This window comes from Oryctolagus cuniculus, chromosome 2, assembly GCF_964237555.1.
Source record: "Oryctolagus cuniculus chromosome 2, mOryCun1.1, whole genome shotgun sequence".
NCBI classification, from domain to species: Eukaryota; Metazoa; Chordata; class Mammalia; order Lagomorpha; family Leporidae; genus Oryctolagus; species Oryctolagus cuniculus.
In genome coordinates, this window is record NC_091433.1 from 111,414,222 (window position 1) to 111,484,156 (window position 69,935).

At 56.6% G+C, this 69,935-nt stretch overlaps 1 protein-coding gene across 1 annotated transcript; it reads left to right on the top strand.

The window, feature by feature from the left end:
• Positions 1-18,161: 18,161 nt before the first annotated feature.
• ADRA2B (adrenoceptor alpha 2B) lies at positions 18,162-21,727 on the top strand. The gene has a single exon (XM_008253857.4). It carries the CDS (start codon positions 18,672-18,674, stop codon positions 20,013-20,015), a length of 1,344 nt encoding a protein of 447 aa, XP_008252079.4. The 5' UTR covers positions 18,162-18,671; the 3' UTR covers positions 20,016-21,727.
• Positions 21,728-69,935: the final 48,208 nt, after the last annotated feature.

Consider the following 69,935-nt stretch of genomic DNA (forward strand, 5'->3'; position numbering starts at 1 on the left):
CATTAACAGGGAGCTGGATCAGAAGTGGAGCAGCACTCGTGGGCTGCCAGCGTCGCAGGTGTGGCAGTATAACCAGCTGTCCCGCAACCCCCCATTTTCCCAACTTCACTGAGGGATCATCGACAAGCAAAATCCGATGTGTTTAAGGTGTTCAAGGTGGTGAGTTGACATTTCTATCCACGGTGACACGATGAGCACAGACAAGTGACGAACGTCATACACGTCATCTGCCTTCCTCACGACCTCCCTGTGCTCCGGTCTCTGTCTTGGGAAATGCCGCATTCCATGCATGGCAGCTACGCCAAGCAGCCCCTACACCCGGAGGTGGCAGCCTGGGCATTGGTGATGGGGGCTGGGTTCAAGCCTCTCTGGCACTGACATGTTCCTCCACCCGGGTTTCAGTCCAGGTGGGGCTCCCAGGTGACTGGGCTGTGAAGCCGAGAGGTAGTCCGAGGCGGAAGAAGATGGGTAAGGAGCTTTGGTTTCCGAGTCTGTGAAATGGGCGTGAACCCTCACCGATCATGCCAAGCTGCTGTGGGGACTGCAGGGGGCAGTGTCCTTGTGAGGGTCTGAGCACCCAGAGGTGCCACCCTGCCCATGCAGGAGGCTTCTCGGGGGTGCATTCAGTTTGTGAATGCCACGGAAACCTTCACCTGTGCTGGGCACTTTTCTGTATGCCTAGTGAAATAAAAACTGTTTAAAAGAACATTGTGGGGGCCGGTTCTGTGGTGCAGCGGGTTAACACCCTGGCCTGCAGTGCCGGCATCCCATATGGGCGCTGGTTCTAGTCCTGGCTGCTCCACTTCCAATCCAGCTCTCTGCTATAGCCTGGGAAGGCAGGAGAAGATGGCCCAAGTCCTTGGGCCCCTGCACCCACATGGGAGACCTGGAAGAAGCTCCTGGCTCCTGGCTTCGGATTGGCACAGCTCCAGCTGTTGTAGCCATCTGGAGAGTGAACCAGCGGATGGAAGACCTCTTTCTCTGTCTCTACCTCTCTGTAACTCTGTCTTTCAAATAAATAAAATAAATCTTTAAAAAAAAAAAAGAATCTGTGGAACTGGTGTTTGACTCAGCGGTTAAGACGCTGCTTGGAACGCCCGTGTCCCCTATCAGAGGGTCTGCTCTGAGTCCCAGCTCCTCAGCTTCTGCCCCAGCTCCCTGCTGATGCGCACCCTGGGGGGCAGCAGGTGGTCACTCAGGTACTTGGCTCCCTGTCACCCACCTGGGAGACCTGGATGGGGTTCTGGGCTCCTGGCTTTGGTTTGGCCCAGCCCTGGCTGTTGTGGGCATTTGGGGAGTGGACCAGTGGATAGGACATCTTTGTTTCTCTGTTCCTTTGTCTTTCCAATAAAATAAAAATATATAGAAAAAATTTTAAAGATTTATTTATCTATTTGAAAGGCAGGCCCACTATCAGGGAGCTGGATCAGAAGTGCAGCGGCCAGGACTCTAACAGGTGCTCGTATGGGATGCTGGTGCTACAGACGGTGGCTTAACCTGCTGTGCCACAGCGCTGGCAATAAATAGCAATTTTTATAAAGATAGAAAATGTTGTGATTTTTCTCTTTCTATAGATACACTGGGGACAACTCAGGGTCTCAGGCAGCTTTTCCCATGTCTGAGTACAGGGCAGGCACAGCAAAAGGGGTCTCCCCAGCTAAAGGATGAGATCCCAAAGGTGCCTGAGCCTCAGCCAGCCAGGGGCACTTTCTGCATCTTCTTCTGCCCCCTGGTGGTGGGAGGGGAGCTCAGCAGAGCCACACTTGCCAGTGTATCCCCTCGCCACCCTTTAATCCGCTTCAGCCTAAGAGGTGCTGGACTAAGGACCAGGAGGCTCCGGCTGGGCTGGGCCAGGGCGGGGGCTGCAGGTGGAGGTGGTTGGGGAAGGGTTGTAGCTCCAGGTAGAGGCTGGAGGAGCTGAATTTCAAGGGGGGGGGGGAGTTGGTGACGCTGAGCCTGCAATCAGGATGCCTTGCCTCACTGGGACCCGTCCTCCTCTGTGCTTGCCAGTCACCAGAGGGGCTCCACCATGCGAGCACAGGTGGCCTCTGGCCCGGGGTCTGGGCCTGCTCTCCTTGCCAGGTATGCTGGCTGCCAGCCCTCCTGCTGCCAGTTCCAGCCTCCAGTGTGCTAAGGAGAGGCCCAGAGGGTGTGGCTGGAGCCTGCGGGGATCTTCATGGAGATTAAAGGCACAGGCTATCTGGGCAGTCAGCCTCTAGGGGCTGGGAGCAGAGGCCTGCCTGCCCTCCGTGTCCTGGGAGGCCCAGCCTCCTCGGGACTCACCTGTAGTTCATCACTTGATGCAGTTAGGGCCAAGTCCTGGGGCCGGCGCTGAGGCGCAGCAGGTAAAAGCCCTGGCCTGAAGCACTGGCATTCCATTTGGGTGCCGATTCTAGTCATGGCTACTTCTCTTCTGATCCAGCTCTCTGCTGTGGCCTGGGAAAGCAGTAGAAGGTGGCCCAAGTCCTTGGGCCCCTGCACCCACGTGGGAGATCTGGAAGAATCACCTGGCTCCTGGCTGCAGATCAATGCAGTTCTGGCCATTGCAGCCATCTGGGGACTGAACCAGTGGATGGAAGACCTCTCTCTCTATCTACCTCTCTCTGTAACTCTTTCAAATAAATAAAATAAATCTTAAAAAAAAAATAAGGGGCAAGTCCCTGTATCGGTCCAGACCAAAGGACTTTCTTGTTTGTTTTTGTTTTGGTTGGTTTTATTTATTTGAAAGCCAGAGTGAAGAGAGAGGAAGAGAGGGAGAGAGAGGGACGGAGAGAGGGACAGAGAGAGAGAGAGAGAGCGCACTTCCATTCTTTGGTTCACTCCCTGAATGGCTGTGACACCCCGGGGTTGGGCCAGGTCAGAGCCAGGAGCCTGGAACTCCATCCAGGTCTCCAGCATGGGTACAGGGACTCAAGCACTAGGGCCACCTTCTGCTGCTTTCCTAGGCGCGTTAGCAGGGAGCTGGATGGGAAGAGGAGCAGCCGGGACTCAAAAGCGGCGCTCCTGTGGGATGCTGATGTTGGAGGCGGCAGTTCAACTCACTGCGCACCCTAGGATTGCATCTCATGTATGACACAGCTGGCCTGCTCCTCCCTGCACTGCCAGCCCATTTGTAATGCTCCCCTCGTCCTCGCGCACCTAGGTCCCACCTCTCCTATCTCTCAGGTCTGGTGGCCTGGGGCACAGCTTCCTCATGGGCACAAAGCCTGGGTGGCCTGAGTCCCAGGGCACCCCTGAGCTGCCTTCTCCCCTAGAATCCCTTCCCACTGCTGCCAGATGCCTGCAATAAGTGGCCCAGGAGTGCTGATGGCCTGGGGGTGGCCACGTCCTGCTCTGTGGCCAGTATGGTGGGTGTGGTGAGTGCGGTGAGCGCAGGTGAGTGTGACTCTGCCCCTTGGTGGGAAGAGCTGATGGGGATGGGCGGGAGGTATCTGGTGACTCTCTGGTGGCTCTCAGGACCACAGGTGCAGAGCAGGGACCTGCTGGGGTCCATCTGGAGCACAGCTTGGGTTGTGAGTTTGGAGGCCTGCCCTGGGGGCTCGGTGCTGGGAGCTGGCCAGGGGTTCAGCCAGGGGGTCTCCCCAGGTGAGCCCAGCCACATGGGCATCCAGCAGGCGTTTGCCGAGTGTGAACTTTTCTCACACAGCAGGTTTGTCCCTTAATGGGGTCAGGAGGGCTGCACCTCCATCATCCCCGTGCTCCTGGGGGAGGGGTGTCCCCTCTTGCTTCTGTGTTGGCCCGGAATGAACGAGGCCACGATCTGAAACCCATTCTGGAGGCTGCCTTCCTGGGTCTGAAGTCCCCCTGGCCAGCCTGAGCTGAGCTGGCCGTGTGGAAGGTGGAGGGGGGATGGGTGGGAATTGGGGCCTAGGCCCCTTGTGTGAAGCCATCACCTCCTGGAAGGCCATGTGGTTTGGGGGTGAGTTCAGGGCCTTGGGCCCTGGGGGTTCAGGCACGTCCCCCAGCTCTGAGCCTCTTGTACCTTCTCTGCAAGGTGAAAGTAGCGCCAACGCCTCCTTCTTAGCTCGCTGGGGTCTCAGATGCTGTATATGGAAGCCTCGCATGAGGGCTGGCCACATGGGCCCATTCTCTTCCCGAGCGGCTCTGTGGCCCGTGTGAATGCTGGTTCCCGCCTCCTCCCTGCAGCCCAGGTTGGGAATGGCGTTCCATTAGTCCCATTCCACAGAAGGTCAAAGTCAAGGGACCTGGGACCAGAGCCCAGGATGGGGACGGTCTGGTGCTCATCCGTCCCAGGATGTGCAGGAGCGAAAGGGCCTGGGTCTGCGCTATCCGCGCTCTGGCTGCACCCACTTAGCTCACCCTGTGGCCTCCTCTGGCTTAGTATGCGGTGGAGGGCAGCAGGTGGCGTCCTTGGCACCCGCTGTCTCCAGAGGGCAATGGCATCATCCCGCACAAGCTCCTTCATGAGCTGGGCTTCTGGCACGAGCCTCCCTGGACGACGGGGACGGCGACATCGTGTCACCTGGAACGAGAGCCTCCCGGGTAAGCGGGGTACTGGGCAGGCGGGCTGGCCTGGGGGTTCTGTTAGAGGCCTGAGGAGGAAAAGGAAGCGGCTCCTTTGGAAGAAGTTATTCATCCTCTTTGTCACCTGCCTGTCCGCTGTGGGGAAGGGGGGGGGGAGGCAAGAACAGGAAAGACAAGTGCCCTAGGGAGGAGGGGTGTGTGACCAGGCGTCTGGTTGGGGGAGCTTCCTGCAAGCAGAGGGCTTCTGGCCCAGGGGTCTCTTCTGGGGCACTGGCAAGGGAAATGGAGGTGACGGTGCCCAAGGCCCAAAGAGCAGCATACGTGGGAGCCCTGGAGGAAGGGGTGCTTGGGGGCTCATAGCAGCACCTTGCAAAGGGGTGCAGATGGGGGCTGAAGGAGAGACGAGTGTGTATGTGGGGAGGTGACCTTGTTCCCTAAAAACAGAGGCTGTGATCCATTCCAGTGCTCATGGAATATCGGTGGAAATTTACCCTGCGTTAGCAAATGAAAAACTCCGGCAACTGGAAAAAGTGGAGTTGACAGCGATGTCTTGGTCATGGTGAAAAGTGAAAAGTAGGAAATAACACAAATCCAAACCTCGGACTTCCCCCGACTTGGAAATTAAAACTGAAAACAAGAAACTTTTCTTTTAGCCCTACAGTGAAAGAAACTGCAGGAATTCTACAGGAAAAAAGACTCATGAAATGCTATATTAAAACCAGTGATTTCCAGGAAAAGCAGTGCTCGGAGACAATGTGTAGACTTAGGTGCTCTTATCCATAAAAATTGAGAACAAATAAATTAAGTGCGTCAATCCACATTAAAAAATACATGAAAGCAGGAGGGAATTAATAAAGGCAAAAGCAGAAATTAATGAGTTAGAAAACAGCTCTAATGAACTCAAGAAAGCTGTTTTCATAACAAAGCAGGTTAAAACACCAGCCACCCTAATGGGGCAAAAAAATTGTTTCTCTAAAGAAGAGAAAAGCGAAAAGATATTTGCATTCAGTTAATGTGTGCAGAACAAACTCTGCCAGGATAACAAACTAATAACAGCAATCAGATGCTGGGGGGTGGGGCTCAGAGGTAGGGGATGGAGTGGAGGCTTTTACTGCCTCTTTTTATTTCTTTTTTTTTCTTTTCTTTTTCTTTTGACAGGCAGAGTGGACAGTGAGAGAGAGAGACAGAGAGAAAGGTCTTCCTTTGCCTTTGGTTCACCCTCCAATGGCCATCGCAGCCAGCACGCTGTGGCCGGCGCACTGCGCTGATCCAATGGCAGGAGCCAGGTGCTTCTCCTGGTCTCCCATGGGGTGCAGGACCCAAGCACTTGGGCCATCCTCCACTGCACTCCCGGGCCACAGCAGAGAGCTGGCCTGGAAGAGGGGCAACCGGGACAGAATCCGGCGCCCCGACCGGGACTAGAACCCTGTGTGCCGGCAACGCAAGGTGGAGGATTAGCCTAGTGAGCCGCGGCGCCGGCCTACTGCCTCTTTTTAAATCCTTGCCTTTTGCATCGGGGAATGCATTACCTAGTCAACATCATGTTTAATCACATGTGACCTTGTGTTGGGCAAATTCTTCTTAGACATGACACCAAGAGTACAGTGACAAGAGAACTAAGAGACTGGACTTCAAAGTTTCAAATGTTTGTGTTCAAAGCTCATCAGCAATCATGAAGACTTCCTCCTCTGCTGTCTTTAAGAGTGCTGTAACTTCAGGTGATATGTTTAGGTCTCTGATCCACTTATGGTTAACTTGTGTATGGTAGAAGGAAGGAGTCAACCTTATTCTTCTGCGTACAGTGGTCCAGTTGTCCTAGCACCATTTCCTTCTTTCTTTTTTTTAAAGATTTATTTGAAAGGCAGAGTTACAGAGAGCCAGAGAGAGAGAGAGAGAGAGAGAGAGAGAGAGAGGTCTTCCATCCACTGGTTCACTCCCCAGATGGCCACAGTGGCTGGAGCTGCACCGATCCGAAGCCAGGAACCAGGAGCTTCTTCCGGGTCTCCCACGTGGGTGCAGGGGCCCAAGGACTTGGGCCACCTTCTACTGCTTTCCCAGGCCACAACAGAGAGCTGTATTGGAAGTGGAGCAGCCGACACTTGAACCGGCGCCCATATGCGATGCTGGCACTGCAGAAGGCAGCTTTACCCGCTACGCCACAGCACTGGCCCTCAGCACCATTTCTTAAAGGCCCATTCTTTCCCTTATAATCAAAGAGTCAATATAGGCTCTGGTTTGTGTCCTGGCTGCTCCACTTCTGATCCAGCTCTCTGCTGTGGCCTGGGAAAGCAGTGGAAGATGGCCCAAGTGCTTGGGTCCCTACACCCGTGTGGGAGACCCAGAAGCAGCCCTGGCCATTGTGGGGAGCAACTCGGACTATACTGTTACTGGAATTAAGACTTATTCTATGCATCTGCTCTCCCACTGTGGGGAGCAACTCGGACTATATTGTTACTGGAATTAAGACTTATTCTATGCATCTGCTCTCCCACAATATGGCGCTGGGAGAGAAGAAAGAGGCTTCTACACAGCTGCCTCCAGTTCAACCAAGAAACTGTAGGACCTGCTCCTGATTGGAGGAGAGCAGCGTGCTCGGCGTGTGGGCAGCCGAGTTGGGATTGGTGGAAGAGGACTATAAAGGAGGAGAGAGACGGCATGCACCAGGAACATCTAAGGGGAACATCTAGCTGAAGGAACACCTGTGCAGCCCCCGAGAAGAGCCGGCCGGCAGTGTGCCGCTCCCCTGCGGAAGTGGGGAATGTGGCCAGGGGGAACTGCCCTTCCACGGAGGTGGAAGGGATAGTAGCCAACCCGGGAAGAACCAGCAGCAAACCCGGGGAGGGCCGAGCAGACGAAAGAACAGCGCAGGGTCCTGTGTCGTTCCTCCACGAAGAGGGGGAGCGACATAATGGTGCCGTGACTCGGATAGGAAACCTAGGACGGATAGGAAACCTAGGAGGGAAGAAACGGGAAGAAATGGGAAAATACCGGAGAGAGAGACTAGCAAAGAGCCTAGGTGCCGGAAGAAGCTATTGAAAGCCTAGGCATAGACTCGGATATGGACTGTGGGAAAGAAGTTAGGATTGAAAGTGAAAGTGAAAGCTTTCATAGACTCGGATGCGGACTATGGTGGGGAAGCTAGGAGATTGAAAGCGAAAGTGAAACCTGGAGGAGGCTTGGACTCGGATACGGACTGTGGGGAGTAGCCAGGAGAAATGAGAGGAATATTGTTGGAAGAAAACTTAAGGAAACATACCGGGTAGAGAGAAATGTTAGGGAGGATGAAGCCGCGAGTGCAGGCCGAGGCGGAGATATAAGCCACCTTGGAATTCTTCAAGTCACCCCGGGGAGCAAGAGGCGAAGATCTGGAACCAGAGGCAGAGACGTGGGCCGCCAGGATTCGCCAGGTTAGTCCGGGGAACTTGGACTGAATGCCGGTGGTGGCGGAAACATTCGCGGAAGCCGCCGTGTGCAGAGAGAGCACGGGGCGTGAATAGATAGGGAACGCAGGGCTGGCGCGAGGCCGTGGTGCGGGCGCGAAGTGCGTGGAGACCGCGGAGCGTGCGCGCAGAGCCGGGAACCCGCTGGTGGGGCGAGGCACAGGGAAGCCACGCAGAGCCATGAAGCTGCCGCGGGGCGAGGTGCCGAGAAGCAGCCTCGGGGCGAGCGCCGCCGGGAAGCCGCAGGGATAAGAGAAACAGAAGTTTTAGAAGTAAAATGAGAGAAATAGGAATGCTGGAAGATAAAGTAAAATGGGAGAAATAGGAATGCCCGGAGATAGAGAAATAGAGAAAGGCCTCCCCACAACACAGCAATGAGAGAGCTTGGATTCGGTCTGCCTGATTAGGGCGATAAGCACCAGCAGGCAGCTCGACCAGAGTATGAGCTGCAGGTCACCGAAGATAGGTACGAATCAACACCAATAAGCCTCCCCACAATATGGCAATGAGAAGGCTTGGATTCGGTTTGCCTGATAGGGCTTGTAAGCCCCTGCAGGCAGAGCAGAGCATGCGCTGCAGGGCACCGAACACAGGCACGCATCAGCGCCTAAAAACCTCCTCACAACATGGCGAAGAGAGGACCCGGATTCGGTTTGCCTGATTGATAGGACTTGTAAGAACCCGTGGCAACTCTAGCAAGCAGAGCAGAGTGTGTGCCGCGGGACACCGAAGACAGGCGCGTATCAACGCCAAAAAATAAAAAGAAAGGGGGATCTGTGGGGAGCAACTCGGACTATACTGTTACTGGAATTAAGACTTATTCTATGCATCTGCTCTCCCACTGTGGGGAGCAACTCGGACTATATTGTTACTGGAATTAAGACTTATTCTATGCATCTGCTCTCCCACAATATGGCGCTGGGAGAGAAGAAAGAGGCTTCTACACAGCTGCCTCCAGTTCAACCAAGAAACTGTAGGACCTGCTCCTGATTGGAGGAGAGCAGCGTGCTCGGCGTGTGGGCAGCCGAGTTGGGATTGGTGGAAGAGGACTATAAAGGAGGAGAGAGACGGCATGCACCAGGAACATCTAAGGGGAACATCTAGCTGAAGGAACACCTGTGCAGCCCCCGAGAAGAGCCGGCCGGCAGTGTGCCGCTCCCCTGCGGAAGTGGGGAATGTGGCCAGGGGGAACTGCCCTTCCACGGAGGTGGAAGGGATAGTAGCCAACCCGGGAAGAACCAGCAGCAAACCCGGGGAGGGCCGAGCAGACGAAAGAACAGCGCAGGGTCCTGTGTCGTTCCTCCACGAAGAGGGGGAGCGACATAATGGTGCCGTGACTCGGATAGGAAACCTAGGACGGATAGGAAACCTAGGAGGGAAGAAACGGGAAGAAATGGGAAAATACCGGAGAGAGAGACTAGCAAAGAGCCTAGGTGCCGGAAGAAGCTATTGAAAGCCTAGGCATAGACTCGGATATGGACTGTGGGAAAGAAGTTAGGATTGAAAGCGAAAGTGAAAGCTTTCATAGACTCGGATGCGGACTATGGTGGGGAAGCTAGGAGATTGAAAGCGAAAGTGAAACCTGGAGGAGGCTTGGACTCGGATACGGACTGTGGGGAGTAGCCAGGAGAAATGAGAGGAATATTGTTGGAAGAAAACTTAAGGAAACATACCGGGTAGAGAGAAATGTTAGGGAGGATGAAGCCGCGAGTGCAGGCCGAGGCGGAGATATAAGCCACCTTGGAATTCTTCAAGTCACCCCGGGGAGCAAGAGGCGAAGATCTGGAACCAGAGGCAGAGACGTGGGCCGCCAGGATTCGCCAGGTTAGTCCGGGGAACTTGGACTGAATGCCGGTGGTGGCGGAAACATTCGCGGAAGCCGCCGTGTGCAGAGAGAGCACGGGGCGTGAATAGATAGGGAACGCAGGGCTGGCGCGAGGCCGTGGTGCGGGCGCGAAGTGCGTGGAGACCGCGGAGCGTGCGCGCAGAGCCGGGAACCCGCCGGTGGGGCGAGGCACAGGGAAGCCACGCAGAGCCATGAAGCTGCCGCGGGGCGAGGTGCCGAGAAGCAGCCTCGGGGCGAGCGCCGCCGGGAAGCCGCAGGGATAAGAGAAACAGAAGTTTTAGAAGTAAAATGAGAGAAATAGGAATGCTGGAAGATAAAGTAAAATGGGAGAAATAGGAATGCCCGGAGATAGAGAAATAGAGAAAGGCCTCCCCACAACACAGCAATGAGAGAGCTTGGATTCGGTCTGCCTGATTAGGGCGATAAGCACCAGCAGGCAGCTCGACCAGAGTATGAGCTGCAGGTCACCGAAGATAGGCACGAATCAACACCAATAAGCCTCCCCACAATATGGCAATGAGAAGGCTTGGATTCGGTTTGCCTGATAGGGCTTGTAAGCCCCTGCAGGCAGAGCAGAGCATGCGCTGCAGGGCACCGAACACAGGCACGCATCAGCGCCTAAAAACCTCCTCACAACATGGCGAAGAGAGGACCCGGATTCGGTTTGCCTGATTGATAGGACTTGTAAGAACCCGTGGCAACTCTAGCAAGCAGAGCAGAGTGTGTGCCGCGGGACACCGAAGACAGGCGCGTATCAACGCCAAAAAATAAAAAGAAAGGGGGATCTGTGGGGAGCAACTCGGACTATACTGTTACTGGAATTAAGACTTATTCTATGCATCTGCTCTCCCACTGTGGGGAGCAACTCGGACTATATTGTTACTGGAATTAAGACTTATTCTATGCATCTGCTCTCCCACAATATGGCGCTGGGAGAGAAGAAAGAGGCTTCTACACAGCTGCCTCCAGTTCAACCAAGAAACTGTAGGACCTGCTCCTGATTGGAGGAGAGCAGCGTGCTCGGCGTGTGGGCAGCCGAGTTGGGATTGGTGGAAGAGGACTATAAAGGAGGAGAGAGACGGCATGCACCAGGAACATCTAAGGGGAACATCTAGCTGAAGGAACACCTGTGCAGCCCCAGAGAAGAGCCGGCCGGCGGTGTGCCGCTCCCCTGCGGAAGTGGGGAATGTGGCCAGGGGGAACTGCCCTTCCACGGAGGTGGAAGGGATAGTAGCCAACCCGGGAAGAACCAGCAGCAAACCCGGGGAGGGCCGAGCAGACGAAAGAACAGCGCAGGGTCCTGTGTCGTTCCTCCACGAAGAGGGGGAGCGACAGCCATTGTGGCCATTTGAGGAGAGAACCAACAGATGGACGATTCCTCTCTGTCTCTCCCTCTCTCTGTAACTCTGACTTTCAAAATAAAATATTTTTTTTAAAAATGGAAAAATCAAAAGATAAGTTCATTGTGGTGCAAATTTTTTTGAAACCAATTTAGTTTTTTCATAGTATACCCTTTCCATGATTTTTTTAAAGCCCCACCCTTCTCTGTCTCTCAGGGCATAAAATGTTACATACTACTTTTTAGATGAAAGAGGAGGAGATGTGGACAGCTTGGTAACTATTCTACGTCTACCTATTATGAGGAATGGAATTGGGAAATGGCTGGGAGGGACTGGACGAGGGAAGATATAATCATGACAGTGGACATGCCAGTGTGTTTGGGAACGGAAGGGTGACCCCCGGAGCAGGAGGGCATGTGGGTATGGGAGGGAGACTGCTCAGAGTAGTCAGGGGCCGTGGTGGCCCCTGGTGGGAGCTGGGGAGCCTCCTTGGACTTGGTGAGAAAGAAGACAGAGCAGGGGCTGGCGCTGTGGCTCAGCGGGTTAACGCCCTGGCCTGAAGCACTGGCATGCCACATGGACACCCATTCTACTCCTGGCTATTCCTCTTCCAATCCAGCTCTCTGCTATGGTGTGGAAAAGTAGTAGAAGATGGCCCAAGACCTTGGTCTCCTGCATCCACGTGGGAGACCCGGAAGAAGCTCCTGGCTCCTGGCTTCAGATCGGTGCAACTTCAGCCGTTGAGCCCATCTGGGGAGTGAACCAGTGGATGGAAGACTTCTCTCTGTAACTCTGTCTTTCAAATAAATAAAATAATTTTTTAAAAAAAGAAGATAGAACAGACTTGAGTATGGAGAGAGGCAAAGAAGGGGCCTGGGTGCCGTGCGGAGGTACAGAAGGGGACACCAATGACGGAAGTGTAGAGCGGCTGGCCAGGGAGCAGGAGACGAAGCCCGGAGCACTGGGCAGGACACAGGGAGGTGCTGGCAGCCACAGGCAGCCCCTGGGTTAGCTACCTGGTCCCCCAGGCCTGAGGATCTGTGGGCAGCAGTGCAGAGAGAGGGGGCGGACTCCTGGGGAGCAGCTGCGCTGTGGGCTGCGGTGCCTGAGCCAGTGAGGAGAGTGGTCTAGGAGGGAGGAGGCGCGGTCTCCGCAGGGGCTCGGTGGCTCTGAGGAGCCCTATTCTTAGGCAAGCGAGCAGGAAGTGCAGGAGGCTGGTGCTGGGGGTGGCGGCTGGAAACAGACCTGAGCAGCTGCCTAGGGGCCCTCCTGCTGCTCTCTTGGGGTTGGATGTGGCTGCAAGGGCAGGGACAGTTCTGGAAGGGGTTTCAGATGCAAAGTGAGAGGGAGGTGTCGCTGTGGCCCATGGAGGGTTCTGGAAGGCGGGGTGGTGTGTGTGTGTGGGGGGGGGGGGAGTGCTGGCGCAGGTGTCCCAGCGGCCCGGTGGTTTGAGAGGGGAAATGGTGGCAAGCCCCAGTGACTTGATCATTGCCTGGAGGTGGTGACCTTGTGACTGGAGGAGGAGGGAGTGAGATGGATCTGTCGTCGTGGTCCTTAGTACTCATGTGGCAGGTTAGGTCTCACGAGCACCAGGCAGGGGTGTGGTGGGCCATCAGCTTGATGCCTGGAACAGAGAGGAAGCCAGCTCTAACCCTTAGCTAGGCCAGACTCTTCCTTCTGTGATTCTACGACCTCAGCTTTTATCTTTCTTGCTCCAGTGTTCCAGGCCTGGAACCTTGCTGCTGCCTCCAGACCCATACCTGTGGAAGCTTCTGGAAGCATTGTCAGTGGAACCCAGGAGCCCAGATCCTTGTGGTTCCAGGGCTAAAGGCCAGCTTGTTGCTGGAGGATCTGGAGAGAGCCCACGTGTGTGGGAATCCCCTGCCCTGAGCAAGTTCAACGTGGAGGCCTTGGCAAGGCCAATTCAGACCCTAACTTTCTCCCTAAGGTCAAGGTCTAGAGCAGGTGCACCTGGTATTGCTCTGGAGTAATCTGGGCTGGCCCAAGTGTACACTGTACCTCCAGCTCCCGTTCTGGAAGTCGGAGACCAGCCAGCACCTATCTGGATGAGCTCTGTTGTGCTGGGAGGCTGAGACCTGAGAGTCTCTTCTAGGGAAGGCCTGGAGAGAGCCTGTGGCAATGGCAGGTGGCAGGGTGATGCCACGTGGGGAGACCATCACCCAAAGGACTGCCTTCTCCATCTGTGGGCCCTTGGGGCAGCTCCTTCCCTGTTCCAGCCCCACACTGGCCTCTCCCGCTGTCTTTCCCATTATGCTCCTCCCAGGACTCTCAGGGACAGTGGTCCCCTCTAGGCTTGTCGTGGGAGAGTCCTGGCTATGCCTGCTCCTGCCCTTCCCCGTTCCCTAGAGGCTGCTGGGAAGGGGAGGTGACATTCTCCATGACAGGGCCCTGGGGTGGGGTGGGGGACATGGGGGGAGGCAGGACCCGGTCCGTAAGGCCCCTGGGGGCCCTCCTGCAGCTGAGGTCCAGCTCCCCAGCATGGGCTAACAGGTGCTGCCCCCACCTCCACCTTGGCTGGCTTTGCCCTGTGCCTGGGACCCTAGAATCTGCCTTCTGTCCCTGCTTTGGGGTTGGGGGGCAGGGATGTTGTTCTGAGAGCCCAAGGCACGCCCCTGCAGAGCAGGAAGGCTCTGGACCAAGGGGCACTGCCAACAGGGAGCCCAGGAAGGGGCGGGGGAGGAGAGCCCTGCCGGGACTCACAGCAGGAACCTCGGCAAGCAGGAGGGATCCTAACACCTTATCAGGAGCACGTCTCACCCCAAATGGCTGCTTCCAGAACCGTGGTCCGTGGGACCCAGCCAGAGGCATCACTCCCTCGGACCACCTTCAGCCAAGTTCCTGCCTCCTCTTTTGCAGCTCCGTTTCAGGAGGGACTGGGCTGGGCCAAGAGCCCCCCAGTCCCCAGAGGTCCTGTTCTTGTGGCCTCGTCAGGGGGTCCAGGCAGCCCCACTGGGGCTGGGAGGGGAGCAGGATGTTTAGGGAGACGGTAGAACTCGAGCTGGGTGCTGCTGCGCTGACCGACCCTCATGCGAGAGAGCTTCAGCCCCCATGGCTGCCTGGGGAGGTGGCCGTGCCCACTTTCCACAGGCGACAGGGGCCTTCGGGAAGCACACGGACTCACTTAAGGTGCAGGCTGAGGCCTAAGCTGCGGGGAGCTTGGCCTTGACCAGCCCCAGCAGAGGGGCTGCATCAGGGAACGCTGGAGTCCCTGTCCTTCATCCAGCCTGGGTTTCAGTCCTGGGTCAGTCACTTTCTGAGACCGAACAGCCTTAGGGGGGATCAGGGTGAGAAACACTGGCCCTCTTCCCGCCCCTGGACCCTGGGGCAGGTGGGGTCTGAGTGTGAATGCAGTGAGGGCCCTGTGTGTGTGTGTATGTCTCGCTCCCTCCCTGCAACTCTTTCAAATAAGTAAATCTTAAGGGGCCCAAGCACTGGGACCATCTTCTGCTGCTTTCCTAGGCAGGTTAGCGCTAGGGGGAGCTGGCTGGGAAGCGGAGCAGCCGGGACTTGACCTGGTACTCCTATGGGATGCCGGTGCCGCAGATGGCAGCTTGCCCAGCTGTGCCACAAGGTCAGGGCCCACACTTACAGTTTGAAGAGGCATTCTGCATGTCCCATGGTCAATGGATTGGAAGCAGAACAGTCGGGGGGCCCCTGGGGTGTAGCAATTGGAGTGACGGGGCACTGGAGCTGGACAGACAGGGGAGCTCCTGGAGGCTGTTTGCGGATGGAGGCAGCCGCCCTGGAGACTGCATGTAGGGCGAGAGGGCACAGCACTGAGGGAGCTGGAGGGAGGGGGAAGGATGTGAAGTCCGAGGCGGCCATGAGCTCTCGCATGTGGGCTTGGAGAAACTGAGATGCAAGCCCGGCTCTGGGTGGCATGGCGATGCTCACGACTACCAGGAGCAGCCAGCGGGCTGCGGATGGCGTGCCTGGCTGCAGATGGCAAAGCGGTGCCTGGGAGAGGCAGCAGCCATAGGGGATGCGGGGTCTCTAAGGAGCGAGCTGACCCTGGAGCGTGGGAGGCAGGGACTCTGCAGAAGGGACAACTGGAGGAGAGTCCTGGCTGAGGAGACAGGAGCGCAGGTGGGGCGGTCTGGGGGTGGGGGTGGGGGTGGAGGTGGGGGATGCCTTCCATTCTCCTTTAAGTAGCAAAGTCACCGCCCCAGAGGTGCCAGGTGCTGCCTGGATGGAGGAGGGGAGAGGTTGCCATCTAAGGGGAGGGGAGGGAGCTCACCGGGGAGGCTGGAGACACGTGGTCATGAATTTACAGCAAGGCCAGTCGATGCAGTGGGTTTTGCTCCGGAAAAAAGCAGCTGCCGGGTCAAAGGCGGGGAACTGGTGGACGGTTTGGGTCCGCCTGGGCCTGCGGTTTTGCAGAGCGGGTGGTGCAGGCGATGGGATGACTGATTTATGTTGTAGGAGGCACAAGGGCCTGGGAGCGGGGAGGCTCAGGCATGGGGTGGTCTGGGGACTGGAGAGCTGGGTGTGCAGCCCGATGCGGGGCCGGCTCCAGGGGAGGGAGGGCCTCACCACCTCACCTCTCAGGCCTGGGGAGGAAGCGACTCCAGGGCTTTGAACCAAGGCCCAAAGGCAGCCACAGGAGCACTGTAAGCCCCGCCCCTCTTCCCACGGACATCCTACTGGGGCACCTTCATGTGAGCACCGCCTGTTACACACTGACACCTGCGGCCACTGCCCCGCACCATCCAGTGACTGTGAGCCAGGTATGGGGGAGACAAGAGACGCCCACTCTGACGGAGAGCAGTGGTGCCGGAAACTCACCTGTCACGATCGAAGTGCAAGGGGCTGAGTGGGAAAGTGGCGTGGGGCGTGGGCATCAACGAGCCGCACCGGCTGGGGACAGGGGAGTGTACCTGGAAGGGTGGGAGGGGCCCACCAGGCACAGAAAGGGGTGGTAGGAGGGCGTCCCTGGCTGCAAACAGCACCTGGAAAGGACTGGAGGTGTGCAGGCACACGGCACGTCTGGAGGGGCGGGGCCTGGTGCTGTGCCCTGACCGCCCACTCCACGCACCCTTTAGGCAGCTCCTGCCCTGGGCTGCCACAGGTCCGGCCTGGTGGGAGGGGATGGTAGCGCAAGGCCAGATCTAGCTTGGGGGTGCTAACAGGAGACTCGCTGTGGCCGGCCAGGCCCTGCTGTACCTGCTGCACCTGACTGGGGGACAGTGCTGGGAGGAGACAAGCCTGAGCCACCGTCCCAGGCACGGACGCACATCCCACCTGCCCAGACTCTGTCCCTGGTGTGCCCAACCAGGCTGGTTCCTGACTGGCCCAGGACAGGACGGTCCAGCAGGGTGTGGCCTCTGCAGCCCTGCAGCTGCCCCCTCCCCCCAGTAGGCATCTCTCGCTGGGGTCTCGAGGGGTGGGGAGGGCGCATGGGTGACTGGCCTCAGTGCCGGCAGCATCCCAGAAGCACGGCTCTCTCGGGAAAATGGGTCAGAAGATGAAGCTGAGGAAGCTGGCCGCAGTGTCCCGGGAGACACTGGGCCCCAGCCCGAGGGCGGCCAGAGCGGGCGGAGCTGTGGTCCCGTCAATGCCCACTCGGGGCAGGCAGCAATGGGACAGGCGGGAACTTTCCTAAGTAGCTGCTTCCCAAGCCCCAGTGGTCACTCCCAAGCCCCTTCCCCAACAAAAGGGCTCCTGGGGCCTCTCTCCCTAGAGAATGGGGACAAGGACCAGCCCATGAGTGGGAAGCACACACCCAAGGTTCCTGTCTCTGGAGGGCTCCACTGCACCTGGCCAACACACTCGCACCTAGCCAGGGAGCTGGGTCATCAGGCGGGACGGAGGGACAGGCTGGGATGGAGGGAGAACTCACCTCCAGCACCCTCGACGGCCAGGGCGGATGGCCTGGGGAACGGCTCGTCTCCGCCTGGCTGTGGGGAGACAGACATGACGCCCCCATCCATTGGTTCATCCTCCCAAATGCCTGCAACACCAGGGCTGGGTCCAGGTAAAGCCAAGAGCCAGGAGCGGAAACTCAATCCGGGTCTCCCACGGCAGTGGCAGGGACCCAAGTACTCGCCTCATCACCTGCTGGCCCCTAGGATGTAGAATCGGGATCAGAGGTGGGACTTGAAGAGCGGCAACACGAACCGCTTCTTTCCAGCTGCGCCAAACGCCCGCCCCCTCAGCCGCTGTTTGAAAGGGAGAGGGGGCGCGTTCTGACATTTCTTATCCCAGCTTTCCACTGAGACGTGCATATGGGGGCTGGGGGGAGGAGGGATCAGCCCCCACCCCTGGGGTCTCCGCGGAGGTAAACGGAAGCCCCTTCCTCCACCGCTGCCCCTAGACCCGCTGCTTCTGGGCACTCCACGCAGGGGCAGGGACCCCGTCTTTCCTTGGGTCAAGGGGCTGAGGCTCCCTCACCCCCAGACACGCAGTCGGTAGCGCAAGTCGCAGTCGCTTTTGTGCGCTGAAGCCAAGCCAGTTCCCCGCGTACCTCCTTTGCCTTTAGTGGAGGAAACGGAGGAGGCAGCCGCAGGAGAAACAGAAAAGCCGAAGCCGCACACGGCCGGCTCTGAGCCCCGGACTCTCACCGCCGGTCTCCGGCAGGTGCGGAGGGCGCTCACCCGTGCGCGACAGCAGGGGGCGCTCGCACCTCGGCGCCACGCGTCCCCTCGCGCTCCGCAGGCCCGACGGAGCCGGGTCTCGGGTGGAGGAGCCCTTGGGGCAGGTTCAGGACCGGCGCCGCCACGCCGTCGCTGGGTTTCTTTACTGTCAGGGGTCCGGCCAGGGCCGCGGCTCCTTCCGCTCCAGCTCCGTAACACACCCACCCCACCTTCTCCTACGGCGGTTGGGCGGCGGGGGCAGGGGACGGCTCACGCCCACCGCCCTGGACTCGGATGCTCCGCCGCGGTCCCACCTCGGTGCCCTCCGCGCGCCCACCCCGCGTGCCCGCTCCCCGCACGCACCGGACCTCCCACTTTACCGCGCGTCCTCTGAGCCCCGCAGACCCCAGACGGGACTCCTCCGGGGTGCCGGGGCGGAGGCCGGGGCGCGGAGCGGCCGAGCGCGCCTTCAGCCCACCCTCGGTCCAGACGCGCGCCCCGCCTCCCTCCGCTCCTCCCGCCCCCGCCCCGTCGCCTCCCTCCTCCAGCCGCGCTCGCTCCGCGCCCCACTCCGCTACCGCCGCTGGCTGCCTGCAGGCGCGGCTCCGGGCGACAGCCAGCGAGGGAGCCGGCGCCGGGCCTCGCGCCTTCTCCTCCGAGAGCCCGCCGCGCGGCCCCCGTGCGTCCGGCTGCTGTGTGGCTGGAGAGCGCCACGTTCCCCCGGTCCCCGGAGCGACGGGGCCAGCAGCGGGACAACTTGGAAAACTTCCCCAGGGGCGGACAGCAGGGACGCGGGGCGCCGGTGGAAGAGGATGTAGGCGGGCGGGGACTGGCCACGGGTGTCCCGCCACCTTCCAGGCCCGGTTCGGCCAGGCCATGCGGCTGCGGCGCCGCCGAGGGACCGACCCTGTGGTCTAGCCGGGCCGGGGCAGTGCTCTCGCCCGCTGTGGCCGCGTCCGGCTCCGCCATGGACCATCAGGAGCCTTACTCCGTGCAGGCCACGGCGGCCATTGCGGCGGTCATCACCTTCCTCATCCTCTTCACCATCTTCGGCAACGCTCTGGTCATCCTGGCTGTGTTGACCAGCCGCTCGCTGCGTGCCCCGCAAAACCTGTTCCTGGTGTCGCTGGCCGCGGCCGACATCCTGGTGGCCACGCTCATCATCCCCTTCTCGCTGGCCAACGAGCTGCTGGGCTACTGGTACTTCCGGCGCACGTGGTGCGAGGTGTACCTGGCACTCGATGTGCTCTTCTGCACGTCGTCCATCGTGCACCTGTGCGCCATCAGCCTGGACCGCTACTGGGCCGTGAGCCGGGCTTTGGAGTACAACTGCAAGCGCACCCCGCGGCGGATCAAGTGTATCATCCTCACCGTGTGGCTCATCGCCGCCGCCATCTCGCTGCCCCCCCTCATCTACAAGGGCGACCAGGGCCCCCAGCCCCACGGGCGCCCGCAGTGCAAGCTCAACCAAGAGGCCTGGTACATCTTGTCCTCCAGCTTGGGCTCCTTCTTTGTGCCCTGTCTCATCATGATCCTCGTCTACCTGCGTATCTACCTGATCGCCAAACGCAGCCACCGCAGAGGTCCCAGAGCCAAGGGGGGTCCCGGGGAGGGAGAGTCCAGGCAGGCCTGCCCTGTCCCTGGGGGCCCTTCTGCCTCTGCCAAGCTGCCAACCCTGGCCACTCCTGTGGCTTCTGCCAGCGAGGCCAATGGACCCTCCAAGCCTGCTGGGGAGAAGGAGGAAGGGGAGACCCCCGAAGACCCTGGCACCCAGGCCTTGCCGCCCGGCTGGGCCACCCTTCCCAACTCAGGCCAGGGCCAGAAAGAGGGTGTTTCGGGCGCATCTCTGGAGGAAGAAGCTGAAGAGGAGGAGGAGGAGGAGGAGGACGAGCCTCAGGCAGTGCCAGTGTCTCCTGCCTCAGTGGGCAGCCCACCCTTGCAGCAGCCGCAGGGCTCCCGGGTGCTGGCCACCCTCCGTGGCCAGGTGCTCGTGGGCCGGGGCGTGGGTGCCGTGAGCGGGCAGTGGTGGCGTCGCCGGGCGCAGCTGAGCCGGGAGAAGCGTTTCACCTTCGTGCTGGCCGTGGTCATCGGCGTCTTTGTGCTCTGCTGGTTCCCCTTTTTCTTCAGCTACAGCCTGAGTGCCATCTGCCCGCAGCAGTGCCGGGTGCCCCACGGCCTCTTCCAGTTCTTCTTCTGGATCGGGTACTGCAACAGCTCCCTGAACCCCGTCATCTACACCATCTTCAACCAGGACTTCCGCCGCGCCTTCCGGAGGATCCTTTGCCGCCAGTGGACCCAGACAGCCTGGTGAGCCCACCTGCAGGCTGCCCGGGTGGGCTCGGTGCCAAGTGGCACCGGGACCTTGCTGCTTCTTGGTCTGCTTTTAGTGGCTGCCCCCCGACCCCATCCTGGGACTTTCTGGGGTGCTGCAGGTCTCATCTTAAGAGCAGAGGGGCATGGGTGCTGTGCACTTGGGTCCTTTTAAAGCCTCCCCTTGCTGTCTCTGGTGCACGGGCAGGATGAGGCTCAGGTCTTCCTGAATACAGCTGAGGCCAGGCAAGAACAGAGCCCCAGACCCCTCCGGGCCAGTAGCGGACTTCCGTTTTTGAGGACCTGGTATTCCGTGGCTTCCTGCTTCTTTTCCATCCCCGTTCCCCTCTGCCCAGCCTCATCCCCAGGAGCAGGACGCCAGCCAGGAGGGCAGATGAAGACTGTCCACCCACGTTGTCACCGCGGTCCCCATCAGGCGCTGGGAAGGGGTGAGAGTTCTTGCAACAGCCCTGTCTCTGGGCTCCGTCCTCTGCTTCTGGATCCTGAATCCATGGCTCCTTTCTCAGCCAGACCTTGGATCAATTTCCTTACCCGCAGCCCATCTGAGAGGCGGACGGGCACGTGGATGCCTCCGCAGGGTGGTCTGTCGGCCTGGCCTCGGTCTCCACGGGAGATCCCCAATCACGAAGCGTTCACCCCCTGCAAAAACCAGGGCGACAATCGCTTGCCGCCTACTTGCCGCAGGGAGATGAAAGGCTTTGCAGAGAGCTTTGAGCTCGGTGGGGTAACACACCCGAGAACCAGAAAATGTGATTATCCAGTGATACAGAAACCTCTCTCCTCTGTGTTTACCACCCCTGCTTCCCGGAGACTTTCTGTGCCTGGGGTGTGTGAAGTCCTGCCCCAAGCAGGCAGACTCACTGTTCCCAGTTAAAGGATTTCTTTGAGGTCGTGTTCTTGCACCTGCCGGGGTTGGAGTTCTCATGCTGTTTGAGCCTCCTTGACATTGCACCTGCTTGCCGCCCTCTACCCGCCTCGGGGGCGAGGGATCAGTCTCTGTCATCAAGCAGGCAAGCAGGCAAACGGTTTCCCTGAGACAGCCAAAAATACCCGCCTGTGGGGACCATCCGAGATGAGAGTCTTTGGCAGACAGAGCCCCCAGGTGGGGAGCTGGGGCTGGAGCCGGTGAGCAGGGGCCTGGAGGAGCCTCTGGCTGGAGTGCCCGGGGCGGGGGTCGGGGGGCTCCACGCACGCGTGGGTCCTTGTGGGAGGGTGCTTGGCTGAGCTGCTCAGACCCAGCCATGGTGCTTCCCAGCTTCGGGGGGCCGCTCCCTCCTGGTTCTCTCACCCATGCTGGACCCTGGCACCCAGCACAATGGGAACTCTGTAGAGGGCCTGGCCTCACTGTTGGGCCAGCGAGCATTTTAGCTTGGGGTGGGGCTGGGCTGAGCCCCGCAGGCACTGTTGGCACCCTGATGGACCTGCCAGGTGCTGAGGGTGTGTTCTGGGGGTGGAGAGAGTGGATGAGAGGAGAGAGAGTCCCTCCTAGGGAGAGGGGTGTGGGCTCCATCAGGGGCTTTGCCCTGGGGGCACGGCTGGGTGCAGGGGAGGGACTGATTTGTAGACCATCTGTGGCCTGACCTTGTGTGTGTCCCAAGGACCCCCATATTGTTGCCTGAGGCCCCTTTGTGACTTGCAGGTGTCTTTACAAAGTCTGAGCTATTTTATCAATAAAGAGTATTTTGTAATAAGCCAGCTGTGTCCTCACTGCCCAGGGCTGTCAGGAGCAGCTCTACCTCAAGCGGCTTGCACTGCAGCTGCTGGCTGTTGGCCTGGGGAGTGGGGCCCCTCCTAGGGTGCTTGCTCTCTCCTCCCCCAGGTGCCCCCGGTCTGCCTGCCTTGCATTTGTCCGTTCAGCATCTTTAGGCTTCCTAAGCCGACTGGGCCAGAGGAGCCTCAGCCTGGCTGCCTGGGGACCAAGGGAGAGGAGGGCTTCCCAGAGGAGGTGCCTTGGCGCTGGGTCCTAGTGGGAGAGTACAAGCAATCCAGAAGGCAAGGGACTCAGGCAGGATCAGAAAGGGGGAATGACTCGTCTGAGGTCATCCGGGCCCAGGCTCCTTCCACTGGCCCACACCGGCTCCTCCTACTCAAGGGTCTGCAAGGAGCAAGCTGGAGCGGGACTGTTTGCAAGTGCATTAAGCCTGCAGTGTCTCTGTTTTAATCATCAGCCAACCATCAACCTTGCTGGGTGGGAGGGGTCATTTTACATAAGAGGAAACTTGACACTCAAGTCACCTAGCGGGGTGGTCCCAGGGTCACAGCACAAAGGATGGTGACCCCACCCTTTGGGTCAGCCTCTCATTCAGTAGTGCTGACAGTCTGGAGATTCTGAGGCCATATCTGGTTGGATTCCATATGCGGCAGTGCTGTGGTTGATTGCTCATGTCTGTCACCGCCACAGTGTAAGTGATGGTATCACGGTTTCCATTCCTGACAACTCAGCCCAATCCCTGAATTTTGTTAAGGAAGACACAGGCCCGGAAGGAGAAGCCGACATGCCTCGGGTGGTCTTGGGTGGACACTGGGTGGCAGAGCTGGATCTAGATCATGTCGTACTTCGTACCGAATGAACCGCATCACATCCAGGCCCACGTGCCGGAAGCCTCGCTGGCAGCCCACTGTGTGCCTATTCCTGGGCTGGGCTTGTCTCCATTTTCCTTATTCCCTTCTCAGATGACGGAAATGAGCCCTGGGCCCTGAACCGCCTCCTTCCTGTGGGTCTCTGTCCGTAGGACCCATCTGAGTGGTGCTGGGTTGCTGGGGCAGACTCAGAGCAGTAGAGACGGACGGCAGCGGGAGGGAAGTCCTCCTCCTCCGAGAAGCCCAGCAAGGCCAGGGAGGTGTCGGGGGGGGGGGGAGGGGTGGAATGGGAGGTGAGCTGAGGCCTCCACCGGTCACCAGGCACAGCTGTCTGGGCCAAGCGCCCGGCCTGCTGGAGACCCTTCTCAACATGGCCCTGACCTCAGGGAGGCCCCAACATGGAAGAAGTGGGGAGGGTAAGGGGGGGTCCCACCGGCTTCACTTGCTCCGTGTAAATCTGGGTCCTTAGATTCCAGGGGACATCCTTGAGAGGGCTGTCTGAGCCAGCCCCAGCCCTGGGGTGGCTTCTGGGAATCTGGGGGCCTCTGAGAATTTTTTTTAAGATTTTATGTATTTATTTGAGAGGAAGAGTTGCAGACAGAGAGAGGAAGAGACAGAGAGAGGTCTTCCACCTGCTAGTTCACTCCCAAGATGGCCGCAATGGCTGGAGCTGTGCCGGTCTGAAGTTAGGAGCCAGGAGCTTCTTCCGGGTCTCCCATGTGGGTGCAGGGCCCAAGCACTTGGACCATCTTCTACTGCTGTCTCAGGCCAAAAGTGGAGAGCTGCATCAGAAGAGGAGCAATGAGGACATGAACTGGTGCCCATACAGGATGCGGCTGTTGTAGGCGGAGGCTCAGCCTGCTAGACCACAGCACCAGGCCACTGAGAATCATCCTTTGGAGCACTGTGGCAGGAGGCACCCCTGGCCGCCTGCTCAGAAGGTCCTTGGTGGGGGGCGGGGTTTCCGACTCCCCTCTGGCCAGGACTCAGAGAGGAGAGAAGCTCATGGGTTAGTCAGGTCCTAGTCCTCACTCTCCACTCCCATCTTCTGTATAATCTCCATTGTGAGCATGTGTGAGTGTGTGTGTGTGACTGTGTGTATGTGTGAGTGTGTGTGAGTCTGTGTATGTGAGTGTGTGTATGTGTGTGTGTGACTGTGTGTATGTGTGTGTATGTGAGTGTGTGCATGTATGTGCATGTGTGTGTGTGAGTGTGTGTATGTGAGTGTGTGTATGTGTGAGTGTGTATGTGTATGTGTGAGTGTGTATGTGTGTGACTGTGTGTATGTGTGAGTGTGTGTGTGTCTGTGTATGTGAGTGTGTATGTGTGTGTGTGACTGTGTATGTGTGTGTGTATGTGAGTGTGTGCATGTATGTGCATGTGTGGGTGTGTGAGTGTGTGTATGTGTATGTGTGAGTGTGCGCATGTGTGTGTATGTGTGAGTGTGTTGTGTGTATGTGAGTGTGCATGTGTGTGTGTGTGTGTGTGGGTGTGTGAGTGTGAGTATGTGTGTGTGAGTGTGTGTGTGTGAGCATGTGTGTGTGTAGGGTGCTGGGAGGGGATGTCAGGGAGACCTTGCCCAGCTGTTGCGTGCTGGCTGGGCCGAGCGCACCTGCCCAGCTGGACTCAGTCCTGGGCAAACTCCAGCCTCCCTGGTGTTGGCTGTGCGTCCTGCTCACAGGGCCAGGTGGCTGCTTCCATGCCTAGCTGCCCCGTGGAGATTCCTGGCATGAATCAGTTTTCCCAGGGCCAGGACTGTGGGCAGGGTTGGGGCTGTTTTGCTCACCTTTGAGCCTCAGTGCAGGATTGGGCACCCAGTCTGGAGCTTGGACCCTCTGAGATGTGCAGCGATGAGAATGATGACAGCCCTGAGCTCACAGGGCCCGGTGCGATTGTCATCCCCAGGGTACAGGCGAGGAGGCTGAGGCTGAAGTCATCCACCATCAAGATGTGGGCCCACCCAATCTGACCCCAGCTGTGTCACTCCCTGGCTCAGTGGGGAGCAGGCCCCAGTGGGCTGTCAGCCCCTGGGTGAGCTCTTGGGGTCTGTCTTGCACAGGCCCCCTGCACTCTGGGGGCAGCCCCCGTGCCTGCTTCTCTCCATCAGAGTGGGAGCCCAGGCAGGGGGGCCTCTGGAGCTCTGCTCACTGCTAACAGGGGAGGAGGGGCGCTTTGGGTTAAAATTAGATTCTGAGATTCTTCTCGCTCCCGCATCTGTGCTTTCTTCCGCCCGGCTGGGGCAGGCTGCTGTCAGGAGGCCAGAGCTGGAGGGAGCCTAGATGACAGCCCGCACCCTCCCCCGGCTTGTGGGCTCCGATCGTCTCACACCCTGGGCTGGCCCTGGGCCAGAGGCTCCTGCCCTTGGCTTGGCCTTGTGGTCATCTATTGATTAGCAGTGATTTTGAAGGGAGAGGCCCCTTTCCCGTGCATTCTGTACCCCTGGGATTCTAGTTCCCTCCGTCCTCTCCTGGGTCCTCCCTTCCTCCCCGCCCCGTCCTGGCCCTTGGCACTCCTGGGTCCCCAGTGACCTGTTACCCTTTCTCTGAACCCCGTACCGCCTCCTGCGGACCCTCTGACTTCCGCCTCGCCTGTGGGGTGGTCCCCTCTTCTTATGCCTGCAGGCACTCTGGACCAGTGGTGGCTTCGAGGGTTGGGAATGCACTAGAAACCAACAAGGAGCTTCCTCCCCGGAAAGTCAAGGCTATTTCTGTCCCTGCTGCAGCCCTCCGGGGGCCCTGGCTCTCTGCCAGAGCAGGCAGGGGAGGGCTGGGCTGGGCTGAGGGTGCGAGGGTCCTGACCCTTCATTTCCCCAGTGGGAGAACAGGGCAGGCCCTTTTTGGAGCTGAGGGGCTGGTCCTCCAATCTCAGAACAGCCAGGGCTCAGATGGACCGCCCCTCTCCCCACTTCAGCTCTCATGGGGACCTGGGACCATGGTGGTGGGACACCTGGGTCCCTTTCCCACCCCAGCTCGGCTGCAGCTGTGATGGGGGAGCGTGAGAGGAGGCTGCCAAGACCTGCTGTCTGGATTTCCCGGATGCTTGTGTGGTGGGGGCGGCTAAGGGTTAAACCCAGTGCAGGAGGGTGGGTGACAGCAGTCCCGGGCAGGAGGCTCTGCTGGGACTGCCTGTGTGCTTTTCGCCTGGTGCCGCTTGGACACAGCTGTCTCAGCTGCAAATCTGGGAGGGAAGTGGCCCCTGCAGCTGGCAGCTGGAGTTCGGGTGGGTGCCCAGCATCCCTCGGCTGGTATCCAGGAGCTGGGGTCACGATCCTAGCAGGGCCACTAAATTGCTGGGTGACCTCACTTGTTTCACATTACCTCTCGGCTTCAGGTTCGTCATTGTCATACTGGACCATGGGCTGTGTGGTGTCCTGGGTGCTGCCCCAGGATCTGCTGGGCAGGGGTGGAAACCCAGGTCCTCTGCTTTCGCCTCACCCCTGCCTTCTCTGGCTGATCGATCATTCAGACAGCAGCTCCCCACCCTTGCTCACCAGGCTTCCTCCTCTGCCCTCCTGCCTGCACCTCCATGACCTCCACCCCCCAATCTACCCGCACCCCAGGCTCAGACAACATCCCCGTCATCTCCCCATCCTGCCCTTGACCCCAGGGCTCCTGGGAGATCTAGGTGACTGAGCTGCCGAAGGACCATCATGGAAAAGGTTATGCAAATGCAAGCTCGTGGGACTGGGGGTGGCTGATGTGTCTCAAGCAAGGCTGAGAAGGGGAACTTGAGCTGGGGGTTGCAACAGAGTGGGAAGAAGGGCGAGACCCTTTAGGAGGGGGATGCTTGGGGACACCATGCTCCCATGAGGTCAGGGCTTAGAATGACATTGGGAGAAGATGTGGCTCCCGCCTTAGCCCTGCGTTCACCCCAGCTGTGGGGACCAAGGGGCTGGTCAGAGCAGGGCCGTGCCCTGTGCTCAGGGGCTTCCTTACAAGGACAGTGGAGAGAGCTGGGGCTTCCCTGGTCATGATGTGCTCTTTGCCCTATGGCAGAGCCTAGACGGAGCAGGTGCCAGTCTGCCGTGGTTGGATGCGTGAGACTTCCCAGCGAACTGGAGCCGCTCTGGTGTGAGTCACCCCATACTGGGGCCCCTGGGCTCTGGGAACATATCCGTGACTCGGGGATTTTGTCTTATGTTTTGTTTTGTATTGTCTGTAGTTTCCTAGGGAAATTCTGTTGGAAGATTCCTTCTGGTCTTGGCTGAGCTGGAAGTGGGAGAACTGTCCCCACAGAACCGGGGAAGCTCCCGGGCATCGGGAGGAATGGTGGCCGAGACCACAGAGTGCGGAAGCATCAGACAGGGCTGGGCAGAGAGGGGACAGGCAGACACAAGGGGTCATCCTGGTGGCAGCGTGGAAAGTTGCTGGCTTTGGAGTCAAACCTGGCTCTACTGCTTCTTGGCTGTGTGGCCCCAGTGGAAGCACTCTGAACCTCAGTTCAGATGGCACTGGTTACTTGAAGAGGCGGACTGGGATATGGAGATGGGCTATAAGATGTCCTTTTGTTACCTGAGGTCATAGAGCCGGTGCTTGTGAATGGCAGAGCCATTGTGATCACTTCGAGACCGGCTGCTAGACCCCCAGTCCCAGGTATCCCCGGGCTCACTGCCCAGTGGCCTGATCGCTCTAGCCACGCTCCCAGGGACTCCAAAGCCTCTCCAGGGAGAGCTGCTGCAGGTTCTCGCCAGTGCGCAGCCGAGAGGGGAAAGGGTCTCAGACATATGTGTCGAGTGTGCCACTTCCATCCTTCAGGGAGTGCCCATGGCAGACATTAATAATGGATCCCAGAGCTCTCTCCAGGATCAGAGACAAGGCTGCAGGGAGTCCCAGGCAGGCATTTGCGAATGATTGCTGATGTAAAAGATGAAACTTATCAGGCCCTTAGGTCTGGGGAGAGTTGCAGCCTTAACCTTGGTGGCGTAGGAGAAAGGTTGAACGTCCTGATGTGAGCAGAGCTGGGCCTGCAGACCTCTAGAATCTCTGCACTGCTGTGCAACAGGGGCACCAGGGGTCCCCAGAGACCCTGAGAGCAACCGCATCCGGAGAGTCTGGGGGGGGCCAGGCAGCCCGGGGTGAGGCCAGGCGGTGTGATGGGCAGTGGAGGCTCCTTGGGCCAGCCTTGACTTGGGCCAGAGCTCGGGGGGAAGGGTGGAAGCAAGGCAAGGCTGGTTCGAGAGCAGTCCCAGCCCACACGGCTCAGCGGCCTCTGTGCTGCCTGTGAGTGGCATCGCCTGGTCCGAGGGTACGCGGTGGGGCTCTCTGTGTCCCAGAGGTGACATCTGAGCCCTGGCTCCCTCCACCTGCACGGTGCCCTCACCAACGGGCCCACCTGACAACATGGGGTCAAGATCTCTCTGTGCCTTGTTCACTTGTGTCTGGTCAGACAGGGCCCATGGCAGGGCTGCTCCTGCCCCCAGCCTCTGAGGGGCGTGGCGAGGTGGAAAACCCTTTGTGTGAGAACTTCTCAGAGCAGAGGCGAGCTGCGGAAGCCTCCAGGGAGGGCGCGGACAGCAGCGGCTGTGCGGTGTTTGGTGAGCGGGCCAGAGTCCCACAGAGCACAGCTTTGGTTTGGCTGCAACCGGGGTGCAAGTTTCGGGGCTGGAGCGGAATTGCTAGGGACCTTGGTGTAGGACAGGGAGCAACTCCAGGCTGCAGTCGCAGGGTGGACAGCAAGTGCAGGATGGGCACAATTTGTAGGGCTCTGCGTTGGACCCCCTCTCCCGGACACCGGGGGCCCCTTCCTGCCCTGAGCCTTGTGCCAGGCTCAAAGTGCCACACACAGGACCACTCTGCAACCCGAGGGGTGGGGGCGGGGAAGGACAGAGTTAGCAAAGCTATGGAGCACATCCGAGCAGGGTGGGCCTCGGTGGGGGCAGGCGCGCTGCTGGGGTCTATGGCAGGAGAGGTGATGGGCCGGGGAGCAGGGGACATGCTGTCCAGGCTGCGGCTTGGGCGTGGGCTTGCTCACGTTCTGAGCTGCCTTCTGGCGCCGGGCTGCCCCCCAAGGGGCAGGGGACAGGGCTGGGTGAGGTCCAGGGCATGCAGCCCAGTTCCAGAATAAAGACCCGTAGGGATGTCAGGGTCCCCTGTCTCCAAGGAGTGAGAAGAGTGATGAGTGGCAGGAGCCACCCCACTCGCAGAGGAGGCGGCAGAGGCGAGTGAGTTTGTTTATTTGCTTCTCTCGAGTTGACATCTCTCTGGCTGCTGCTCCCTGGCTCTGGCGAGGGGCACTGGCTCCAAGAGCCTGTGTGTGTCCCCAGAGTTTTCCTACATGCCCAGGGCCCCATTTCCTGGCCCCCTCAAAAATCCCACTGGTGGCGGACAGGAGATGGGAATCCTGGGGAGGGGGCGCAAAAAGGGCCAGGTTTCAAAGGGCCTGTTTAGAGGAAGAGAATAACCCTGACATTTAATGTCATTTCCAGCCCTTCCGTCCACAGCAGGTGCCCAAAGCAGGCCTGAGCACTGTCCCAGGCCCTTTAGCCTGAGTCCACCAGAGCCCCGGTGTCCAGACACCCAGGGCATGGCTCTGAGTGGGTTCAGCCCAAACGCGGCCCCTGCACTGCCCTCCCTGCCCCTGGCCATGGGGGTTGGGGAGGGCGGTGTGCAGCTGGGGTGCAGGGGCAGGCTGGCCACCATGCGGCACGTGGCATCGCCTCAGCCCATCTGCCAGGCGTCCAGACACAGCTGGGGGAAGGTGTGGTGGGTTCCGGAGCATGGCTGGGGGGAGCCCAGCTGTCTTGTGGGCTGCAGAGCCGCCCACTGGGGTGATGGGGGCACCGGCCTTCCTCTCCTGACCCAGGCCCCTCCCCGAGTACCAGCGACCCTGGGCCCAGCCCTACCTGGCCTGTGACCGGTGCCCCACTTCCCTCCCCCTCCGCCCCATCGTCCACTCTCGGTCTTTGCTCAGAAGGGCCTCCACGAGGTGGACCCTGGCTGCCTGGGAGTCCACGGTCCGCTGGCTGCCCTGCGGTCTCGGGGCAGCTCTAACTGCTGTGAATGCTGGTCCCCAGTGGCCTGTGTCCTCTGACCACAGAACCAGGCCCCTGTGGCGCCCACCGCTACAGGGGACAGCGAGGGATCCCTGCGCTGACAGCAGCCGGCAGGAGAGGAGACGGCTGGGCAGCATGGTCAGGCCCTCTTCTCCCTGTCACTTCCTCCCCTCCTCTCGTCCTGTTTTATTGAGTTTTCCATTGATGACTCTAGAAGCACTCACCCAGCTCTGAGCTCCCCTCCCCTTCTCCCTTCTGCTCCTCCCTACCCCCTGCTGTCTCCTCTCCCAGCTGGGTCACCCATTCCCATGGGTGACCTCTTGGGGTGAGGGTTCAGGCTGGACTTGGGGCCTTAGTCAGCTGGGGATGGGATCCAGTAACAAGCATGTCCCTCACTCCCCGCACTCGGCACTCCCTGGAGCTGGGCCGTCCCATCAGCCCCTGGCCTGGCAGCCCTGAGTGCATGTCTGGACTGGGGGTGGGGGGCTGTGGGAGTGAGGCCAAAGATCCAGAGGCAGAATGGGCATCTGTGAGCACCTGAACTTCACAGCTGGGACTACCCCAGGCTGGAGGGGGCCAGATGAGAGTCTCGGCCTCTGAGGTCCCCGAAGCCCCTGGAACCAGGGGACCCCAACAAACAGAGCCTGGGCCCCACAGCTACCCTGCAGACAAGCTCCCCATCCCCCAGATTCTGGGGCATCCACTGCGTTTGCCCAGGGTGTCAGGTCTGCAGAGTGCCAGGGGCACGGAAAAATTGCTGTCTCCCCTTCTCTTCTCACCCACGAGGGCTGCCTCTAAGCCTTCCTGGCAGGTGCGGGAGGGTGAGGTTTTCAAGGACAGTCTCTAGGCCTGCCCAAGGTCAGCCCTTGATCCTGGCCACCACCTGGGAAGCAGCTGGGCAGAGCAGCAGAGCTGTGTTCAGATCCGGACTTACTTGCTGGGTGATCTCAGAGAAGTTACTCAGCTTCCCTGATTCTTGCATTCTCGTGTGTAAATGAGGCTCCTGCCCGTCACCTAGACAGTGCCTGAGTTTGTTGTTGCCCTGGGCAGGACAAGGCTGTGGCCCAGAGGCTCAGGGTGGGAGTGGATTCCTGGACTGGGAAGTCCTGGCTAGGCTGGGTCTGGAATGTAGCAGGGGCGGGGGCCCGTGGGGCCAGGGGCTACCTCCAGTCCCACTCCCTGGGCTGTAGCACCCGCGGGGACTGCCCTCTCTGTTGCTCACCGATAATTACCCCAAATCTCTACGGCAGAGGTGGACCTGTTGTCATGACGACGGCTTTCCCATCCGCAGATAAAAGCCGGGCTTGGGGCCTGGCGCTGTGGTGCACCAGGTAAAGGCACTGCCTGCGATGCCGACATCTCGTATGGGCACCGTTTGTGTCCTACTTCTGATCCAACTCCCTGTTAATGGCCTGGGAAAAGCAGCAGGAGATGGCCCACAAGCTTGGGCCCCTGCCACCCACATGGGAGACTCAGAAGAAGCTCCTGGCTCCTGCCTTCAGCCTGGCCCAACCCTGGCCCTTGTGGCCTTCTGGGGAGTGAACCAGCGGATGGAAGATGTCTCTCTCTCTGTAACTCTGACTTTCAAATAATTAAAGAAATCTTTACAAAAAGAAAATCCCTGCCTAGCGGGGAGGCGGGCCGTGGCCTCTGTCTCCCCCAGGGCCCCTGGCTGCTCCTCCCCTCCCACCCGCACTGAGTCTGGTCAGGGGGCTGCTCCTGCTTTCCAAAGGCCCAGAAGTTTGCTGTTACCTTGGCTTCCTCGTCTCTGTTTCACCGGGTCTCTCCCCCGCTGCTTCCTCTCTCTCTGTCTCTCCCTCCTACTCCCCTCACCTTTGGGAGCTGTGGGATGGCAGGAAGTTGGGGGGGACTATGTCTGCTCTGCAGGGGTGGGGCTTGCTAGCCAGGGGCCAGCTGAGCTCCCGGTGGGCAGCCCGGAGGGCCTCCAGCCTCTGTGGTGTGCGGGAAGCCAGGAAGGGCTCCGCAGCTCAGGAGCAAGCCTGCGTCAGAGGCACCGACTTGCCCCTCCGGCCTCTGGGGCTCTGGGGCTGGAACGCTCTGCAGGCGGGGGCCTGGAGCACTCCCCTCCCCATAGAGCCTCCTCCTGAGAAGCCTTGCCGCGGCCCCCGGAGGCTGGCGGCTTCGTTCCATTTCCTGGGCCAGGAGGTTAGGGCTCAGAAAGGTCGAGCAACTTGCTCAAGGCTGCACAGCTGGCCGATAGCAGAGGCGGGGCTTGAAATTCCCCCCCAGCACCAGTGAGTAGGCCCATGGTACATGATAGGAAGCACATTCCTTATAAGCCCGGCTCAGCAAGGCTGCAAGGTTCGGACCTGGAACATCTATTTTATCAACGAGGGAATCTGCACACATGGAGGTTGTAGAATCGTCCAAGGTCACGTTGCAGTCAGGGCTGTGCTGGGATTTCTTTTTCTTTTTTTTTTTTTTTAAGATTTATTTATTTATTTGAAAGGTAAAGTTACAAAGAGGGAAGGGGAGGCGGGGAGGGGGGAGATCTTCCATCTGCAATGTCCAGGGCTGGGCCAGGCCAAAGCCAGGAGCCAGGAGCTTCTTCTGGGTCTCCCACATTGGTGCACGGGCCCAAGCACTTGGGCCATCTTCTGCTGCTTCCCCAGGCATACTGGCAGGGAGCTGGATCAGAAGTGGAGCAGCCAGGATATCAACTGTCACCCATAGGGGATACTGGCATCACAGGTGGCGGCTTCACCTGCTACGCCACAGCGCCGGCCCTGTGCCGGGATTCGAACCCAGGTCTTTCTGCCTCCTGTGCCTGGATGTCCTCTTCAGGTCACCAGGAGGGGCCCGCAACGTGTGTTGTGAGGAACCTGCAGCACCCAGGAGGCCTGGGCCCTGGTCATGGGCCCAACGCCCCTCTCCCCAGGCAGCAGGAGGACTGAGGTGTGGGCACGGAGCCTGGACCGGCCTCCCGAAGCCGGGAGCATCCACACCCTTCTTCCCCCTTGCTCAGGTCCCTAGAGAGCCGCTTGGGCCCTGGAACACGCTGTCCCGAGTGTGGCTGTCGGGATGATGGAAAGCGGGTTATTTTTAACAGCCAAGAGTCATGGACAAAAGCCTCTTCCAGGCCCAAAGGGGACAGCGGGGAGGGTGGGGGCCACGGCTCCAGGGCCTCCCACCCTCACTCTGCCCTCAATTCTCCCTCCCTCCTGCTCGTCAGTCTGAGAGCCCCGCAGGCTTGGGCGGGCCCTGGGGTTGGTGGGGTCCGTGGCCGTCGGTTGGAGAGGTTGTTGCTGGCAGGTACCTCCGAAGAGCCCCCGACTCCCCTCTAGAGGTTGCAGGCCTGGGCGCAGGGCGCAGATTGGGTGTCATTGCCACCCTGGGCCTGCAGGCACCCCAGGGCTGGAACTGGCCAGCTCTAGCCAGCCCGGACCACCCCTCCTTCTTCCAGGTCTTTCTGCTCGTCTGAGGGACGTGGCTCCCTCTCTCTGCTCCCGGGCCCTCCCGGCTTGAGCAGGGCCCCAGGTCCCCTGGGGGATGAGCGGGGCTTCTTCAGACCCCTCACACTTGCTACGCTGGTCCCTTCAGCACTTTCCAAAGACCCCGGGTCCCGTGCCCGCCCTGCAGCGCGGCGTCCTGCCCGGGGGGTCTGGGCCCTGACTCTGCCCAGCTCTGCTGCCACCTGCTGTGGGACACTCCTGGGGTCCAGACATGGCCAGCCAGGCCTAGGGGTCAGGGGAGGCTGGCTGGATGTGCCCGTGGTGCCCTCACTTCTGCCCGAGTCCCGCCCAAGCCCCTCTCCAGCCTGGACTCAGGGGACCCTCCCTAAATGAGTCCTGGGGTCCCACAGTGGGAGGCACAGCCCTTGCTTGAGTGGACGGCTCCCAGAGCAAGGCCTCTCCTTCAGCCCTGCTTCTTAGCCAGTATGCACCGGAGAGAACATCATTCTGACTTCTCCCACCATCAGTTAGTTTGCCTGTGCTAGAACTTTCTAACAAGCATGATACAAACAGACTCTCTCGTGTCCACAGGAACCATCTGGGCTGTTTCAGAGTTCATCCCTTTTCACTGCTGAGTAATATTCCATGGTCTGGATGTGCCACAGTGTATTTATCCATTCCCCGCTGATGGACATTTGGATTGATTTTTGGCAGGGACAATATGAATATTCATGAGTACGTATATGTAATTTGGTGGACACATCCATGTATGTCTTCTAGCTAAAACTCTAGAGAAGGAATTACTGGGTCATAAGCTAACAAATATTTAGCTTAGGTGAATGTCGCCTCTTCCAAAACGACACTGGCAGTGTGCGGAGCTCCGGCTGCTCCGTGCCCTCACAGCGTCTGCTCTTCTCTGTCCTTCCGCCTCTAACCGTCCCAGCGGCACTCCGGGGGAGTATTCCAATGCGGGGAGGGGATAGTTTTTCCCAGTTTCCTAACAGTGCTGGAATACGTGTAACGAAATTTGCCGTCTTAATCGTTTGCGAGCGTTCACTTCAGAGTGTCGTGCATCCGTCCCCATCATCCTCTCGCAGCTCGTCCTTTGGTAAAGCTGAACTCTGCAGGCATCAGATCCCGACTCCCCCCCCACACACCCCCCCCCGCCCCGGGCCTGGCAGCTGCCATCCTGCATTCCGTCCCTGTGAGGTCACTATTCCTGATGCGTCATAGGAGGGGAATCAGACCATGTTAGTCCTTCGGGCACTGGCTTCTTTTCTTATTTTATTTTTATTTATTTATTTATTTTTTAAAGATTTATTTTTTATTTATTTGAAAGAGTTGCAGAGAGAGGTAGAGACACAGACCATCAGCTGGTTCACTCCCCAGATGGCTGCAATGGCTGGAGAGCGCTGATCCATAGCCAGGAGCCAGGAGCTTCTTCCTGCACGTGGGTGCAGGGGTTTGGGCCATCTTCTGCTGCTTTCCCAGGCCATAGCAGAGAGTTGGATTGGAAGTGGAGCAGTCGGGACTCAAACTGGCGCCCATATGGGATGCCGGCACTGCAGGCCTGGGCTTTAATCCGCTATGCCACAGCGCCGGCCCCTGGCTTGTTTTCACTAGCCTAGTCGTCAAATTTCATCCATGCCGTAGCCTGCACCAGAATTCTCTCCTTTCTGAGGCTGAATAAAAAAAGTCCATGGCTTGTGTAGGCCACACCACGGAACCCGCCATTTTGTTTGGCCACTCTTCCATCGGCCAGTTTTGGCTGCCGGGAATCACGCTGCTACGGATACAGGTGCACAGGGATCTCTCGGGTGCACGCCCGGAGCTGGAATTGCTGGGTCACGGGGTGATTCTAGTTCCATCCTTTCGAGGACCATAGTGCTGTCCGCAGAGGCTGTGCTGTTTTCTGTTTTCTCTCCCGACCAGCAACGTTCCTCCACCTCTTCGCCAACATTGTGATTTTCCTTTTTTTCTTTTTTTAATAGTCATCCTAACGGGCTTCGTTGGCATTTTCCTGATGACTTATGATGCTGAGAATCTTTTCTTTTAAATGTTTATTTTATTAATTTGAAAGGCAGAGTTATAAAGAGAAGGTGAGGAGCTGGTGCTGTGGTGCAGTGGGTAAAACCGCTGCCTATAGGCATCCCATATGGGCAGCAGTTCGAGTCCTGGCTGCTCCACTTCCGATCCAGCTCTCTTCTGTGGCCTGGGAAAGCAGTGGAGGATGACCCAAGTCCTTGGGCCCCTGCACCCACGTGGGAGACACAGAAGAAGCTCCTGGCTTCAGATTGGCACAGCTCTGGCCGTTGCAGCCATCTGGGGAGTGAACCAGCGGATGGAAGACCTCTCTCTCTCTCTCTTTCTCTCTCTCACTCTCTCTGTCTCTGCCTCTCTAACTCTGCCTCTCAAATAAATAAATAAATCTTTAAAAAATAAAGAGAAGATGAGACAGAGAAAGGTTCTCCATCTATTGGTTTACTCCCCACATGGCCCAATGCCAGAGCTAGGTTAGCCTGAACTGGAGCCAGGAGCTTCATCTGGGTCTCCCATGTGGGTACAGGGGCTCGAGCACTTGGGCCATCTTCTGCTGCCTTCCCAGGGTAATAGCAGAGTTAGATTGAAAACTGAGCAGTCAAGAGTCTCTCTGATGTGGGACACCGGCATTTCAGGCGGGCTTAATCTGTGCCTCAAAGCCAGCCCCAGCAGAGAGTCTTTTCATGTGCTTATTGGCTGTTGGAACATCCTGTTGTAGGAAGTGCCTGTTCTAGTCTTTTATCAATTTAAAAAATTGCATTGTTTTTCTTACTGCTTTATAGAAGTTAGTTATGATGTGGCCGGCACTGTGGCATAGAGAGTAAAGCTGCCGCCTGCAGTGCCGGTATCCCATATGGGCGCCAGTTCTAGTCCCGGCTGCTCTACTTCCCATCCAGCTCTCTGCTATGGCCTGGGAAAGCAGTGGAGGATGGCCCAAGTCCTTGGGTACTTGCACCCACACAAGAGACCTGGAAGAAGCTCCTGGCTTTGGATCAGTGCAGCTCCAGCTGTTGCAGCCACTTGGGGAGTGAACCAGCAGATGAAAGACCTCTCTCTTTCTCTCTGCCTCTCCTTCTCTCTTTGTGTAACTCTGACTTTCAAATAAATAAATAAATATTAAAAAAGAAGTTAGTTATGAGCAGACAGAAAAAGTATTTTTTTTTGACAGGCAGAGTGGACAGTGTGAGAGGACAGTGAGAAAAGTTTTCCTTTGCCGTTGGTTCACCCTCCAATGGCCACCGCAGCTGGTGTGCTGTGGCCGGCGCACTGTGCTGATCCGATGGCAGGAGCCAGGTACTTCTCCTGGTCTCCCATGGGGTGCAGGGCCCAAGCACTTGGGCCATCCTCCACTGCACTCCCTGGCCACAGCAGAGAGCTGGCCTGGAAGAGGGGCAACCGGGACAGAATCCGGCGCCCCAACCGGGACTAGAACCCGGTGTGCCGGCGCCGCAAGGCGGAGGATTAGCCTGTTGAGCCGCGGCGCCGGCCAGAAAAAGTATTTTCAAAACTGAGGTAGAATGAACATTATCTAAAAACAGCCATTTAAAAATACACAACTCAGCAGCACTTAGTATCTTCACAACGGTGTGTGCCACCAGCCCCTGTCTCTTGTTCCCAAAAGAAAACTCCATTTCCACCAAGCGGAAGCAATCACTCCCCGTTTCTCTTCTCTCCAGTCCCCGGCAACCACTGATCTGCAGCCTCTCTCTCTCTCTCTCTCTCTCTCTCTCTCTCTCTCTCTCGTTACGTGGCCGGGGGTCGGGGAGCGGGGGATTTCATAGCAGCGTGGCCTTTTGTGTCCTGCTCCTGTTTCTCCATGGGTCAACCTGTGTAGCAGCAGGTGTAAGCGCTGCACTCCTGTTTCCAGTTCACGAGTATCCCACGACGTGGGGAGGCCACACCCCATCTACCCGCTTGGCAGGTGGGCGACATGTGGGCTCTTTCCCCCTTCTGGCTCGCCACAGACACCTGTGTGCGGGAATGCGGGCTGCTGGGTCACGTGGTAATTCTAGGTTTAGCTTTTTGCGGTGCTGCCAGACTGTTTTCCAAAGCAGCTGCCCTATTTTCTACTCCTAACAGCAAATAGACGAGGCTTCCAACCGCTCCACATACTCGGCTGCACGATTCACTGTTGTTTTTAAACATTCCGCTTCACTTGAGTGGTGCAAAGCGGTTTCTCGCCGTAGCTTTGATTTGTAGTTCCCAGATGACCAGGGATGGCAAAAGTCTTCTTGGTGCCTTTTGGCCATTGGCATATCTTCTTTGAAGAACTGTCTATTCCTATCCTTGGGCCACATTTTTTAGTTGGGCTCTTTGTCTTTTGGTTATTGGGTTGTGCTCTTTTTTTTTTTTTTTTCTTATTTGACAGGCAGAGTTAGACAGTGAGAGAGAGAGAGACAGAGAAAGGTCTTCCTTCCGTTGGTTCACCCCCAAATGGCTGCCACGGCCAGTGCGCTGCGCCGATCGGAAGCCAGGAGCCAGGTGCTTCCTCCTGGTCTCCCGTGCGGGTGAAGGGCTCAAGCACCTGGGGCATCCTCCACTGCACTCCCAGGCCACAGCAGAGAGCTGGCCTGGAAGAGGAGCAACCGGGACTAGAACCTGGCACCCATATGGGATGCCGGCACTGTAGGCAGAAGATTAACCAAGTGAGCCACGGCGCCGGCCATGAGTGCTCTTTATATATTCTGGATATTAGGCTTTCTCTATGACCAAATCCAAGAACATAAAGATTTACCCCTATGTTTTCTTCCAAGAGTTTTATATTTAAGTATTTACATTTTGCTCTCTAATCCATGTCTAGTTAGTTTTTGTGTGGGGTGTGAGGTCGGGGTCCACCTTCACTCTTTTTTTTTTTTTTTTTAAGATTGATTTATTTTGGGCCGGCACCGCAGCTCACTAGGCTAATCCTCCGCCTTGTGGCACCGGCACACCGGGTTCTAGTCCCTGTCGGGGCGCCGGATCCTGTCCCGGTTGCTCCTCTTCCAGGCCAGCTCTCTGCTGTGGCCCGGGAGTACAGTGGAGGATGGCCCAAGTGCTTGGGCCCTGCACCCCATGGGAGACCAGGAGAAGCACCTGGCTCCTGGCTTCGGATCAGCGCGGTGCACCAGCCGCAGCTCGCCGGCCTCGGCGGCCATTGGAGGGTGAACCAACGGCAAAGGAAGACCTTTCTCTCTGTCTCTCTCTCTCACTGTCCACTCTGCCTGTCAAAAAAATAAAAAGATTGATTAATTTTCCTTGAAAGTCAGAGTTACACAGAGAGAGAAGGAGTGGCAGAGAAAGAGAAGTCCTCTATTTTCTGGTTCACTCCCCAGTTGGCTGCAACAGCCGGAACTGCACCAGTCTGAAGCCAGGAGTCAGGATCTTCTCCGGGTCTCCCACACCAGTGCAGGGGCCCAAGGGCTTGGGCCATCCTCTACTGCTTTCCCAGGCCATAGCAGAGAGCTGGATCGGAAGTGGAGCAGCTGGGACTCGAACCGGTGCCCACATGGGATGCCGGCACTGCAGGCAGCAGCCTTATGCGGAGGCCACAGCGCTGGCCTCCACCTTCATTCTTGACCTGTGGCTATCCAGTTTTCGGAACCATATGTCCCAGTGGTTATTGTCACTGAACGGTGTCGGCACCCCCGTGGAGAATCAATTGAGCATAGACATAGGGATCTATTTTTGGATTCTCAAGTCTATGCTGCTGGTCTATGTGTTTATCATTTTCCCAGTGCCGCATTGTTTGGGTTATAAAATGTATTTCTGTTCCCTGGAGAAGCCAGGCCGTTTCTGTGCTCGTGGCTTCCTTGGTCGGGAACGCTGACCCTCCGATTTCCCATGATTCCTTTGGATCACGCAGACCATCCAGAAGCGCACCCTCGGAGGGGTGGTCCTGGCCACTCCAGCCCAAGGACGTGCTTTTGCTTTCTGCGTAGCACCCGTCATGCCTGAATTTGTAAACTGCGAGAGGACCGAGGCTCCCAGCGACCGCGTGTCAGGAGCCTCAGCAGAACAGGCGCTGCAAATGTCATTGAACAAACAGTCCCTGTTCCCTGGCCTCGAATGGCCTTTCTCGCTTCCTGCCCTGTTAAAGGCTCACCACCCAAACGTCACCTCTTCCCTGTGGGCCTCCGTGCTTCCTTTGTCGGCAGGGCTGCTGGCTGCTTCTCCTTTGAGACGGGGACGGCTGGACAATCGGCCTCCCTGCCCTTGGGTGGAAGCCCTGTGAGGGCAAGAACCCCACCGTTCGCCATGAGCAGGCTTTTGTGCTGGCCCTGGTCTGAGTGTGGAGGGCTGGGACAAATGCAGATTTGGATGAGGGGCTTACCAGAGCTTAATGACCACTTAATCTATGAGACAAACTCCAAGATTTCGTTGCTTTTAACCTTAGCACTGGGGAATGATCGCCTTTCTCCGGTCAGGAATGCGGAAGTTCAGTCGGGGAGCTGGTGTGGGACCAAAACAGTGAGTTCAGTTGGTCCATGAGTGACTCTGAGGTCTTGGCAATGTGGGCGGGCAGGCACGCCTGCCAGGCAGCCAGGACCCCGGCCATCGCACTGGGCGCTCCTGATGGCCGAGTGCCCGGGGCTGGAATGTGCCGTGCAGCCCGCCAGCCTCACAGGCACCTGCAAGTTGCACACGAGGAGACAGGAGCTCAGAGAGGGGCTGCAACTTGCCCAGGGCGCACAGCTCCTCACGTGGAGCGCAGGAGTGCAGAGCCAGCTCTCTGCCTCCAAGGCTGCCTGCCCCCCCGCCCCGCTCCTGCCCTCAGCAGGACTATTGCTAGGGGGGCTACCTCTGCCAGAGAACTGCCTGGGACCTCTACGCCAGGGCGCCGCCGTGACAGGGCGAGGTGGAACTACAACCCTGGGCACCGATCACAGAAGTGAAGGAATTCCAATGACTGTCATTTGCATTATGGGGGACAGGCTCCAAGACGGCACCTCCCTAGACCAAGTGGTTGAAGTGAGTGAAGATTCTCTCTCTACCTCTTCGCTGTCTGAGACACACACACACATACACACACACACATCTGCCTCACCTTCCCCAGGTGCAGGACCCGGGCAGGGAGGGAGCGCCTGGCAGGAGGCCGCTCAGCTGCCAGCCTCCTTCTGGCATCCTCTCTAGCTCCTTCTGGCAGCGGAAGGGGCATCTGGTCCCCCACTGTTCCTGGGGCTCCCGGGAGGGTGTGTGTGTGTATTTGGGGGAGGACGTGGCTATGGCCTCAGCTCCATGCCCCCACTCTTGGGCAGCTCTCTTAGGCAGAGGCGTGATCTCCCAGGAGGGGCTCCTGCCTCCCCTTTGCTCCTGGGTCCTGGGCTGGAGCCCCGAAGCTGCCTGCCAGTCTCCGGTCTGAGGGGCTCTGTCCACACACATTGCTTGAATGACACAGCCTCAGAGCCTGGGTTTCCTTCCCAGGGGTGAGGGGGAGCAATGGGGGTGGGGTTGGGGGTCTGAAGACACAGAGGAGGGGCCAGAGTGGAGGGAAGAGGGGGCAACTCATCTGGCTCTATTTTCTGGTGCTGTGCGACCTCAGGCAGGCTCCCTCCCTCTCTGGGCAGCTGTCCATCAGCTGTAGACTGGGGAGGGCAGTGCTCATCAGGCTTCAGAAGATGAGGTGAGGGAGTGGAAACCAAACCAGAGACCAGGCCTGTCCCCTGGCCAGCACTGGGGAGGGGGTGACTGGTATGGGGGCCGCTGAGGTTACCCGGGAGGCTGTGATGGGGACAGGGGATCAGGGTGGGGAAGGGTCAGCAGTTGCCATCATGGTCAGGTCTCTCCTGCTTCTCCTTGCAAAGCCTGGAAGGGTCTGGGGAGGACAGGGCAGGGGCCAGGGAGGCATTGTCACAGGCAGCACTGGGCAGGGTGGGTGTGCAGAGGCTCACGGGAACCAGCAGATGCCTGAGTACCAGGCGGCCCCTACACATCAGGGAACGCTGTGCTCTGCAGCCAAGAAGTACTGAGATCTGGGGCTGGGTTCCCGGTCTGCACAGCCCCCCACCCCCAGGCCATGCTTCCCTCTGGGGAGGACACATGCCCTCGGCCCTTCCCAGTACCCTGTGCATGCCTGTGCCAGCCCTGGGTGAGGAGGGTGGACGGTCAGGGTGGTGAGAGTCAGGGCGCCAGGCTCCCAGACAGACTGCAGGCTTCCCACTGCCCAGCCTCCCAGACAACTCCACCCAGGTCCACCCCAGGTCTCCCGCTGCAAGGCCCTGCCCCGAGGTGGCTGCTGGGAGACGCTTTCCCCGCGGGGCACACTCAGTCTAGGCTAATGGCTCCTCGCCGGGCTGAGTGATGTCCCTGGCGCCTGCAATGAATGAAATGCGGTTAAGCGGTCTCCTGCTCCTGCCCGCTCCTGGACGCTGGCGATAGACTGGCAGCTCCGAGTTGGCCCTCCCTGCAGCCTCCCAGATCCAGTGTGGTCCTCCTCTCTCTGCCCTGAGGTACGCCTCACACAGCTGCAGAAGTGGATCCCCACTTTTGTGATGGCCGGAGACAGAGGAGGATACGCCCAGAGCAGGGCTCCAGAGACTCAGGCCCTTGTGACCTCCTGTCCTGGCTTCCCCACCCCTGCCTCCCATGCTCTGTCCTCCGCAGCCTTATCTCTCTGCAGCCCAGGCTCGCCCACAGCGCTTTGTGCATCTGACCTGCCAGTGGCTCCTTTGCTGCCCACAGAACAAAGTCCAGATGCCACAGCTGCCCTCTGCCAGGCTTCCCGGTGCCCAGTTCCTCTGTGGCATGGGGGAGGCCGTAGCCTCTGGCCAACAGCACATACTCAGGGCTGCTTGCTCAAGGGTGAGTGTCCAGTGGCCACTGGCATTCTTGGGGTTTCCTGTCTTCTGAGCGCCTATTATGCCACACTCCCCAGTCCCTGCCCCCTCTTTTTTTTATTTAAAGATTTATTTATTTTAAAGTCAGAATTATAAAGAGGCAGAGAAAGAGAGAGAGAGAGAGGTCTTTCATCTGCTGGTTCACTCCCCAAATAGCCACAATGGTTGGAGCTGGGCCTATCCAAAGCCAGGAGCCAGGAGCTTCATCTGGGTCTCCCACACGAGTGCAGGGGCCCAAGGACTTGGGCCATCCTCTACTGCTTTCCCAGGCCATAGCAGAGAGCTGGATCAGAAGTGGAGCAGCTGAGACTTGAACCAGCGCCCATATGGGATGCCAGCACTGCAGGTGGCAGATTTACCTGCTACACCATAGTGCCGGCCCCCTAACCCCCTTGATCCAGGCATGAGTTGGCAGGGAAAAGGGTGATGGGAGACACATGCCACATCCCCCAGGCATGATCCTCCCTCAGTTTTCCTCTCACAGTGCTCTTGTAGGCCACTGGCTGAGGATGGTACCCCCAGAGGGAGATGGTACCCCCAAAGGGAGAATGGAGCCTGGGTCCCTGTGTCCCCGCCTGGACTCACCCTGGACAGTGCCGTGAGCAGGGCACCAGCCTGTACTTGGCCGCAGAGAACAGTCTCCTGCCCTGACCTACAGATCCAGTTTTCTCACCTGGAAAATGAGATAATAACACCCCAGCTCAGATCCCGGGAAAGGCAGAGTGAGGTGGCACCAGGGTCCCGGCAAGCCCTGGGTCCTGTGTGCTATCTCGCATGGACTCTAGGCCTCTGCCTGTGCCCCTCCCTATGGTGAGCCCTTTCTTCCCTACGTTCTCCCTTCTGGGTCTCTGTGGAGCCCCCACCCCAAGGGCACCCCTGTCTGTGCCCTGCGGCCTGAGGACACTGCTTGGCACGGCCCTGGCTGCACTGTGCTCAGTTGTTTGTCCATCTCTCTGCCTCTCCCTGGACTGGACACCACCAGCAGCCAGCACAGAGGCTGAGCTGATCCGAAGCCAGGAGCCAGGAGCTTCTTCCTGGTCTCCCACGCGGGTGCAGGGGCCCAAGCACTTGGGCCATCCTCCACTGCCTTCCCAGGCCATCAGCAGGGAGTTGGATAAGAAGTGGTATAGCCAGGACTTGAACCGGTGCCCATATAGGGTGCCAACTTTGCAGGCAGCAGCTTAACCTGCTGTGCCACAACGCCAGTGCCCCAGGCGGTGTCCCAACCATTGCTCCAAATACCCATCCTGTGGCCACATTTTACATCAAAGTCACCTTTTTAAAGGTCCCATCTCTAAGTGCAATCACACTCTGAAGTACTTGGGGTGGGGGCAGGCTTAGGACTGTACCATATGAATTTTTGTGGGGAGCACAATTCAGCCCATAGCACTCTCCTGTTGCTAAATGTGATTCTCCTGCTTGCTTGCATTTGGAAAGGGGCCAATAAAAGCATCCACCAAGTACCACTCCACACCAGTAAAGCAGTCCAAATAAGAGGGTATCACACTGTACCCAATAAATGTAGCATTAAACAAATAAAACGAACAGCAACAAAAACCAAGGCTGGATAAAGCAAGGGTGCCAAGAATGCTGAGCGAGGCAAGGATCTCCTGAACTGCAGGTGGGGGTGTCCGTGGGTGCCTCACTCTGGGAGCACCTGACAGTCCCTGGGGTGAGGAGTCTGAGTAACTCCTCAACCTGCACGGTGCAATACACTGTGGGTATTTCCTCCAGGGTGTGCATTAGCAGGGAGCTGGAGGGAGGCGTGGGGCCAGGACTGCACGTGCACCTGTTAGCATGACCTCCGCCAGGATGTTCCTTGCAGTGTTATTTACGGTGTGAAGAGTTGGGATGGAATTAGTGGTTTGGATTTAGGAAAACGGAGGGGTTGTGGGCCACACAGCTATAAGAGGCCCTGAACACAGTGCTGGTTGGAACATGGTGACTCCTGGAGATCCTAACTGTACAGTGCTGATTGGAAAACTGCGTGGTGGACAGAGGCGACGCCGTGCACCCACTGTGTAAACACAGGCACACATGGAACCACATTAGGGGGTTTTAAGGACACCTGTGTGTTTAAGGACCCCCACTGGGGATAGGTGGAGGAAGGCGAGGGAGGGAAAATGAAAGTAAAACCATGTCAGTAGCACTTGCCAGGGCCCCCAGGTCATGGTGGCAGCAGACAGAGGTTTGTGCCTAACTCAGGCATGAGGAGCAGAGCTGGCTGCAGACCGAGGCGGAGCCTCCCTCTCCTGGGGCCCCTGGAAGCCCAGCAGGGCAGCAGCCTCCAGGGGCCAGCATTTGAACACGCGTGGCTCTGACTGTGCGTGTCTGGGGCAGAGCTTGTAAGACGTGGCCTGCCCTTGCATGCCTCGCTGCTGACGTTGCGCGCGAGGCCAGGCCAGCCCGGATTCCCGGGCCACCTCCGGCCAAGCGCAGAAGAAAGCGGCCCTTCCCTGTGGAAGGGTGGGGGCCTTGGCCTCTGGAGTACATCAAGGGATGTGGACGCTCAGAAATGTGCAGACATGAGCAGCTCCGTGGTCCTTGACCTCAGCTGGCCCCTCTCCTCCACACTGCCCCCCTCCCTGGAGGCCAATGGCCGGCCAGGCTCTGCCCTGGGATGAACTGGAGCAGCGAAGGACCCTGGGTACAGAAGGGAAGGGGCACCTTCCAACTCCCCTGCTTCCTAATTAAAGAGATGTTTTACAGTGAGTGCCAGCTATATCTGGGGTTGACCCCGGGATGTGGCGGCCTTGCCTAGGCTGGGGGAGGGAGCAGGTGGGCATCTCGTCTTCGTCCAGGCAGCCCCAAGCTACCCACCAGTGGGGTCTGAGGGAGGGAGGGCAGCTGCGTGAGGCCCACTGGGGTTCCCAGGGACTGGAGATGCGGGTGCCCATTCTTGCCTGCCTCTCTCCATTGGTGTGACCTGGGCAAGGGTTTTCCTTCCCGCCTGAGGAACGCACTGGGGGTGCAGAAGCCTCCTTGGTAAGCTGCAAAGTGCTACCGGGACAGGAGGTGAGGGCGAGAGCTGGCCTTGAACAGGGGATGGTGGGAAACTTCAGCAGGGCAATCAGAGGCCCAGGGGATAGGCAGGTATGTAGGCCGCGGGGTGGGCCCTCTCTCTTCCTCCTCCCTGTCCCAACTATAGCGTGCAGCTGCGAGGGTGTGAGTCAGAATCTGTCCAGGGCAGCCCATGTGGCGCCAAGAGGCTCAGTCAGTTTGCATTTTGCAAACAGGGACGGGAAGGCCATTACTGTGACAAGACAGGTCTGATAACCCTGGGAGCAAATGCACAACGGGTTGAACAGCCGGCGTCTCCAAACAACAGGCGCGTGGTGTGAATCTCCCGGGAAGGCCGCTGGGTGGGTCGTGGGAGCCGCAGGGGCCCACACTCTCACCCGCCCCTCGCCCGGAGAAGTAAGCCCTAGGTCACAGGGCTGGTTGGTGACAGTCCTGGCCAGGATCCCAGGTCTTAGGGCCCTGGGCAGCTGTCTGGGGCTGGGCATTCCCTGCCTTTCAGTCCCTTGCAGTGAGACCTGGTTACGCAGCAGGAGAGGGGTGACAGGGAGCTTGGCGTCCCTCTCTCTGGGGGAGCCAGCACAGGGAGTCTGGTGTGCTCCCACTCTGCACAGCACAGCCACCTGGGCACCCAGGCTTTTCTCATCCTCTCGGCCACAAGGAGCTCACGGGCCCCCCACCCCAGCATTTGCAGGTACAGGGAGAAGAGGAGACGCAGCAATGTCTTCGAGGGCTGGCTGTGCCCTTGGCCTTGCCTGGGTAGCAGTGCCTTCCTTGCTCCCCGTAGCTGGGCAGTCTCAGGGCAAATGACCTCAGGCAGCCTCTGGAGCTGGACAGAACGAATCTAGTCCTACGTCTTCCAGGGTGTTTGAAGAAAGCCATCACGCAGGGCTCAGCCTCCTCTCCCTCCCCCCGTCCTTGCTTTTCCCAGAACTCACACCATCCGGACAGACTCCTTGGGGTAGATCCAGGCACTGCTGGTCGTTGGCTGTTCTCCCTGGAGGAAATAGGACATCCACGTCCAGTAGAACCAAAGTGTGCCTTTGTGACTTGTGGTGGCCGATGATGTGTGGGTAGAGGCATCATCTAATCCTTTCAGACCCCTGTAAGAGCTAGCTTGTGCTTTGGGCTGGCGCCACGGCTCACTAGGCTAATCCTCTGCCTGCGGCGCTGGCACATCGGGTTCTAGTCCTGGTTGGGGCGCCAGATTCTGTCCCAGTTGCTCCTCTTCCAGTCCAGCTTTCTGCTGTGTCCTGGGAGTGCAGTGGAGGATGGCCCAAGTGCTTGGGCCCTGCACCCGCATGGGAAACCAGGAGGAAGCACCTGGCTCCTGGCTTCGCATCGGTGCAGTGTGCTGGCAGCAATGCACCAACCGGAGCAGCCACTTGGGGGGTGAACCAATGGAAAAAGGAAGATCTCTCTCTCTCTCTAATTCTGCCTGTCAAAAAATAATTAAAAAAATAAAAATAAAGAGCCAGCTTGTGCTTGGCCACGTCTCTTTCCCCCTGCAGCTAGAATGTTCTAGATAAAAACTACGCTGTCAGCTTGGATCCCAGAGCAAACAGGAGAGCCACAGCCAATCCAGAGTGGATAGAGAGCAAGAGAGAGCAGTCTTTGAGATCTGGGGAGATTTTGTTACTGCAGTAAAACTCAGTCAATCCTCACTGATACACACACATGTGTTTTCCAGACTCCCTGGAAGTGGGACCTCCCATTCTAGGAGGAGGTGGTGGAGTAGGAGGGCGTGCCCCATTTTCTGTCTTGGTATCATGGAAGCGCTCATTGATTCTGCATCTCTTGCAGCGGCAGCTCTAGACAAAACCTTAGGTGCAGCCATTTCTCAGGACCATGAACAGTTGGTACGAAATGACTTTCTCTGGGGCTGGCGCCATGGCGTAGTAGGTTAAGCTGCTGCCTGCCAGGCCGGCACCCAATATGGGCACTGATTTGTGTCCCGGCTGTTCTACTTCTGCTCCAGCCCCCTGCTAATGTGCCTGGGAAAAGCAGAGGAAGAGAGCTCGAGTGCTTGGGGCCCCTGCCACTCACGTGGAAGACCTGGAAGAGGCTCCTGGGTCCTGGCTTCAGCCTGGCCCAGCCCTGGTCATCGCAGCTATCTGGGGAGTAAACCAGCAGATGGAAGACCTCTCTCTCTGTCCCTGCCACTCTGTAACTCTGATATAAATAAATAAATAAATAAATCTTTAAAAAGCAATGACGGTCTCAACCTCTCCTTAAGCAGAAGAGAACACACTCCTTGCCCTTCACTGGCATTGAGTTTTACCCTATTGGCTGTAACCTATATCCCTAGCCTGTTGGGCTACTTTCTTGAACATTTTGTTTTGAGAATTTCAATTACACAAAAAAAGTTAAAAGAATAGTGCCAGGGCCGGCGCCGCGGCTCACTAGGCTAATCCTCCGCCTAGCAGCGCCGGCACACCGGGTTCTAGTCCCGGTCGGGGCGCCGGATTCTGTCCTGGTTGCCCCTCTTCCAGGCCAGCCCTCTGCTGTGGCCAGGGAGTGCAGTGGAGGATGGCCCAGGTGCTTGGGCCCTGCACCCCATGGGAGACCAGGAAAAGCACCTGGCTCCTGGCTCCTGCCATTGGATCAGCGCGGTGTGCCGGCCGCAGCACGCCGGCCGTGGCGGCCATTGGAGGGTGAACCAACGGCAAAGGAAGACCTTTCTCTCTGTCTCTCTCTCTCACTGTCCACTCTGCCTGGCAAAAAAAAAAAAAAAAAAAGAATAGTGCCAGGACTATATACTTATATATGCACCACCTAGATTCTACAATCTCTATTTTACCATACTTGCTTTGTCTCATATCTGTCAATCCATCTTATCTTTTGATGACCTTCAGAGTAAATTGGAGACATCTGTATACTTCCCCCAACCCGTTAAACATTCCATCATGCACACACTAGTTAGACTTCAATACTTTTTTAAAAAATTATTTATTTATTTGAAAGGCAGAGATACAGAGAGGCAAAGGCAGAGGCAGAGGCAGAGAGAGAGGTCTTCCATCTGCTTGTTCACTCCCCAGATGATTGCAACAACTGGAGCTGGGGCGATCCGAAGCCAGGAGCCAGGAGATTCTTCCAGGTCTCCCACGCAGCTGCAGGGGCCCAAGGACTTGGGCCACCTTCTTGTGCTTTCCCAGGCCATAGCAGAGAGCTGGATCGGAAGTGGAGCAGCCAGGACTCAATCCGGTGCCCATATGGGATGCCGACACTGCAGGCAGTGGCTTTACCCGCTACGCAACAGCACCGACCCCTTCAATACTTTTTTATGTATGCACAGAGAGTGGGAAAAAAATGAGAAGTACTTTTGAAGTTCACGGTTCACAGGCACGTGTTCACTAAAAGACGGATCACAGGACTAAAGAATCTCCCTGGAGCCAGTGTTGTAGCACGGGAGGTGAAGCTGTCGCCTGCAAGGCCACCATCCCATGTGAGCAGCAGCTGGAGTCCTAGCTGCTCACTTCTGATCCAGCTCCCTGCTAATGCACCTGGGAAAGCAATGGAAGATGGCCCAAGTGCTTAGGCCTCTGCACCCACGTGGGGGACCTGGATGGAATTCTGGGCTCCTGATTTCTGCTTGGCCCGGCCTTGGTTATTGCAGCCATCTGGGGAGTGAACCAGTGGATGGAAGATCTCTCACTTTCTCTCTCTGCAAAACCTATAGATAGAACTGCAAGGAAAACTAGATCAATATGTGATAATATTTGGAGTCTTCACACCACTCCATCAGGAATAGATTTGTACACTAGGCATAAAATCAGTAAAAACATAGTTGGACTCAACCATATCATCAATAAATTGGGTATAATGGACATCTACAGATGACTTTGCCCAATAACATCAGAAACAAAATCTTTGCAAGTTCACATGAAATATTCACCAACAGAGACCACATAAAACAGATCTTAAAAATTTAATAGAACAGAAATCACAGAATGTCTGTCCTCAGACCACAATGGAATTAAACTAGAAATAAATAACAAAATGATAGATTGAAAACACCAAAATACTTGGAGATTAAACAATACATTTCTAAATAATACATGGGTAAAAGAAAAATTTAGAGAAGTTAATGATATTTTGGAACAGATGAAAGTGATAATATAACACCAAAATTTGTAGGATGTAGCAAAAATAGTGAGTAGAGGGGAATTTATAGCAACAAATTAATTAAAATAATTATTAGATTACATATTAGAAAAGTAAGATAATCTAAATTTCTAATTTAGGAAGCTAAAAAAAGTCACATTAAATCTAAAGCAGGAAAAAGAAAATAAAAATTAGAGCAGAAATCAAGGAAATTGAAAACAGGAAATGAATAGTAAAGAGTCAGTTCTTTGAAGAGATCAATAGAACCTAAAAGCTCTATCCAGGCTAACCCCCACTCCCGCCAAAAAGAGGGAGGGGGCAAATTATTAGTATCAGAAATGAAGGCGACCACAGAGCCTACGTACGGAATATTGTGAAAATCCTATGCCTACAAATGTGATGACTTGCACAAAATGAATCAATTCCTTGAATACCAATATGTCAAAACTCACACAAGAAGAAACAGACAGCTGGCAAGCGGCTCACTAGGCTAATCCTCCGCCTGCGGCGCCGGCACACCGGGTTCTAGTCCCGGTTGGGGCGCCGGATTCTGTCCCAGTTGCTCCTCTTCCAGGCCAGCTCTCTGCTGTGGCCCGGGAGGGCAGTGGAGGATGGCCCAAGTGCTTGGGCCCTGCACCCCATGAGAGACCAGGAGAAGCACCTGGCTCCTGCCTTTGGTGCAACGCCAGCCATAGCGGGGGGGGGGGGGGTTTGAACCAATGGAAGGAAGACCTTGCTCTCTGTCTCTCTCTCTCTCACTGTCTAACTCCGCCTGTCAAAAAAGAAAAAAAAAATAGACAACATGAAGAGGTCTATCTCTATTTAAGAAATTTAAAAGTCATTAATAACCATCTAAAACAGAAAGTACCCAGCCCAGTCAGGTTCACTAGTGAGTTCTACCAAACATCCAAGGAAGAATTTACGCCAAAATCTTGCTAGCTCTTCCAGAAAATAAACAGAGGGGATACTGTTCCTCCTTGTTCTCATGACGCCAGCACTACCATAATACCAAAACCAAAGACTTTGTAAGGAACCTATAGACCAATATCTTGTATGAACACAGATGAAAAACTCTCAACATCTATCGGCCAATAAAAACAAAACATGGGGGCCGGCGCTGTGGCGCAGGAGGTTAATGCCCTGGCCTGAAGTGCTGGCATCCCATATGGGTGCCAGTTTGAGTCCCGGCTACTCCACTTCCAATCCAGCTCTCTGCTGTGGCCTGGGAAAGCAGTGGAAGATGACCCAAGTCCTTGGGCCCCTGCACCTGCGTGGGAGACACAGAAGAAGCTCCTGGTTCCTGGCTTTGGATTGGCACAGCTCTGGCCATTGCGGCCATCTGGGGAGTGAACCAGCGGATGGAAGACCTCTCTCTCTCTGGCTCTACATCTCTCTGTAACTCTGACTTTCAAATAAATAAATAAATATTTAAAAAAAAAACATGACATAGTTACACATCAAGACCAAGTGGTATTTACCCCAGGTGTACAAGGCTGGTTCAACAGTCAAAAATTGGGGTGGGCATATAACCTAGTGGTTTAATATGCCAGTTAAGATGCCCACATCTTGAGGTAGACATTGTGGCACAGTGTGTTAAGCTGCTGCTTGGGATACCCACATCCCATATCAGAGTACCTGGGATCAAGTCCCACCTCCACCCCTTCTTCCAATCCAACTCCCTACTAATGTGCCTGGGAGGCAGCAGATGGGATGGCCCAAGTGCTGAGAGCCTGCCATTCACTTGGGAGCCCACATGGAGCTCCTGGCTTCTGGCTTCAGCCTGGCCCAGCCCCAGCTTTTGCTGCCATTTGGGGAGTGAGCCAGCAGATGGAAGATTTCTTTCCATGTTGTTCTGTATTTAAAATAAATAAAAATGAATAAATGAACTTTTTTTAAATGTCCACATTTCATGTCGAAGTACCTGGCTCTGGTTCTTGATTCCAGTTTCCTACTAATGCAGGTTTTGGGAGGCACCAGTGACAGCTCAAGTAATTGGATTTCCGCCACCCACATGTGCGATTTGTATTGAGTTCCTGGCTCCCAGCTTTGGTCCAGCCTGGCTCTGGGACTGTAAGCATTTGGGAAGTGAACCAGTGGATGGGAGAGCTCCCTGTCTCTCTCTCTCTCTCATCCCCCGCCCCCCCCACCCCTTCTCCCCTTTCTCCTCCCTCTCCACTTCCCCGTTTCTTCCCCCCTCCCCTTCTCTGTCTCTCAAATAAATACATCTAAAAAATTCAAATCATTTTATGTAATTCATTACTACCAACTGGGGGAAAACAAAATCATGTAATCACCAATTGATTGAAAAAACACGTTTGACAAAATCCGATACTCACTCATGATAAAAACTGTCAGTAAACTTAGAAGGAAATTTCCTTAACTTGGTCAATCATATCCACTGAAATCCTACAGCTGATGTTCTACTTTATGGTCAAATCTGGTTTTACTGTGAAGATCATGAACAAGGCAAGGATGCCCTATCTCACTACTCCTTTCCAAAATTTGTACTGAATGCAATAGGCAAGAAAAGGAAATAAAAAGTATACTTGTTAGGTCTGGAGTAGCTCGGGGTTCCGGTCTTTCGTACCCTCAGAAAGAAGAGACGGATAAAGGAGATGGAGACCGACTTCAACAGAGACAGGTTGCTTTTTTGGAAGCAAAGAGGTTGGCAACTGTCTGTTCCTGCAAAGAGAAGGTGGCTGGGTGCATGTGGGACTCTGGTTTTTATCTGGGTTAGGAGGGAGTTTGAGGGGGGAGGCAGCTGGGGGAGGAGTAGGGGCTCTTTGAAGTCTCTGGGAATTTCCCTCTTGTCTGCTTCACTGCTGCCCTGTTTTGCCATTTGCATTGCAAGGAGATGAGAAGGGTCAGGTCAGGCACCCAGGATCTGGAGGAAAGGGAGGATGTGGGCGGGGATGGGGAAGAGGAAGAACGCGAGGAGGGGAAAAGTGCCACAAGTCCTTTAGTACTGACTGTAAAGGAAGGAAATGTACTGTCTCTGTTTTCAGGCACTGTGTTTGTTTATGTAGAAAATGCGAAAGAATCAACATAAAAGTCATAAAACTAATAAGCAATGTTATCAAAGTTGTAGGATACAAGGTCAATATATTAAAGTCAATCACTTTCCTATAACCTGCAATGGACAAGAGGAACTTGGACTTAAAAGCACAATGCCATTTACATTACAAAATATCAAGTACTTGAGTATAAATATAACAAAATGTGTGCAAAATCCGTATGAGGAAGCTACAAAACTCCAACAAAAGAAATCAAAGAGAAACTAAATAAATGGAGAGATATTCCATGCTCATGGGTAGGAAAACTCAATATTGTTGATGTCAGTTTTTTTCCAGTTTGGTCTTTAGATAAAACACAATCCCAATCAGAATTTCACCAAGTTGTTTTGCGGATGTTGATACATTGATTCTAAAGTTTATGCAGAGAGGCAGGAGATCCAGAACAAGCAGCACAGTGGTGAAGAAGAACAAAGTCGGAGGAGCAACACCGACACCACTCAATTCCAGACTTACAATGCACCACTCAACTCCACACCTTACAATACACCACTCAACTCCAACTTACAATACACCACTCAACTCCAACTTACAATGCACCACTCAGCTCCACATCTTACAATGCACCACTCAACTCCACACCTTACAATACACCACTCAACTCCAACTTACAATGCACCACTCAACTCCAACTTACAATGCACCACTCAGCTCCACATCTTACAATACACCACTCAGCTCCACACCTTACAATACACCACTCAACTCCACACCTTACAATACACCACTCAACTCCACACCTTACAATACACCACGCAACTCCACACCTTACAATACACCACTCAACTCCAACTTACAATGCACCACTCAACTCCACACCTTACAATATACTACTCAACTCCATGCCTTACAATAAAACCACCATCATCGCAGCAGTACAGCGTTGGGAAAGAACAGACAATAGTTCAATGGGGCAGGAGAGAAAGCCTAGAATCAGATGCCTAAAATACAGTTAGCCGAGCTTCCATACAAAGCACGGAAGGCAATACCATGGAGAAAAGTTCATATTTTCTAAAGCGGTGCTGGAAAAACTGGACATCCACATGCCAAAAACAAGCAAAGCAATTGGGCTCAAAGTTTAAATCCTTTGTAAAAATCAACTCGGCACACCGGGTTCTAGTCCTGGTCGGGGCACCAGATTCTGTCCCCGTTGCCCCTCTTCCAGGCCAGCTCTCTGCTATGGCCTGGGAGTGCAGTGGAGGATGGCCCAGGTCCTTGGGCCCTGCACCCGCATGGAAGACCAGGAGAAGCACCTGGCTCCTGCCATCGGATCAGCGCAGTGTGCCGGCTGTAGCGCGCTGGCCGCAGCTGCCATTGGAGGGTGAACCAACAGCAAAGGAAGACCTTTCTCTCTGTCTCTCTCTCTCACACACTGTCCACTCTGCCTGTAAAAAAAAAAAACAAAATCAACTCAAAATGAATCAAATACCTAAATGTAAAATCAAAAGCTATAACACTCCGAAGAGTGCATCGTATAAAATCTAGATAACCTTGCATAGAGTGATGACTTTTTTATGATTTATGCATTTATTTAAAAAGCAGAGTGACAGAGAAGGAGAGTCAGAGAGTGGGAGAGAGAAATCTTCCATTTACTGGCTCACGCCCCATATGCCTGTCAAAGCCAGGGCTGGGCCAGGCCAAAGCCAGGAGCCAGGAACTCCATCCTGCTCTCCCATGTGGGTGGCAGAAATCCGAATAGTTGGCCCAGTGTCTGCTGCCTCCCGGGGACTTCAGAAGGAAGCTGAATCAGAACTGTGGAGCACCTGCAACTTGAAGCGGGCTCTCTGATAAGGGCTGTGGACCTCCCAAGCGCAGCTTGGTCTGCCATGACACACCTGCCTCTGGAATGGCTTGGTAAATACAGCATGATCCCTGAAATACTTGATAAGCTGGACTTCACTGAAATCAAAAACTTCCCTGTGAATCACACAGACTGGGAGAAAATGAAGGACTTTCATCCAAAATACACAAAGAACTCTTAAAAATAAATGATTAAAAAATAAAAACAATCCAATTAAAAAATGGGCCAAAGATCTGAACAGAATATCTCATCAAAAAAGATATACGGTGGCAAGAAAGCATAGAAAATCATGCTCGATATTGCATGTCAATAGGGAATTACAAGTTAAAACAATGAGTTACTACTACATATGTATTAGAATAACCAAAACGCACAACACTGACAGCACCAAATACTGCTGGGGATATGGACAGGAACTCCCACTCACTGCTGGTGGGAATGCAGAGTGTGACGGCCTCTTCTGAAGCCAGTACGGCACTTTCTTACAACGCTAAACCAGCAACCGTACTTTGCAGAATTTACCTAAACGAGTCCAAAACTCACGTCCATGCAAAAGCCTGCACATGGATGCTTACAGCTGTTTTGTTCATAACTGTGGGGACTTAAAAGCGACCGAGATTTCTTTCATTAGGTGAACGAATAAATCAACAATGGTATATTCAGACAATGGAATATATTACTCAGTGCTAAAAAGAAATGAGCTGTCAAGGCCTGAAAAGACATAGAAGGAACTTAAATACATGTTACTAAGCGAGAGAAGCCGATCTGAAAAGGCTCTGTGATTCCAACTATATGACATTCTGGAAAAGGCAAAACGATGGAGACAGTAGAAAGATCCGCGGAGGGCGGGGGTTTGGCACAGCAGTTAAGATGCCACTTGGGACGCCTACATCCCTTGTAGGAGTGCCTGCGCTCCAGGCTTGGCGGTGCGCCATACCCCAGCTTCCCACTAATGCACACTCCGGGAAGCAACAGGTGATGGCTCATGGGCCTGAGTCCGTGCCCTGCGCATGGGAGACCCGGATTGAGATCCAGACTCTTGGCTTCAGCCTGGTCCAGCCCTGATTGTTGCAGTCAAGAGCATGGACTAATGGATGGACGATCTCTCTGTCTCTGCTTCTCTGCCTTTTAGAAATAAAAAAGCTGAAGGTTAGGAGGAAGGGAAGGGTGAACAAATGGAGTACAGGATTTTTTTTTTTTTGGACAGAGACAGACAGAGAGAAAGGTCTTCCTTTGCCATTGGTTCACCCTCCAATGGCCGGCACACCACGCTGATCCGATGGCAGGAGCCAGGTGCTTCTCCTGGTCTCCCATGGGGTGCAGGGCCCAAGCACTTGGGCCATCCTCCACTGCACTCCCGGGCCACAGCAGAGAGCTGTCCTGGAAGAGGGGCAACCGGGACAGAATCCGGCACCCCGACCGGGACTAGAACCCGGTGTGCCAGCGCCGCTAGGCAGATGATTAGCCTATTGAGCAGCGGCACCGGCAGGAACACAGGCTCTTTTAAGGCAATGAGCCCACGTGTGATTCTATCATGGTGGGTACATGCCATTACACATTTATCAAAATCCACCGGGAGTGAACTCCAACGGAAACAATGGACTTTGGGTGGTAGTCGTGTGAATGAGGGTTCATCAACTGTAACACAAGTTTACTCTGGGAGAAGACAGACATATTGGGGAAGGCTGGGCTGGTGTCCCAAAGGAACACCACTTTAAGTCCTGATTGCTCTGCTTCTGATCCAGCTTCCTGCTAATGCACCTGGGAAAGCAGCAGAAGATGCCCAAGTACTTGGTTCCTGCCATCCACGTGCGAGACCCAGATGGAGTTCTTGGCTCCTGGCTTCGGCCTGGCCCAGCTCCAGCTGTTGCGGACACTTGGGGAGAGAACCAGCAGATGGAAGCTCTCTCTCTCTCTCTCCCTCTTTATTTCAAATAAATAAATAAAACTTTAAAACAAAACAATCAATGAATAAAAATCTTAAAATAATGGAGGAGGCTGTGCACGCACAGGAGTGGGGAGTATATGGGAATTCTCTTTACTTTCTGCTCAATTTTGCTATGAATCTAAAACTGCTCCAAAAAATCAAGTCTATTCAATAAGTGAGGAATAAATTTTAAAAAATATTTGTATTCGTTTGCTTTTTGCTACTACAATGACACACCTCATGCAAGTGACTCATGAAGGAAGGTTTATTTTAGCTCATGGTTTTGGAGGTTCACAGTCCAAAATCAGGCAGTTCTCACTGGTCCAGCATCTGGTGATGGCGTTCTTGTTGGCAGAGCCTTAAGGTGGCACAGGGCCCTGCCCTTACAACCTTATCCAAACTAATGCTCCCGAGGGGGGCCACCTCCAGACGCCATAACTGGGTCAAGTTCCCACTCTCTTAGTACCAGTAAGGTAAGGCTTTAGGGACCAAGACTTTAACATGTGGGCTTTTGGGGGAAAGCTCAAACTAATATGCAAACCATAGCACTACTTATTGGAAGTACACAGATGAAAACCCCAGAACTGAAAAATGCCATCTCTGAAATGAAGCATGCATTTACTAGCCCAGAAAACAGGATGGGGGGCTGGTGTTGTGGAGCAGCGGGTTAAGCCACTACCTGCAAGGCCTGCGTCCCATGCTGGAACACCAGTTCGAGTCCTGGCTCCTCTGATCTAGCTCTCTGCTTACGGAGCCTGGGAAAGCAGCAGAAGATGGGACATCATAATCAAACTAGAAAACAAAAGAGGAAATCTTTACTCATCTGGAAAATGCAGTTGTATCACAGAATGCTGACTTTTCATAAGAAAAAAAAAAAAAGCTAAAAGACAACTAAATTTTAACAGTCCAAAAGAAAAAATGTCTGTGACCTTAGATGAGTATACCCCAATAAAAAGATCCTTGAAAAGAAAGGTCTGGGGCCAGCACGGTGGCATAGCAGGTAAAGCTGCCACCTGCAGTGCCAGCATCCCATATGGGCGCCAGTTCGAGGCCTGGCTGCTCCACTTCCAACCCAGCTCTCTGCTGTGGCCCGGGAAAGCAGTAGAAGATGGCCCAAGTGCTTGGGCCCCTGCACCCGCGTGGGAGACCTGGAAGAAGCTCCTGGCTTTGGATCAGCACAGCTCCTGGTGTTGGGGAGTGAAACAGCAGATGGAAGACCTCTCTCTCTCTCTCCCTCTCTCTCTCTCTCTCTCTCTCTCTCTCTCTGCCTCTCCTCTCTCTCTGTGTAACTCTGACTTTCAAATAAATAAATAAATCTTGAAAAAAAGGAAAAAGAAAGAAAAGAGCAGAGAGAGGGACGACTGTGGCTCCATTCACCCTGCTCAGGAAGGAGGAGCTGCTTAAATGGCGCCCGGCAGCTGTTACAGTGCCAAGAGGAGGCCTGGTTTCTAGAATCTATCCACTTGATCCCACCCCTATAAAATGGCAGCAGTGAATCAGAAGTCCCCAGGCTGACCTTCCAGTTGTCCCCACCACAGAGAGGGGGTCCCGGGAAGGGGGCGGGCAGCTTGAAGCTCGCCGCTTCCAAGCCCAGGTCAGGAAGGCCAGGCCTCAGGGCCCTGCATCTCGTGGGCCAAGTCCTGCTCTGGCTCCCCATGCAGCCAGAGCTCCAGCAGGAGTGCAGAGCAGGAAGTGGGCTCAGGCTGCGCCCCAGCTCCTCCTCCTGACGGCTTTGGCCAAAGAGGAGGACTCGCTCCCCGTGACAAGCACACCAAGATCTCCTGCACCTGGGAGCCTGCATAGCTTGGGGAGCTCTGTGGAGTCCGTCCCTGTCTCTCTTTGTTAACAGTACTGATGGGCAGCGCGATTAATATGCAACGAAGTGCGCAAATCCTAAGTGCACAGCTTGATGAGTTCCTACAGCGACAACACACCCTGTAACCGCCACTCACATCCGGTGAATAAGAGCATGTCAAACAGCATGCTTGCACTACAATTGTACTGAGTCCTCTCAGCCCTTGCTGCGAGTGTTACTATACTTTTTTTTTTTTTTTTTTTTTTGACAGGCAGAGTGGACAGTGAGAGAGACAGAGAGAAAGGTCTTCCTTTGCCGTTGGTTCACCCTCCAATGGCCACCGCAGCGGGTGCGTTGCAGCGGAAGTGGAGCAGCCAGAACTCAACCGGCACCTGTATGGGATTTCGGCATTTCAGGTGGTGGCTTTACCTGCTACACCTCAGCCCCAGCCCATCCTCATCTTACCTTGTTAACTCTGGGGAAAGCAGCTGGGAAAACTCATTCATACTAAGGTGTGGGTGACCGATGCCCATTTAAATTCTGCCTAATAGGGCTTGCATATTAACTGTCTCTAAGACACCCTCCTAATGATGGGGTCCCAGTTAGCACAGAGAGGCAGAAAAATCAGCTCAAAGCCCAGCACTTGCCCTCACACCTCTGAACCTCACCTTACAGTATGGCCACAACACCCAGGGTTGGGCCAGGCTGAAGCCAGGAGCTTGGAACTCCATCAGGAATCCCACGTGGGTGGCAGGTGCCCAAGCACCTGGACCACCTTCTGCTGCTTTCCCAGGAGCATTAGCAGGGAGCTGGATGGGAAGTGGAGCAGCTGGGACTCTAACTGGTGTTCATATGGGATGGCGGCATGGTAGGTGGCGGCTTAACCCACTGTGCCACAAAATGCTGGCCGTATAGCATATGCTTTGAAGATGCAAGATAGCTAGGCAGTAAATGCGGAAGTTTAGACTGGATGTGCCTGGAACATAGAAGATGCTCAGTTAATGACAATTCAACTGCTGGTGCTCCTGTGAAAGCTGACAGACCCTGAGCAGACCCCTGAGCACCTGAGCACCTGAGCACCTCACTTTACTCACTGTCAAGGCAACCAGCAGCCAGCCCTGCCAGGCTGTCCCCTGGCCTGGTGAGGTTTTGGTTGCAGGTACTTTTTTTTAAATTTAATTTTATTTTTTGACAGGCAGAGTGGACAGTGAGAGAGAGAAACAGAGAGAAAGGTCTTCCTTTGCCGTTGGTTCACCCTCCAATGGCCACCGCGGCCAGCGCGCTGCAACCAGCGCACCGCGCCGATCCGATGGCAGGAGCCAGGTACTTCTCCTGGTCTCCCATGGGGTGCAGGGCCCAAGCACCTGGGCCATCCTCCACTGCACTCCCTGGCCACAGCAGAGAGCTGGCCTGGAAGAGGGGCAACCGGGACAGAATCCGGCGCCCCGACCGGGACTAGAACCTGGTGTGCCGGCGCCGCAAGGTGGAGGATTAGCCTATTGAGCCACGGCGCTGGCTGGTTGCAGGTGCTTTGATGCCAACTATCACTGGGGCCAGAACCGGAGGGAGGAAGACTGGGTGGGCCCCCGGGGACAGGAGGTCCACCTGGCTGTCCCCTCCCCTGCAGGAGCACCCTAGCTGCTCCTGGGCTGCCGGCTGCGTTTGTGGGGTGACACAGCAGATAGGAGCCTGGGGACAGAGAACCTGGGGACTCAGGAGGACCTCCACCTGCCCCTGCTTCCTCCCCAAGCTGATGTGGTCCTTTGCTTGGGAGATTTAAAACTGCTTTATTTCCAAAATAAAAAGAACAAAGCCCCCCTAATGGCGATAATTATGCTGTAATAAAAGGCAGCTTAATGGGTTCTCATTAAGAGGTGCGCTCAGGGAATGAGACAGCTCTGACAGCTGTCAGTGTGACTGTCACAGGGGTGGGGCAGGTGGCTGCTGCTTCCCCAGGGGCCAGGCTGAGAGGAGGGGAGGCGGCACCCGGCAGCATTCCTGCTCCAGGGCTGCAGTTTCTCCCCAAGTGGGGTTCCCAGTGGGAAGGGCCCGGGGAGGGGGCAGCCCTCTGGGACCACCAGATCCTCATCTGGCTCTCAGCTGTGGTCTCAGGCCTGTCGCTGTGACTGTGGCACGAGCCACCTGACCAGAGAAGCATGGGGTGGGGGCGGGGTGTGGAGGGACGCGTGCAGGGAAGGGTCCCCGAGGCCACCTGGACCAGGAGCGCCAGATCCGTGCCGGTTTCCCGCCACCTCCGAGCCCATCACGCACCTGTTCTTCCTGAGTCTCCGGAGTCTTCCTGCCCTCCAGGCTGCTGCGGCCGGGACGCTGGGCGTGGAACCTGGCCTTGCATTTCTGACGGGTCCCTGTCCCTCATCACGGCATGGACTGCACCTTGAGCACGAGGGCAGTGTGCAGGGAAGAGCTGCAGCCTGAGCCTCGTGCCTCTCCTGCTGGTGGGGTTGGATCTATTTCCTCTGCTCCCTGGTCCACAGGGAAAAAACTGTGTCCTGGCTGGGGGACCAGGGCTTTAACCTCCTCTTCCGAGCCCTCGTGTCCTCCTGCTCAGGCGAGGAGCTTGGAGCAGGCTTTGCGCACACAAGGTTCAGGCATGCCCAGGTCAGCATCAGCTGGAGGTCGGGGCTCCTAATCTGCAAAAACTGAGCGGCCATGGCCCTGCTTGTGTCTCTCCCACTCTGTCTTTCCTGCTAGATCTGGGGCCTCGACAGCACGCAGGTTTGCCCCATTTAGGTCCTGCAAATGGAAGCTGGCCCCTAAGTAGAGTTGATCGGGAATGGGGGGCGGGGCGAGCTTGGTCACTTGAGGTGAGTAACTGGGCCCCACGTGGATGTGTGCATGAGTGGATGGGGTGCTGGAGGGTGTGGCTGAGCCAGAGATGGGCTGGTTCGCTTTGAGGAATGTCCCAGAGCTTGGGCCCCACGTGATGCATAGGGGAAGCGGCTTTGCTGCTCCCATGGAGGAACGGAGGACAGACGTGGAGAACGGGACACCGGCACGCCACAGCCCACGAGGCTTCCTCAAGCTCACCTACAGGTCTTCAGCTATGCCACTTGGACAGCTGCCCCATGACCCCAGGAACAGGGCTGGCCAGGGGGAGGCAGCCTAAGCTGCGCGTAGGGGAGGGTTTGCAACCCCACCCACCTGCCACCTCACCCCACCCCCACCAAGCCAAAGAGACAGGGACAGGGAGGGACTGCAGGCAGTTGGCAGGGCAGCGCTGAGAGCTCTGAGGGTCGAGGGCTGGGGCAATGTCTGGGCTACACTTTGCTCATTCCATGGTGGCCCGGTGATGGAGTGAGGAGCACTGGCTGAACTGCCGGCAGCCTCCTGGGGTCAAGGCCAACCTCTGCAGGCCGCCTTTTTTGGTTGAGCAGCGGCTGATGTATGCAAGAAGACCCTTCCCTTATGCCAAAGAGTCCTGGGAACCTGAACCCTGAATTCATTGCTACGCTGTCTCCCCCGGGGACCACTCAGCTAGGCTCCTTTGGTTTGGGCACCGTTCGCTGACCCAGCCTTGGCAGAGGGAAGACGAGTGCACACTGGCAGGTGGGAAACCGCCCTGGTTTAGATGGGACTGGGCGTCGTAGGGGGCAGGACTGGTTCTGGTCAGGGTCTCTTCTAAAGATTTCTGGAGGAAGCCGGCACCGCAGCTCATTAGGCTAATCCTCCACCTGGTGGCGCCGGCACACCGGGTTCTAGTCCCGGTCGGGGCACTGGATTCTGTCCCGGTTGCCCCTCTTCCAGGCCAGCTCTCTGCTGTGGCCAGGGAGTGCAGTGGAGGATGGCCCAAGTCCTTGGGCCCTGCACCCCATGGGAGACCAGGAGAAGTACCTGGCTCCTGGCTTCAGATCAGCGCGGTGTGCCGGCCTGGCCGCAGCGCGCCGGCCGCGGTGGCCATTTGAGGGTGAACCAACGGCAAAGGAAGACCTTTCTCTCTGTTTCTCTCTCTCACTGTCCACTCTGCCTGTCAAAAAAAAAAAAAAAATGCCGCAGAGCAAGACATCTGAACTTGGCCCACAGATTGACCCTGAGCTGGATCGCAGCCGCCGGGGCGGATCTGACCTCCCTGCCGGTTTATCCTTTGGGCTTCCAGCCGCTGGGCAGCTCCTCCTGACCCCGTGGACCCGTCCCTCCCCTGACCTCTGGGGAGCACCCTGTCGCTCAGAAATCCCAGCCATCCTTACAAACAAACAAGGCAAAGGCCGCACTTAGCAGAAGGCAACTTGAACTACCAGCAAAGCGCATGGAGAGCACATTCGGGAATGTACTTTAACCAGAGGCACCTCCTGGAAAAATACAATGCAAATACAAATTAGGAAAAAAAATGCTCACCCCTGCCTCTGTCAAACTCAGTTCCAGCAGCTGCTGCCTCCTGTCTGGGAGCACCTACATCCCGGGAATAATGCATTTTTTATTGTATTTTTTTTTTAAATTTTTTGGTGCAGAGGGAGCTTATTTTGTTTTTGGAGGCAGTAGCAGCAGCAGGAGAGGGAGAAGACAGGAGGAGCACAAAGCCGACTGGAAGGTGTTCTGCCTGGGCGGGGGTGCGGGGGTAAGGGACACCCAGCCTCCTTCCCTGTGTAGGGGGGAACAGCAGTACGGAGAGTGAATGAAGTCAAGTGAGCACACACACACACACACACACACACCGCCATGCCTACAGTCAGTGGGGTCTGGAGACAAGCAGGGGAGGGGATGTGAGCCCTGCCCTTCTCTGGGGGCCAGTCCTCCAGCTCCAACCCCCGAAGGTACGCTGAAGTCCCTGTTGAGCGCCACCCTGGGGCCAGAGGGGGCGGACAGGAGCAACAGACCAGAAAGGTCCCAGGCGCCCTCCCCATGTTAAATACAGCGCAGGCGCAGGCAGGGTCTCCCCAAGCTGTGTGACAATGCTGGGGAGGCTCCCTGAGGACCCCAAGAGGGAGGATCCACGCAGAGGATGGCCTCACCTGGGTGGAACAATAGAGTCTGTGTTTTGTTGGTGCCTGTATATGAATTGTTATTTTATTTTACTATTACTTTTTATTTGTTTGAAAGGCAGAGAGAGAGAGAGAGAGAGAGAGAGAGAGAGAGAGAGAGAGATCTTCCATCTGCTGGTTCACTCTGCAAACGTGCATGATGGTCAAAGCCGGGAGAAGGGAGCTCAGTGCAGGTCTCCCACTGGATGACAAGGACCCAGTCCATCTGCCATGACCAGCTGCCTTCCAGGGTGGACACTGGCAGGAAGCTGGAGTCAGGAGAGGTGCTGGGACTTGAACCCAGGCTCTCTGATATGGGATGCAGGTGTCCCAGTTGGCATTGCAACCACTGTACCAAACGCCCACCTCCATCTGTACATTTTAGAAGACCCAGAGGCATGCTCAAGACATTGTTAGCGATTATTTGGGGGAGAGAAACATTTTCTCCCAGGCATTTGATATTGCTTGAATTCGTTGCTATGTGTTATTTTTATTTAGAAATACTAGCTGAAGTAATTACCTTTAAGGACCAATTTGTTTTGGGGGAGGATGAGGTAGTTAAGAAGCACATTAACATTGTCTGGAATATAAAGGTTTTTTTTTTTTAAAAAAAAAAAAAAAACAAAGATGTTCCTGAGCAATTTTAAACAAATCTGTAGGACCAGCATGGTGGTGCAATGGATTAAGCCTCAGCTGGTGATGCCAGTATCCCATATCAGAGTGCTGGTTCAAATCTCAGCTGCTCTGCTCCTGATGCAGCTCCCTGCTAATGGGGTGGAAAGGTAGCAGAAGATGGCCCAAGTGCTTGTGCTCCTGTCACCCATGTGGGTGACCCAGATGGAGTTCTGGGCTTCTCTGGCTTTGGGCTGAGCCAGCTCTGGCTGTTAGAGCCATTTGAAGAGTGAACCAGTGGATGGAAGATCTCTCTCTCTTTCTCTCTCTTTCTTCCTGCCTGCCAAATAAATAAATAAATATTTCAACCCCCCCCCCCAAAAAAAAACCACTTTAAAATCTAGTAAACTGGCCATCAATCAACAAACCAAAGCCCCTGGGCTGCGGCTGCTGGCCTCCCCTCCCCCTGCAGAACCCCCAGATGTCTACCTTGCTTGGAGATGCAGGTCTTAGGTGAGCAAATCTCTGTCTGGCCCTGGAGGAGACCTGCCCAGCCCTCCAGCAGCAGGGGCCAGGCAGCTCCACATGCAGGAGCCCAGCTCCCGGGGGCGCTAGTGGGGCTGCGAGCTCACAGCTCTTGCCCACTGCTGCTGTCAGTGGAGCCCAGTCCAGCGCCCCACAGATGGAGGACCTCCTTGATACTGATCCCTGTCCAGCACGTGGGCAAAGGTCCAGCCCAGTTCCCCCAAACCCCCACATCCCTGTCCTCACTGCGCTCCCAAAGGTGCCTTGGTGGAGCCTGAGCTGCCCACCTGAGGGTGAGGTTTGACCTGACTTTCTGGCTCCTTCCCCCAACTCATGGCTTTTTTGGTGTCCTGGTGCAGAGGGACATGGGCTGGGGTGTGCATGTGCTTGGGGGAGGGGTCCCAGGCCAGGCCGGTTGCAGCACCAAGCTCAGTGGCTTGCAGGTGGCACTGTTCAGCACCTGCCAACTCCCCGCCCCCTCCGCTCCTGCCGCCTGCCTTGTCATGGCAATCTGGGAGCTGTCACGTCAGCTGTGAAGCACACCCAGTTCTCCCCACTTGCTTCTGCAGCCTCTGCTCTGCCCCACGCAGCCTGGTGACCTGGGGTGTCCTTTTCTGCACCTGGACCTGGGAGTCCACGAGGGCCAGAGAGAGCAGGGACCGTGTGGCTCACGTGAGCCAATTCCCTGCCCAGCTGGGCAAGAATTCAGGCTGGCTGAGGGCAGGAGGAGGTGGCGGGAGCAGTCTTTCCAGTGATGCAATATTCGGCGTTTACCTGTGAGACACACAGGTACGACCCTAGCAGGGAGGAGGACCAAGGCCTCCACCACTCGCAGAGCAGTGGGGTGGCCAGCTCACAAGAGAACTATGAAGATGTTCATAGTAGCAAGACAGGACCTCGAGTTTTTCCCTGGGTGTGTGGGGGCAGTTCAGAAGGCTTTGCAGCAGAAAGGGCATTTGAGTTGGGCTTTGAAGGATAACTAGGAGTTCACCAGTTAGAGGGGACCACAGGAGCCTTGCAGTCAGTAGGCAAAGCAAAGTATGCTTCACCCAGAGATGTATCAGATGGGTGGTGGTGGAAAATGCCGGGAAGGTAGCTGGACACCATGTAGTACTGATCCTGTGTACCAGGTAGGGTGCTTTGGGCTGTAAGTAAACAAACAGCCCAACTGAAGTGTGAACAACATTTTCTTATATCACAGAGCAGACAGGGACAGGGCCAGGACCAGTTAACCTGGCAGCTCAGCACTATGGTCAAGGACAACTTCCTCCTTGGGCTTGTCTCCTCATGGCTGCAAGACAGCTGCCACGCCCGGGGACTGCATGCCCTCACAGATCCAGAGATCCAGAGACAGTAAAAGGGCTGTGTCCCCAGAAGTCAAAGCAGACGTCCGCCCTCCGTGTCCCTGAGCTGGGAATGGGTCGCATGACAATGCCCTGGTTGTAAGCGAGGCTGGGAAGGCAAGCCGCCAGCACCTTCTCTCTCCTGGAAGGCTGGGGGGGGGGGGCTCTGGCTGGAGGAGGCACTGATGTCTCCAATGGCTCCCAGCGCCTCCTTTCAGCCCCGACCCCCACAGTCTGAGGATGGGCCAGTGCCGGGAGCAGGGGGGGCTTCCCCAGTGCCTGAGGGGAAGCCACTGGCAGTGGGCCGCCCTTTGCAGTGTGGAGTAGCAGAGCTCGCTCAGGCAGGGCTCCGCGCAGGTGCTGAGCCAGGCATGCTGCATGGTGGAGCTCACTTCACCCTCAAAGCACTGTAACCACCCACTATACAGACTGCTCCCAGCAGGCCCCAAACTTTTACTCCTGACATCGACTGCTGGCTCCTCTCTTGGGCTCTGGGCCCCTGCTCCTGTGCCCTGGGGAGAACACTGATCTGAGAGAGAAGAATCCTGGGCAGGATACCCGGTCCTACCCTTACCTCATCATGTGGCCTTGAACAAGCCACACCTTCCCTGCCCCTGGGGCTCCCCTCCTGCAAGGCCAAGGATTCAGCCTGGATCATCCACAGTTGCCCACAGCACAAGGGCTGGTGGGCTCGATTCCTATTCTCTAGAGGAAGAATTCATCATTCATTTGCCATTCAGCAAATATGAATTACCAATCAGCTTTGTGTCAGTGTCTAAGTACTTGGGATACCGCAGAGAACAAACCCAGCCGCCGTCCCTGCCCTGTGGAGTTGATGTTCCAAGGAGGTTCACATGCAGAGGACCAGATGAAGGGTTGGAACTCAGGCCTGAAGCAGGGGTAAGGGAGGGGCTGCCCATCTCCCCCTCCCCAGGAGCTGGCGTGAGGCAGCAGGAGCTGCCTGCATCTGACAGCTGTGCAGATAATCGGCACTTCTCCATCGCTACTAATGGCACGTTTAGCTTGCTAATGCCTCTGTTTGCCTGGTGCCTCCCACGGGCCCAGAGCTGGGAGTCTGTCGGCTGCCTGGGTGGGGCAGCTGTGGCAGAGGGACCCCTGATCCCGGGCTCTGCCCACAGCACAGCAGCTCTACCCAGGATCCTGGACACAGGGCCTCCTTGAAATCCCTTGCCTCCACTCCTCCCGAGCCCAGAGAGCTCCCTCTGGGCTCTAGGACGTGGAAGAGGCCTCCTGTGAATCTCTTCCCCCTACATAGGGCCAAACCCACCTTAGGTCAGGTTCCCACCCCTCCCCCCAGCCCTTGCCTCCCTGGCCGCCATTGCAGGTCTGGCGGTGCAGGGGCAGGATGGACCACCCCAGGCCCTCGGGTGCACTCACTCACTCCTGAGCACCCCCTGCCAGGTTAGTAGAAAAAGCAGCTCACACTGTGAGGGTCTGCTTCTCCCCTGGTTCCTCCATGAACTCCAAGGGTTCCCAGGCTTCCTAAGCCTGATCAATTTCTGGCCAATGGGAAGACCTATTGGCCGGCAGGGCCCAATGGCATTGGTCGGGTGACTCATTGCCTCACAGTGCCCCTGGCTTTGCTCCTGGTTGTCCCTGTGTTAGGAACCCGTGGACCTCTGCTGGACTCTTCTTGGAGACCGTGAGCTCAGGCAGTGGAGCCACAGTGGGCATCGAGGGGTGGCCGAGGGCACAGAGGCCTCATGGTCTGTCCAGCCCCCTGCCTTAGGGAAGGACTTAGCTGTTGTTTGACTGGTTGCTCACCGTGGGGCTCTCCCCTGGAGCTCTCTCCATGAGGGCAGGGACTTGGTCCCTCTCACAGGGGTCTCTCTGGCACCTGGAGCAGGTGCAGTCACCATCCGCCACCCGTAAAGATAAGCACCAGTTCTCGTTCTCACCTCCCTTAACTGTATCCCACAAAGAATTTTCTGAGCTTGCCCGTTTTCCTTGGATGTGCAGTAACCGTTCTGCTGTGTTGACATTGCAGCCACCCCCTCCCGCCCCCCGCCGACTTGCAGATCTTTTGGCTGGTCCCACTTTTTTACTATTATAAATAATGTTGCTATAAACAGTTGTGCATATAGAGCTATTTTTTCCTTTTGCAATTATGTCTTTGGGAGGAATTCCAAACAGTAGGATTACTGGGGCAAAGACCATCGCAAGTTTGCAGGCCTGGATGTGGTGGGACTGCCTGATTCTCAGCCCTTCCCCAAGGTTTGTCTCTGGGTGAACGCCCACAGAAGTCCTTGCCCTTGACATCTGAGACTAGTCCAGCGCCCAGAAATGCTCTCTCTGGCTCCTGACGTGTGGGCAGAGCTAGGCACACCCGCAACAGAGATGGAGGTAGGGGTAGGAGTTTGAGGGGGTCATGACGAGGGGGCTGTGGGAATGGCTGGGATGATAAGCCCCCTAGTTCCCCCACAGCAGGGAACCCCAATCTGGGACTGTAGTGAAGCTTCTGCCTCTCACGGACCCCGCCTTCTCCAGCATGGTCCCTGTGCCCTGCACCACACCCCTCCAGCTGAGCCCCCCACAGCCTCTGGGAGAGCAGCACTGTTCACCCGGCAGGTGTGTTTGGAAGGGAGGGGACCCCAGTGTCTTGGCCTGGTCCTGACTTCCTTCCTGCAGACGGTGGGTGGGGCGGGGAGGGGAGGCCTGGGGAGAAACAAGTGTAGCTGATGCCTGGAGGAAATGGATCTGGGATCTGCCTGCCTCACCTCCTCAGCTCCCAGAGCCCCCTTTCCTCACCGTCAGCCCCTAGATCTGTAGGCCTGGGTGGGAGATGGGGAGGGGTCCACACTAGCCCTTCTGGGCCCCTCCCCAGAGCCTGGCTCCTACTGGGGGTCACCTCCCAGGCAAACTCTCCTGTCCTGGGGAGACTCCTTCACAGTGTGGGTTGTTGGCCTGCCAAGAGAGGGCCTGCATCAGGGGGCTTGCTGCTTCTAACCGGCTGAACCCCTGCACAAGCAATGGCAGCACAGCGGGAGAGGCAGGAGCGACACCTAGTGCCAGGAGGGCCGAGGTGCCCCCCAGTGCCTTCAGCTTGCCCTTGCATCTGGCTCTCTCTGTACCCCCTTCCCTGGCCTCGCTCCCTTCCAGGCCTCTGGTGGCAAGGAGCACTGGGAAGCAGTGTGGAGAGAGTGTGGGCCTGGGGTGCTCTCATCCAGGTTCTGTCCCCAGTGGGCTCTGGGACTCAGCCCTGCCTCAGTCCCCTGCTGGCACTCAGGGGCACCCACGCCCACCTGCTGCCTTGTGGGACTCCTGCAGCAGCCGGGGGTCAAGGTCTCACCAGGGTGGGCTGAGTGGCCAAATGGACACAGCCCAGGCTTCTGAGCCAGACACCCTGCTGGAGCGCAAGTCAGGATGGAGGTCAGGAAGGAGGCTGGCTCCTGCCCCCTGATGCCACCAGCCTCTGGCCTGGCTCTAGGAGACCCTCAGGGTGGGGATGCAGCCCCTTCCCTTGCACGCCTCTCTCTGCTGCTGTGCCGGCAGAGGAGGGAGATGATGATGAGCGGGGAGACTTTGTGCCTTTTGTGAATTTCCTGGACAGGCAGGCATGAGGGGGAGGAGGAAGTATTCTGTCTACAAGTACAGAGATGAGTTCTTCAGAGACGCCAGAGTGACTGGTTCACGAACCCAGGTCTCTGGGCGCTGGAGTTCATATCTTCCAGACACCTCTGCTCAAGCAACCCCACGGGGGTCCTGTGTCTGTAGGCAGCCAGGGAGGGGACCGCCCAGGCAAACGGGCTGTGGTTCCTGTCCTGGACCGCCAGGCAGGATTGGCCCCAAGGCCCTCTGCCCGCAGCTCACGGCCTGCTTTCCCCTCCACGAGTGTGTCTTCCACGCTGGAGCAGGGGCAGGGTTGGACTGCGGAGAGGTGGCACCTGTTGGGATCTCCAGCCCTCGGCTGGCCTTGGCAAGGCTCCAGGCTTCATAGGGAACCTCGAGGTGCCTGGTGGACTTCCAGCTCTCTCCCCTGAGAAAGATCACAGGAAAGGAGCCAGCTAACGGTGGCTAGACCCTGAACCCACCCCGGGGTCTCCACCTCCTTCCCTGGCGGCATTGCTCTCCCACGGCGGGATCTGCAGTGACTGGCTGGTGAGAGCAGGGGCTCTCGGTGACGTGTCGTCATGGCACCCCTTGGAGCTGCTCAAAAACGTTCACATTTCTTTCATCCCAGGTTCATGGCAGGAGGTGACTTCTCCATCTGCTTCAAATTTGTCAGCAGTCTCAAGCCCGATGCTGGCCCCTGACCAGCAGGGACAGCGCAAGCATTCCCCGACAAGGCGAACGGGAGAGGTAAGGTCGACGGGTGATGAACACACCACAAGCACCTGTGAGTTCTGTCGAAGCAGGCACCGCTTTACTGAGGAAGCGTACAGGCTCATAAAGCTTACAAAGGACATGCGCAGTAGGGGAGCCGATCAGCGAAAAGGTCACGCAGGCCCGGGTGAACCACGCACAGGGGCATCTTAAGCAAAGTATAGGGATCACGCACTGTCCTCGTGTCCGGAACTAAAGCGGACCTATCCCTGCCGGTGGTCTGATCTTAGGTAGTTTAACCACAGCAGCTGCAGACACGCCCCTCGAACATCTGCCAGGCGCCATGTTGTAATGGAGATTTTAGGCAATGCCCAACAAAATTAGCATGGTGGGGGGGCCTTGTTCTGGTCAATAAACGGCAGGGATGTGGAAAGTCACTCTCAGGCAGGAGCTTTAAGGGCCCACATGGGGTCTGCTGCATTCTCTGTCTGTGTCTCCAAGGTCCTGGAGACACCTGTTGAGACAACATCTGTGTCACACTGGGTCACTGTGTGACTCCGAGGCATGGGTCGCCCAGGGGACTCACTGTGGACATGTCACATAGGTGA

What these genes read in the sequence shown, in the direction of transcription:
- ADRA2B (XM_008253857.4), top strand. Translation starts at nt 18,672, where the DNA reads ATGGACCATCAGGAGCCTTACTCCGTGCAGGCCACGGCGGCCATTGCG.